General features: G+C 42.4%; 3 protein-coding genes across 4 annotated transcripts; 2 read left to right on the top strand and 1 right to left on the bottom strand.

Moving 5' to 3' along the window:
* The first annotated feature begins 21,848 nt into the window (after window positions 1-21,848).
* CCDC166 (coiled-coil domain containing 166) lies at window positions 21,849-22,787 on the top strand. The gene has a single exon (XM_076363674.1). The coding sequence runs from the start codon at window positions 21,849-21,851 to the stop codon at window positions 22,785-22,787; it is 939 nt and encodes a 312-aa protein (XP_076219789.1).
* Window positions 22,788-25,786: 2,999 nt separating this feature from the next.
* MAPK15 (mitogen-activated protein kinase 15) lies at window positions 25,787-62,595 on the top strand. 2 transcript variants are annotated; one of them, XM_076363685.1, is made up of 14 exons: window positions 25,787-25,923; window positions 29,348-29,446; window positions 29,896-29,925; window positions 32,557-32,647; window positions 33,203-33,333; window positions 33,491-33,654; window positions 35,136-35,275; window positions 36,649-36,706; window positions 43,770-43,907; window positions 44,157-44,262; window positions 47,518-47,818; window positions 48,274-48,425; window positions 51,428-51,655; window positions 62,024-62,595. In XM_076363685.1, exons 1-13 carry the CDS (start codon window positions 25,855-25,857, stop codon window positions 51,632-51,634), a joined length of 1,686 nt encoding a protein of 561 aa, XP_076219800.1. In that variant the 5' UTR covers window positions 25,787-25,854; the 3' UTR covers window positions 51,635-51,655; window positions 62,024-62,595. The 2 variants fall into 2 exon arrangements, with proteins under 2 accessions (XP_076219800.1, XP_076219799.1); XM_076363684.1 differs by lacking the exon at window positions 62,024-62,595 and adding an exon at window positions 53,226-56,040.
* On the bottom strand, window positions 56,100-64,694 carry FAM83H (family with sequence similarity 83 member H). The gene is made up of 4 exons (XM_076363683.1): window positions 64,248-64,694; window positions 63,055-63,219; window positions 62,577-62,701; window positions 56,100-58,933 (listed from the first exon to the last, which is right to left on the bottom strand). The coding sequence occupies exons 1-4, from the start codon at window positions 64,692-64,694 to the stop codon at window positions 56,287-56,289; spliced, it is 3,384 nt and encodes a 1,127-aa protein (XP_076219798.1). The 3' UTR covers window positions 56,100-56,286.
* Between the last annotated feature and the right edge of the window lie 6,932 nt (window positions 64,695-71,626).

Here is a 71,626-nt window from a genome sequence, read left to right as displayed (position 1 = left end):
TTAAAAATCGAGACATCAAAGGGAATAAAAGTAAGCATAGAAAGAACATTTAAAAAGTGATGAGGATTAGGGAAATAAAGGAAAAAATTAATAAATAGGGACAGCAAACTAAAACAGAGATGGAGAAAGAAAATTTAAAAGGCAATGACACACACAAAAAAGATCTAAGAAAAAGATAAAAACAGTGAATGGGATAAAAGTAGACAAAATTTTAAAAGCAACAGGGATTAAGGAAATAAGGGAAAAATGTAATAAAAGCAACAGCAAACTAAATAGAGACTTAGAAATAAATTATCAAAAAGGGAAGAGGAACAAGACAGAAAGGAAAAGGTTAAAAAATAGGGACAGCAAACCAGACAAAGTAGACATAAAAACAAAATTTTAAAAGCCATTGGATTACGAGAGGAAAGAACTAAAAAATAGCGACAGCGAACTAAAACAGATATAAAAAGAAAATTTTAAAAGCGACAGCACTAACAAAAGACAAGAAATAATTCAAAAATAAAGACAGTGAATGGGATGAAAGTACAAAATTTTAAAAGCAGTGGGGATTAAGGAAAAAATTTTAAAATAGCGATGACGAAAGAAAATGGAGGTGTAGAAAGAAAATTTAAAAAGCGACGACACTAAGACAAGAAATAATTTAAAAAAAAACAGCAAAAGGAATAAAAGTAGGCATAGAAAGAACATTGAAAAAGCGAGAGGGATTAGGGAAACAAAGGAAAAAAATTATGAAATAGGGACAGAAAACGAAATAAATGGCGACATAGATAGAAAATTTAAAAAGAGCAGGGGTACAGGACAGAAAAGAAAAGATTAAAAAATAGGGAGAGCAAACTAGATAAAACTAGACATAAAAGCACAATTTTAGAAGCCAAGGTATTAAGAGAGGAAAGAACTAAAAAATAGCAACAGCGAACTAAAAGGCAGACACAGACAGAAAATTTAAAAAATGATGGCACTAAGGAAAGAGAAGACTTAATTAAATTAAAGAGAGTGAACTGCATAAAAGTAGACAGAAAAGGAATTAAGGAAATAAGGAAAAAATTTTAAAAATAGTGACAGCAATCTAAAACAGAGATCGAGAAAGAACATTTAAAAAGCTATGGGGATTAGGGAAATAAAGGGGAAAATTAAAAAATAGGGACAGTGAACTAAAGCAGATGTAGAAAAAAATTTAAAAAGCAATGGCATTAAGGAAAGACAAGAAATAATTGAAAAAAATGACAGCAAAATAAAGACAGTGAACGGCATAAAAGTAGAAAATTTTAAAAGCAACAGGGATTAAGGAAATAACAAAAAATTTTAAAATAGCAACGGTGAACTAAGATGGAGACGTAGAAAGACAATTTAAAAAGGGCACTAAGGAAAGACAAGAAATAATTCAAAAAGACATCAAACGGGGTAAAAGTAGAAAATTTTAAAAGCAATGGGTTAAAAATAGACACATAGAAAATAAAATTTAAAAAGCAACATGTTACAGGACAGACAGGAAATAATTAAAAGGCAGTAACACGCAGCTTCATAAAAGTAGACATAGAAGGAAAATTTTAAAAGTGATGGGGTACAGGACAGACAGGAAAAAATTAAAAAACAAAGACAGTGAATTGGATAAAAGTAGACATAGAAAGAATATTTTGAAAATTGACAGGGTAAAAGACAGACAGGAAAACATTAAAAAATAGGGACGGCAACAGAATAAAAGTTGACATGGAAAGAAAATTTAATAAGTGATGGTATTAAGGAAACACAGAAAGAATTTAAAAATAAGAATAGAGTGAAAAATAGAGAAACACATAGAAAGTAAATTTTTAAAGTGACGGGCTACATGACAGACGAATTAAAAAATAGGGGCAGCAAACTAAACAAATGGAGACATAGAAAATTTAAAAAGTTACAAGGTGCAGGACAGACAGGAAAGAATTAAAAAATAGCAATAGGCAGCTTCATAAAAGAAGATGAGAAAGAAAATTTTCAAAGTGACATGGTACAGGACAGACAGGACATAATTAAAAATGCAGCCAATTGGATAAAACTAGACATAGAAAGAAAATTTAGAAAGCAACTGGTTACAGGACATACAGGAAAGAATTAAAAAATAGGGACAGCAACCAACCAACCAGAGACCTAGAAAGAAAATTTTAAAAGCGAGATGGTACTGGACAGGCAGGAAAAATTTAAAAAATAAAGACAGTGAATAGGTTCAAGTAGGCATATAAAGTAAATTTGAAAAGTGACGGGGTACATGACAGAGACAAAAATTAAAAAATAGGGACAGCTAACTAAATAAATGGAGACATAAAGAAAATTTAAAAGGCGATGGGCTACATGACAGACAGGAATAACTTAAAAAAATCAAGACAGTGAATAGGTTAAAGTAGACATAGAAAGAAAATGTAAAAAGTGACAGGGTGCGCGATAGCCAGGAAAGAATTAAAAAACAGTGATACGCAGCTTGATAAAAGTAGACATAAGAGGAAAATTTAAAAAGTGATTTGGTACAGGTCAGACAGTGAAAATTTTAAAAATAGTGACAGTGAACTAAAACGGAGAAATAGAAACGAAATTTAAAAGTGACAGGGCACAGGACAGAGAGGAAAAAAATAAAAAATAAAGGCAGTGACCTGGATAAAAGTAGACACAGAAAGAAAATCTTTAAAAGTGACAGGGTGGAGAACAGATAGGAAAAACATTTAAAAAAAAAAAAAAAGAGAGTGTATTGGTTAAACTAGAAAGAAAATGTAGCAATAGGCAGCTTCAGAAAAGTAGATGAAAATGTAAAAAATGAGGGGGTACAAGACCCATGGCAAAACGTTAAAAAATAAGGAAAGTAAACTGGATAAATGTTGACATAGAAAGAAAATTGAAAAAGCAATGGCATTAATAAATAAAAAGAAAAAAATAATAATAAAGGATAGGGTGAAAAACAGAGAGGCACAGAAAGACAATTTAAAAAGCGACAGAGAACACGACAGAGAGGAAAGAATTAAAAAGTAGGGACAGCCAGCTAAATAAATGGAGACGTAGAAAGAAAATTTGAAAAGTGATGGAGTACAAGACAGGAAAATAGTGATAGGGAGCTTGGTAAAATTAGACATAGGAAAAAAATTTTGAAAGCAACGAGGTACAGGATAGACAGAAAAACACTACGAAATAGGGACAGCAAAAATAATGAAAGGTGACATAGAAAGAAAATGTAAAAAGCAACGGCATTAAGGAAAGAAAAGAAAAAATTAAATATTAAGGTTAGGGTGAAAAACAGGGACACAGAAAGTTAATTTAAAAAGTGACAGGGTACACAACAGAGAGAAAAAAATTAAGAAACAGTGATAAGCAGCTTCATAAAAGTAGACACAAAGAACATATACAAAGAGATGGGGTACAGGACAGACAGGAAAACAGTAAAAAGTAGGGACAGTAAACTGGGTAAAAGTTGACATAGAAAGAAAGCTTAAATATTGACATCATTAAGGAAAGAGAAGAAAAAATGAGAAAATAAGGATAGGGTGAAAAATGGACACACAAAGTTAATTTAAAAAGTGACAGGGTACATGACATAGGAAAGAATTAAAAGATAGGGACAGCAAGCTAAATGAATGGAGACAGCAAGCTAAATGAATGGAGACATAGAAAGAAAATTTAAAAAGCAACGAGGTACAGGATAGACAGCAAAACATTACAAAATAGAGACGGCAAAAATAATGAAAGGTGACATAGAAAATGGCATCAAAGACAGGACTGGAAAATAAGAATAGGGTGAAACATAGAGAGAGACATAGGAAAAAAATTTCAAAAGCGAGAATGTACAGGACAAAGGAAAAAATTTAAAAATAGGGACAGCAAACTGGACAAAAGTAAACATAGAAAGAAAATTTCAAAAGCGAGAGTGTACCAGACAGACAAGATAATATTAAAAAATAAAGACAGTGACTAGGTTAAAGTAGGCATAGTAAGTAAATTGAAAAAGCAACAGGATACATGACAGGTGAAAGAATTAAAAAATAGTGAACTAAATAACCAGAGACATAGAAAGAAAATTTAAAAAGCATGAGGTTACAGGACAGACAGGAAAACATTAAAAAATAGGGACAGCAAAGAAATAGAGATGTAGAAAGAAAATTTAAAAAGAGATAGGGTACACTACAGCCAGAAAAGAATTTAAAAATTCCAGGGACAACCACCTGTATAAAAAAAGACATAGAAAAAAATTTAAAACATGACAGGCTACAGGAAACAGAAAAAATTAAAAACTTGGTACAGGAAACTGCATAAATGTAGATATAAAAAGAAAATTTAAATAGTGATGGGGTACCAAACAGACAGGAAAGAATTAAAAAATATGGACAGCAAACTGGATAAAAGTAACTGGGTACAGGACAGACTAGATAAAATGAAAAAATAAGGACACCTAACTGTATAAAAACTGTATAAAAAGTAACATAGAAAGATAATTTAAAATGCAACTGCATTAAGGAACAACAAGAAAAAATAAGGATAGGGTGAAAAATAGAGACACAAATAGTAAGAAAATTTTAAAAGGGACACAGTACAGGACAGAGTAAAGAATTAAAAAATAGGGACAGCTAACTAAATAAAAGAGACATACATAGAAAGAAAATGTAAAAAGCAATGGCATAAATGACAGACAGGAAAACATCAAAAAATAGAGACAGCAAACTGGAGAAAAGTAGACATAGAAATAAAATTTTAAAAGTGATGACATTAGGGAAAGACAAGGAAAAAATAAAAAAAGGATAGGGTAAAAAATAGACACAGAAGTGTAAGTAAAGTAAATTTAAAATGCAACAGGATACATGAGAGACAGGAAAAAATATAGAAAGATGGATAGAGATTTTGGTAAAAGTAGACAGAACAAAAATTTTAAAAGTTACAGTGTACATAGGGAAAAAAATAATAGGGATATGGAACTTCATAACAGTACACATAAAAGAAAATTTTAAAAGGTACAGGACAGACAGGAAAAAAATTAAAAAAACAGGGACAGCAAACTGGATAAAAGCTGACATAGAAAAAATTTTTAAAATGTGATGGCATTAAGGAAAGACAAAAATAAATTAAAAAATAAAGATAGGGTAAAAAGTAGACATAGTAAAAAACTAAAAACAAGGACGGGGAACTAGGTAAACATAAACTTAGAAAGAAAATTTAAAAGGTGATGGGGTTCAGGACAGACAAGAAAGAATTAAAAAATAAAGACAGTGAACCAGATAAAAGTAGACATAGAAAATTTTAAAAGCAACAGGTTATAGGACAGACATGAATAACTTAAAAAACAGAGACAGCTAAATAAATAAACTAAGACATAGAAAGAAAATTTAAAAGCAACATGGTAAAGAACAGAGAGGAAAGAATTAAAAAATAGGGCAGCAAACTAAAGAAACGGAGACATAGAAAGAAATTTTAAAAAATGATGGTGTACATGACAGACAAGAAAGAATTAAAAAATAGGGACGGAGAACTGGATAAAAGTAGACATAGAAAGAATATGTAAAAATCAACAGGGTACAGCAAAGACAGAAAGTATTAAAAATAGGGAGAGGGAACTAAATAAATGGAGACATAAAAAGAAATTTAAAAAGTGATGGGCTACACAACAGACAGGAAAAACTTAAATGATGACTGAATTGGTTGAAGTAGAAATAAAAAGAAAATTTAAAAAGCAACAGGGTACAGGACTGGAAAAAATTAAAAACTACAGACAGTGAACTGGATAAAAGTAGACACAGAAAGAAAATTTCAAAAGCAACGGGGTAAAGGACAGAGAGGAAAAAATAAAAAATAAGGACAGTGAACTGGTAAAAGTAGACATAGAAAGAAAATCTATGAAGTGACAGTGTACAGCAAAGACAGGAAAGCATTAAAAAATAGGGAGTGGGAAGTAAATAAATGGAGACCTAGAAAGAAAATTTTAAAATTGACAGGATACACGACAGACAAGTAAGAATTAAAAAAATAGGGACTGATATAAATGGAGATATAGAAACAAAATTTTAAAAGTGATGGGGTACAGGACAAACAGGAAAGAAAAATTAGTGAGAGGCATACTGTCCTGGTTTCGGCTGGGTTAGAGTTAATTTTCTTCCTAGTAGCTGGTATAGTGCTGTGGTTTGGATTTAGTATGAGAATAATGTTGATAACACACCAATGTTTTAGTTGTTGCTAGGTAATGCTTACACTAGTCAAGGACTTTTCATCTTCCCATGCTCTACCGACTGAGAAGGCTGGAGGTGCACAAGAAGCTGGTAGGGGGCACAGCCAGGACAGCTGACCCCAACTGGCCAAAGGGACATTCCATACCATGTGATGTCATGCTCAGTACATAAACTGGGGGAAAGCTGGCTGGGGGGGCCACTGCTTGGGGACTGGCTGGGCACAGGTTGGCGGGTGGTGAGTGCATCACTTGCTTTGTATATTCTTCTATTATTACTAGCAGTAGTAGTAGTAGCAGTATTTTATTTTATTTCAATTATTAAACTGTTTTTATCTCAACCCATGAGTTTTCTCACTTTTACTCTTCCGATTCTCTCCCCCATTCCACCGGGGAGCCGGGGGGAGGAGTGAGCGAGCAGCTGTGCGGTGCTCAATTGCCGACTTGAGGTTAAACCACGACACATCTTCATAAAAGTAAACATAAAAGGAAAATTTAAAAAGTGCTGGAGTACAGGAAATAAGGAAAAAATTAAAAAATAAAGACAGTGTATAAAAGTAGACATAGAAGGATAATTTAAAAGGCAACAGCATACACGACAGGAAAGAATTAAAAAATAGGGACAGCAAACTCAAATACAGATATTGAAACAATTTTAAAAGCATAGGGATTAAGAAAAGAGAGGAAAAAAAATTAAAAGGACAGCAAACTAAAACTGAGACAGAAAACATTTAAAAAGCAGTGGGGTACAAAACAGAGAGGAAAGAATTAAAAAAATAGGGCAGCAAATGGAATAAATATACACATAGAAAAATTAAAGTAACAGGATTACGGAAATAAAGGAAAAAATTAAAAAATAAGGACAGCAAACTAAATAAATGAAGACATAGAAACAAAACTTAAAGCGACAGGGTTCAGGACAGACAAGAAAAAATTCAAAAATAAAGACAGTGAACTCATTAAAAGTAGACATAGTAAGAAAAATTGCAAAATGACAGCTTTAAGGAAACACAAGAAAAAAAAACTAAGGGTAGGGAGAAAAATACAAATAAAGAAAGAAAATTTTAAAAGCGACAGGATACAGGAAAAAAAAGAAAAAAAAATAATGGCAGCAACCTTGATAGAAGTAGCCATAGAAACAAAAATTAAAAATCAGTAAGTCGAGAGAGGAAAAAATTAAAAAATAGGCCAATTGCATCCTGGGCCGCATCAAAAGAAGCGTGGCCAGCAGGTCGAGGGAGGTGATTCTGCCCCTCTACTCTGAGGGACAAGCAACTCAATCTTCTTTCAGAAAAAGACTGGGACATACAAACACCATACGCAAAAATCTTCACAGGGAGAAAAGACTTAAGAGTAAAAGGTTGTGGTGGGTTGACCTTGGCTGGCTGCCAGGTGCCCACCAAGCTGCTCTATCATTCCCTTCCTCAAGAGGACAGAGGGAGAAAATACAATGAAAGGCTTGTGGGTCAAGATAAGGACAGGGAGATCACTCAGCAATTACCGTCACAGGCACAACAGACTTGACTTGGGGAAATTAATTTAGTTTACTGCCAATCAAAATCAGAGTAGGATAATGAGAAATAAGAACAAATCTAAAAACACCTTCTCCCCACCCCTCCCTTCCCAGGCTCAACTTCACTCCCAACTTCTCTACCTCCTCCCCCCGAGCAGCGCAGGGCACGGGGGTTGCGGTCAGTTCATAACACTTTGTCTCTGCCGCTCCCTCCTCCTCACACTCTTCCTCTGCTCCAGCGTGGTGGGGTCCCACCCACAGGAGACAGTCCTTCATGAACTTCTCCAATATGGGTCCTTTTCATGGGCTGCAGTTCTTCAGAAACTGTTCCAGCATGGGTCCTTTCCACAGGGTGCAGTCCTTCAGGAATAGACTGCTCCAGTGTGGGTCTCCCGTGAGGCCACAGGTCCTGTCAGAAGACCTGCTCCTGCGTGAGCTCCTCTCCACAGAGCCACAGCTCCTGCCAGGAGCCTGCTCCAGTGCGGGCTCTCCACAGGGTCACAGCTTCCTTCAGGCACATCTACCTGCTCCAGCATGGGGTCCTCCATGGGCTGCAGGGTAGATATCTGCTCCACTGTGGACCTCCATGGGCTGCAGGGGGACAACCTGCCTCACCATGGTCTTCACCACGGACTGCAGGGGACTCTCTGCTCCGGCGCCCAGAGCACCTCCTCCACCTCCTTCTTCACTGACCTTGGTGTCTGCAGAGTTGTTTTTCTCACATATTCTCACTCCCCCCTCTCAGCTGCTGTTGTGCAGTGGTTTTTTACCTCTTCTTAAATATGTTATCACAGAGGCACTACCACCATTGCCAATTGGCTCAGCTTTGGCCAGCGGCGGGTCCTTGGAGCCATCTGGAACTGGCTCCGTCCACTGGGCCAGCGTCTGTTGTCTTCCCACAGAAGCCAACCCTGCAGCCCCCCCACTACCAAAACCTTGCCACATAAACCCAATACAAGGGTGCTCTAATTTGTCAGGAAACCACCTACAAATCAGTAAAATCTGAAGCTGTAAAACTGAAATTACAAAAGAAAAAATCTCACTTTCACACATTTTTATGTGAAACCATCAACCACTGCAAAAAACAACCAAAGGAAGTAGTGTATTTTCCATTATTACTGTATTCAAGTTTAGATGCCTTTCTAGAAACTTGTACTTTAGTCACAAATAGCCAGGTTAGATGAATAAGTAAACCAGTGAAATTCCATGCCCTATGCCACAGAGATGCCAAGTTTATACCTAGAGAAACAAAATTTCTCATGTACGAGGATTAGCTCGTTTTCCTTACAAAATGCAGGAAGTGCCTCCCAAACTATTAATTTCCTCTCCAAAACAAGAACCCCCTCCATAAATAAGAACTGCATTTGCAAAAATCCTTTCTAGCATCTGCCCTTCAAATGTCACAAACATTCCCATATACACACATCCCTTCCTAACTTTGTGGGACCTGGGACTGCTTGCCAACCTGTTGGAAAGAAAACCCAAATATATGGACCAGATATGCTTGAGTAGATAGTGGCACCTAACTCCCAAGGAAGACCATGTCTTAAGTCATACCTTTTCCTTCAGCACATCCTAATAGCTAGCTGAGTCTGTTTCCCTATTAATATAGCAGCACTATAAATCATATTCTTATAAGCCAAACTGCCTTTGTGTTTCTGCTTAACTGACACCAATAGGTAACAAAGCATGTCACAGTCAGGCCTCACAACCAAGCTGGGAACTGAAACAGCACTGAGAATCTCTCTGCAGAGCTTCTCTTGTGACTTCGCATGTTTTGTCACCATGGACACGCACAGCTTACAAACACCAGCATTCTTCAGAGATCAGAGTTTGGCTATCAGCAAATGCTGTCCAGTAAACCAGGAACAGCAAGCCAGAAGAAGCTATTTGGAAAATCTGTGAATACCACAGGAGCAGGAAAGGTCAGTGCTTTTTAAAAAAACACATTTTGTATAATACCAACTTTAGCAAGGCCTGTTTTTTCCATGCAGGTTTAGTCATTTCTCTAACATTCATACAGCTTTACAATTGCCTTTCCCCCAAAACTACACAACTGTTACTAACTCAGTTCTACTACTTGTCGGTTGTGATACCTTTCTAGGTCTTCAAGTCTGTTTCCTAAAACACAACTGCACTGATTTCTATACAGATTCTTATGTCTCCCTATACCCACTCTACTTCTGATGCAGCTACCACATTCCCAGCTTGGAACCTGTTCTGCTATTACTATGACAGGCGAATTTAGTATATTTATTCTATTTTGTTCACCTATCTACTTGCATTTTGCATATTTAAAAAGGGCCACCAGTTGTATTAGGATACAGTAACTTTTCATTTCAAATGATCATTAAACCCATTAGACTTATCAGACTTCTCTCCAGTTCCAAATCCTTGATTGCATTGTTCCTCTTTCGAGTAAGTAGTTTAGAAATTCAGCACACAAAGTACTATTCATTCCTTTATTTTCTGATTATGTCTGCAAGAATCATTAATACTGATGCATTTTCCTTCCTTTAGTATTTGTGGTGGACTTAACTGTGCCTCTTACGTTGCAGGTATCTCAGCAGTTTTAAAACGTAACGTTGCATGTTAAAAAGACCTGAATCCCCTCCTGAAATGAATGCTTAAAAAAAAAATTAGCAAATTATTAATGTAGGATTGTAGGCATAGTGCTCACACTGTCTGAATATATATTCAAATAATTATATTACCACTTACTGTTATTTCAACAATTCCCTGCCTCATTCAAATCACAAAAATTATGTCTAATTACTAGACATCCCTTTCCTATGATGTATTATCTTTTAATAACTTGATACATACAGAAGATGGATTTTTAAAAGCGCTATATAGGGCATCGACCATTATTCCATCACCTTCACTTGGTATCTCACAAATATTACAAAACATGTCTTCTAACTTATTTCTCAAATTTAGGAAGTGTTTAGCTATACTCACCAGTGTGAACCTGTGCTGCACAGACAACAAGACCAACAAAAAATATTCTGAACCCAAAGGAAAAAGCATGGATTTCAGACACGTACAGCTTCTATCTTGTTGCTGCGCTTCATCATTCATTATTCAGTAATGTTTGACCCTTCTGGAAAACAATCCTGTGCTCTAAAGGTGCATCTTACTGTGGCAAATTTTACTAGCAACTTGGTAAGTCTTACCATTATTTGCACTACACGTGTTTCTTCACCCTAGGCTCTTATCTGGGATGTTGTTCTCTTGCCATGGAAACCTGGGTGTACATCTAAGAATAAGCACAGAGGTCTTATCCTCATGTATATGGTACCCTTTCCAGAGCTGGCTCTCCCCACCACCTGCAGCCCCAACCTGTCTGATTGGTCAAAATTATCTCACTGAGTCTTTTGCACTCCATTATATGTTACCCTCATAATTTCCTGCAGAACAGATAGCACTCTGGCACACTACAAATCAACTTCTGTCTTTTGGCTGCTATGATGCACATATATGAGACAAGGATCCGGGGCATCATTATCATCCCTTCACAGAAAACCAGTATCACAGATGGTTGAGGTTGGAAGGGACCTCTGGAGGTCATCTGGTCCAAACACCCTGCTCAAGCAGGGCCACCTAGAGCAGGTGCAGCATGTCCAGGATCATGTCCAGACAGCTTTTGAATATCTCCAAGATATTTCAGTATCTTTATTCTTGCTCTCTGGGGCCACTGAAGTTTCCCAGGATCCAGTAGGGGTATCCCTTCCATAAATGTTCAGTTTTCAGATGTAAAGTAAGTGGAGGTTTGTATGCGATACTGTGGGGGGTGCCTTTGCTACTGAGTTCACTTCCCTCCTTCCTCTCCCAGTTTACAGCTGTTTATCAGGCAGCTCCTAAGGGGATGCATAATGCTGGGGAGGGGGGAAGACAGGATAACTGGAAAAGGGTAATTGCCTGTGTGCACTAACACTAGCACCCACTCAGCACTGGTGAGACCACACCTGTAGTGTGTCGAGTTCTGGGCTCGCCAGTACAAGAGAAACATGTAGCTACAGAAGAGAATCCAACAAAGGGCCACGAAGATGATTAAGGGACTGGAGCACCTCTCATCTAAGGAAAGGCTGAGAGAGCTGTGACTATTTAGCCTGGAGAAGAGAAGGCAAGGGAGGGATCTTATTAATGTGTATCGATATGGGGCCCTCTCCGGAACAAAACGGGAGACCTGGTTACCCGGGACACGGAGAAGGTGGAGGTACTCAATGACTTTTTTGCCTCAGTCTTCACCGGCAAGTGCTCGAGCCTCACCGCCCAAGCTGCAGAAGGCAAAGGCGGGGACTTGGAGAATGAAGAGCCACCCACTGTGGGAGAATCAGGTTCAAGACCATCTAAGGCACCTGAAGGTGCACAAGTCCGTGGGACCTGATGAGATCCATCCGCGGGTCCTGAAGGAACTGGCAGATGAGGTTGCTAAGCCACTATCCATCATATTTGAGAAGTCGTGGCAGTCCGGTGAAGTTCCCACTGACTGGAAAAGGGGCAACATAACCCCCATTTTTAAAAAGGGAAAAAAGGAAGACCCGGGGAACTACAGGCCAGTCAGTCTCACCTGAGTGCCTGGGAAGATCATGGAACAGATCCTCCTGGAAGCTATGCTAAGGCACGTGGAGGACAGGGAGGTGATTCGAGACAGCCAGCATGGCTTCAGCAAGGGCAAGTCCTGCCTGACTAACCTAGTGGCCGCCTATGATGGAGTGACTACATCAGTGGACACGGGAAGGGCTACAGATGTCATCTATCTGGACCTCTGTAAGGCCTTTGACGCGGCCCCCCACAACATCCTTCTCTCTAAACTGGAGAGGTATGGACTTGATGGGTGGACTGTCCGGTGGGTGAGGAATTGGTTAGATGGTCGCATCCAGAGGGTAGCGGTCAACGGCTCAATGTCCAGATGGAGGTTGGTGACGAGTGGCGTCCCGCAGGGGTCTGTATTGGGACCGGTACTGTTTAATATCTTCATCAATGCCATAGACAGTGGGATCGAGTGCACCCTCAGCAAGTTTGCAGATGACACCAAGCTGAGCGGTGTGGTTGACACGCCAGAGGGACGGGATGCCATCCAGAGGGACCTGGACAAGCTCCAGAAGTGGGCCCGTGTGAACCTCATGAGGTTTACCAAGGCCAAGTGCAAGGTCCTGCACCTGTGTCGGGGCAACCCCCGGTATCAATACAGGCTGGGGGATGAAGGGATTGAGAGCAGCCCTGCCGAGGAGGACTTGGGGGTACTGGTGGATGAAAAGCTGGACATGAGCCAGCAATGTGCACTCGCAGCCCAGAAGGCCAAGCGTATCCTGGGCTGCATCCAAAGAAGCGTGGCCAGCAGGTCGAGGGAGGTGATTCTGCCCCTCTACTCTCCTCTGGTGAGACCCCACCTGGAGTACTGTGTCCAGCTCTGGAGTCCTCAGCATAAGGAAGACACGGACCTGTTGGAGCGGGTCCAGAGGAGGGCCACAAAAATGATCAGGGGGATGGAACACCCCTCCTATGAAGAAAGGCTGAGAGAGTTGGGGTTGTTCGAGCCTAGAGAAGAGAAGGCTTCGGGGAGACCTTATTGCAGCCTATCAGTACTTAAAGGGGGCTTATAAAAAAGATGGGGACAGACTTTTTAGCAGGGCCTGTTGCGACAGGACAAGAGGGAATGGCTTTAAACTAAAGGGGGCTGGATTTAGACTAGATATAAGGAAGACAGTTTTTACGCTGAGGGTGGTGAAACACTGGACCAGGTTGCCCAGAGAGGTGGTGGATGCCCCATCCCTGGAAACATTCCAGGTCAGGTTGGACGGGGCTCTGAGCAACCTGATCTAGTTGAAGATGTCCCTGCCCACGGCAGGGGGGTTGGACTAGATGACCTTTAGAGGTCCCTTCCCACCCAAACTATTCTATGATACCTGAAGGGAGGGTGCGAAGAGGACAGAGCCAGGCTCTTTTCATAGAATCAGAATCATTTAGGTTGGAAAAGACCTTTAAGATCATTGAGTCCAACCGTTAACCTAGCACTGCCAAGTCCACCACTAAACCATGTCCCTGAGCGCCACGTCTACATGTCTTTTAAATACCTCCAGGGATGGTGACTCAACCACTTCCCTGGGCAGCCTGTTCCAATGCTTGACAACCCTTTCGGTGAAGAAATTTTTCCTAATATCCAATCTAATCCTCCCCTGGCACAACTTCAGGCCATTTCCTCTCGTTGTATCACTGGCCATCCAGCCATTCTTTCACCCAGCAAAGAGTACACCCGTCCAAGCCATGGGCAGCCAGCTTCTCCAGGAGAATGCTGTGGGAAATGGTGTCAAAGGCTTTCCTAAAGTCTAGGTAGACAACATCCACAGCCTTTCCCTCATCCACTAAGCAGGTCACCTTGTCACAGAAGGAGATCGGGTTAGTCAAGCAGGACCTGCCTTTCATAAACCCATGCTGACTGAGCCTGATCACCTGGTTGTCCTGTACGTGCCGCATGATGGCATTCAAGATGATCTGCTCCATAACCTTCCCCGGCATTGAGCTCAGACTGACAGCCCTGTAGTTCCCCAGATCCTCCTTCCAGCTCTTCTTATAGACAGGCATCACATTTGGTAACTTCCAGTCAACTGGGACCTCGACAGTTAGGCAGGACTGCTGATAAATGATGGAAAGTGGCTTGGTAAGCACTTCCACCAGCTCCCTCAGTACCCTTGGGTGGATCCCATCTGGCCCCATAGACTTGTGTGTGTCTCAGTGGTGTAGCAGGTCGCTAACCATTTCCCTTTGGATTATGGGGGCTTCACTCTGCTCCCCGTCCCTGTCTTCCAGCTCAGGGGGCTGGGTACCCACAGAACAACTGGTCTTGCTATTAAAGACTGAAGCAAAGAAGGCATTAAGTACCTCATTGTTTTCCTCATCCTCTGTCACTATGTTTCCCCCCGCATCCAATAAAGGGTAGAGATTCTCCTGAGCCCTCCTTTTGTTGCTAATGTATTTATAGAAACATTTATAGTAACTAGCGATAGGATGAGAGGAAACGGCCTCAAGTTGCGCCAGGGGAGGTTTAGATTGGATGTGAGGAAAAATTTCTTTACTGAAAGAGTGGTGAAACATTGGAACAGGCTGCCCAGGGAGGTGGTTAAGTCCCCATCCCTGGAGGTATTTAAAAGACGTGTAGATGCGGCACTTAGGGACACGGTTTAGTGGACATGGTGGTGTTGGGTCGATGGCTGGACTCGATGATCTTAGAGGTCTCTTCCAACCGTAATGATTCTATGATTTTTAATTGTCTTTTACAGCAGTAGCCAGATTAAGTTCTAGCTGGGCTTTGGCCCTTCTAATTTTCTCCCTGCATAACCTCACGACACCCTTGTAGCCCTCCTGAGTTGCCTGCCCCTTCTTCCAAAGGTCATAAACTCTCCTTTTTTTCCTGAGTTCCAGCCAAAGCTCTCTGTTCAGCCAGGTCAGCCTTCTTCCCTGACGGCTTGTCTTCCGGTACATGGGGATGGCCTGCTCCTGTGCCTTTAAGATTTCCTTCTTGAAGAATGTCCAGCCTTTCTGGATTCCTTTGCCCTTCAGGACTGCCTCCCAAAGGACTCTGTCAAGCAGTCTTCTAAACAGGCCAGTCTGCCCTCCAGAAGTCCAAGGTGGCAGTTCTGCTAACCCTGTTCCTTACTTCTCTGAGAACTGAAAACTATCAATTCGTGATCACTATGCCCAAGACAGCCTCCAACCATCACATCACCCACAAGTCCTTCTCTGTTTGCAAACAACAGGTCCAGTGGGGCACCTTCCCTAGTTAGCTCACTCACCAGCTGTGTCAGGAAGTTATCTTCCACACACTCCAGGTACCTCCTAGACTGTTTCCTCTCCGTTGTATTGTATTTCCAGCAGACATCTGGTAAGTTGAAGTCCCCCACGAGAACAAGGGCTAGCGATTGTGAGACTCCTCCCAGCTGCTTATAGAATATTTTGTCTGCCTCTTCATCCTGGTTGGGTGGTCTGTAACAGACTCCCACCATGATATCTGCCTTGTTGGCCTTCCCCCTGATTCTTACCCATAAACACTCAACGCTATCATCACCATCATTAAGCTCTAGACAGTCAAAACACTCCCTAACATACAGGGGTACCCCACTGCCTCTCCTTCCTTGCCTATCCCTTCTAAAGAGTTTATAGCCATCCACTGCAGCACTCCAGTTGTACAAGTCATCCCACCTGTTTCCGTGATGGCAACTATATCATAGTTTTCCTGCTGCACAATGGCTTCCAGCTCCTCCTGTTTGTTGCCCATGCTGCGTGCATTGGTGTAGATGCACTTCAGTTGGGCTACTGATCCCGCCACCTTTCTGGGGGGAGAAACCCTAATTCCTACATGACCATTCTCAGGTGCTTCTGTGGTTTCTAACACATCCATAACTCTTGCGTCTTTGCTGCCACATGGATCTCCATCCCCTACCTCCACTGAGACAGCAGACCGAAGGACCTCACTAGCATACCATCCCTCAAACATTGGCGTGCTGCCCCCAGGCTTATCTCTAGTGAGCCTGGTTTTATCCCTTTCCCTCTTCAAATCTAGTTTAAAGCTCTTTCAGTGAGCCTTGCTAACTCCTGTGCAAAGATCCTTTTCCCCCTTTGAGACAGGTGTACCCCATCTGTTGCCAGCAGGCCTGGTGGTGTGTAAACTGACCCATGATCAAAAAAACCAAAATTCTGCCGGTGACACCAGCCTTGGAGCCAGGTATTGATCTGCTGGCTCTTCCTATTTTTTCCCTCATCATTCCCTGCAACTGGAAGGATAGAGGAGAATTCAGTGGTGCCCAGTGACAGGACCAGAGGCAATGGGCACAAACTGAAAAACAGGAGGTTACACTTGAACATCAGGAAACAGTTTTTTACTGTGAGGGTGACCAAGCACTGCAACAAGTTTCCCAGGAAGGTTGTGGAGTTTCCCTCCTGGGAGACATTTAAAAGCTGTCTGGACATGGTCCTGGGCAGCCTGCTCTAGGTGGCCCTGCTTGAGCAGAGGGGTTGGACCAGATGACCTCCAGAAGTCCCTTCCAACCTCAACCATTCTGTGATTCTGTGAACTTAACACTAGACAGACATGGTCTCGCTAGCCCTCATACTATAAAATTACAGCTAGCTTTCCAAACAGTTCTTCCATACCAATATTAAAAAGCTCCACCAAGCACTGCTGAAGTTGTAAAGGAAGCAGCAGGCCACAAGAATGAGGTCAACACTGCAAACATTAGTAAGAAGCCAGTTCCTGAGGGTTCATAACTTTATGGCAAAAGGATAATATGATCTCTACCCTGCAAAACCGCAGGCTTGGCTGAAACTTCTGTGTATGTCTTGATTCCCTTGGTAGGGCTGCAAAACCCAGAGGAACTGGAGAGAAAGCTATCAGCCATAGTACCTATGCATACTCTAACAGTCACTGAGGACGTACCTCTTAAGGGCAAGAGTGTCAGCCTGTAGTTCATGTAGGGTGCCAGGATTCTGGAACATTCAGGTGTCATATGCTTGGGTAGTATTCAAGGGTGCTCTTTTTAGCCTCCATCAAACCACTGGTTAAGGAGGGACAGAATGGATTGGGCCAAAGTCTGGGCCCACACTGTTATATCAGGAGACAGAAAGAGCATGCCAGGTGAAGCAGCCTCATCAGCCCTCATTCACTACAGTAAAGGAAAGAGCTATGATCCCATCTTCTACCACTACTGTATTGGTTTGACCCATTTTGTAAAGTGTGGATAGATCCAAGGGAATCCTCTATGACCAGCTTTCTATCCAGGTCTCTACCCGTGGAACATCACAGGCCTCAACTCAGATCAAATGACTAAGGGAGGATGTAGTTCTCCATGTCTCAAGATGCTGGGAGCATCTGGTGCCTCTCACTCTTGCTGTGGCTGGGGCAGGGGGACATGGTCTCCTTGCCAGCAGGAGGTATGCACTTGTGGAGGATCTGTGCTGCCAAAAGAGCTGCAGGAGGAGGTCAGCAAGTTGCAGCATCAGAGAGAACAAGAAAGAGACTGACTGGATCTTCTGAGACCCTGTAGCTTCAAGAGCCCACATCCCCAGCTGTACTGAGTCTGAGCTTATCTGGTTGGGAAATGGAGACTCCCATGATGACAAGGCAGGAATCCTGTGTCTTCCAGCAGCAGGAGGCAGGTGCTTGCTCCACCTGCAGTTCTGCAATTACAGAACAGGTTGAGTGCTCTGGAAGCAGACAAGGGTTTGGGAACTCTCTCCCATGAGGCATCTGAGCTGGCTGAGCCTGAGCTGCACAGCAGCACCAGGAAGCACCAAGTGATTGTTGTGGGAAGAGGCTCTCTTCTGCAGGGGACGGAGGCCCTCATCTGCCTACCTGACCTGCTGTCTAGGGAGGTTTGCTGCTCTTTGGAAGCTCAGTTCCAGGATATTGTGGAGAGGCTGCCAAATCTTGTCTATCTCCCAGACTATTATGCCCTGCTGCTTTTCCATGTGGGCAACAATGATATTGTCAGGGGAGACCTGGAGCCTATCAAGCAAGACTACATGGCTCTAGGGGCAAGGGGCAAGAGGCAAGAGGATGGGGGGGGCAGGTGGTTTTCTCCTCTATCTTGTTGGTGAGGGGGAAGGGCTTGAGTAGAAGTGGACTTATCCTGTGGGTCAACATCTGGTTGCGCAGCTAGTGTCAAGAATAGAGGAATGTTTTTTATGACCATAGGATCCTCTTTGAAGATCAAGAACTGATAGGAAGAGACAGGATATACAACACAAAGCGGGCAAAAGCATCTTTGCCAACAGACTGGTGGCAACCTGTTCTCCTCTGCTGAGGAGAACTTTAAACAAGGAACAAAGCAGGAAAGATGATGAACAACAATCAAATGAGGAAGTGGTGGACTAAGTCTGCAAGCAAAAGGTGCAGGGCGAAGTGGACAGGAGAGACCTTTAGTCAACAATTCAGTGCTGAAGGGGGACCACCTCAATCACATGGACATAAATAAGGGAGTACTTATAGGACAGCACGATGAAGGAAGCTCTCTCACCTTTTCTAGGAAATCAGCACAGCTGGGTAGCTCTCTGAAGTGCCTGTACATTACCGCACAGAGCATGGGGAACAAATGAGAAATTAAAGAGCATGTGTGCATCTGCAGATGTAAATCTCATTGAGATTTGGTGAGAGAGACATGGTGGGTTAGCTTACAAGATCAGAGTGCTGCTATGGATGGATACAGGCTCCAGGAGGGGGAAATGCCCTTTATGTGAGAGAGCAGCAGGAATGCATGGAGCTCTGCCCTCGGACAGATGATGAGTCAGTTGAGAGTTTATGGGTTAGGATTAGAGGGCAGACCAATGTGGGTAATTTTGTGTTGGGTGTCTGGCACAGACTGCCTCATTAGGAGGAAGTAGAGAGGTTTCTGGGATGCACTGATGATAAATTCCTGGCACAGGTGATCAAGGAGCTGAGAAGGAGAGGCACTCTCCTGGACCTGATACTTACAAACAAGGAAGTACTGGTTTGGGATGTGAAAGCTGGGGATAGCCTTTGCTGCAGTAACCACAAGATGACGGAGTTCAGGATCCTGAGAAAAGGGAACAATGCAAACAGTAGGATCAGAATCCTGGACTTCAGAAGAGTAGAGTTTGAGCTATTCAGGGATCTGCTTGGAAGACTCCCATGGGAGATGGTCCTGGAGAGAAGAGGAGTCCAGGAGACCCGGTTGGTTTTCAAGGAGCACCTCCTCCAATCTCAAGAATGGTTCACGCCAATAAGGAGGAAGTCAAAGAAGGGTGGCAGAAGGCCTACACCAAAGACCAAGATGCTCCTTACAAAACTCAAATGTAAAAATGAAGCATACAAGAGGTGGCAGCAGGATCATGCAGCCCAGGAGGAATACAAAGACACTGTCCAAGCGTGCAGGAACTGTGTTAAGAAAGCCAAAGCTCATCTGGAATTGAATATGGCAAGGGATGTGAATGGCAACAAGAAGGGCTTCTACAGGTATATGAGCAGCAAAAAGACTACTAGGGAAACATGGCCTCTTAGCTGAAAGGGGCAGGGGACCTAGTGACAAAGGATGCCAAAAAGGCTGAGCTACTCAGTGCATTCTTCGCATTGGTCTTTACTGGTAAGACTGACCTTCCAGAATCCCAGGTCCCTGAGGCCAGGGAGAAAGTCTGGAGCAAGGAAAACTTGCCCTCAATGGAGGAGGATCAGGTTAGGGAACATTTAAACAAAGCGGACATACACAGTTCTCCATCCTTGGAGATATTAAAAACCTGACTGGACACAGTCTTAGGCAACCTGCTCTGGTTAACCCTGCTTTGAGCAAGGGGCTGGACTAGACAATCTCCTGAGGTCCCTTCCAGGCTCAAGTATTTGGTGTTTCTGTGAATCTGTCCTATCAGTGATGAATGAATAACACTGAGCGGGATGTATCAGACCAGAATTCTTACACACATAGTGTGAAGCGGTGTCTATTTGTACACAATGCAGACGAGCTGAAGCAGGATGTGTGCTAGAAAGGCATTTCCAGTCAAGGACAAAAGAATGTGGCATAGTGCTTCCACTGCAAACCACCCCGGCTACCCCCGAGTATGGACATGATCTGCCCACCCAAAAAGTCCCTGAAACCTTGAGAGTTTAAAAATAAACCCAGGTCATTGTATTTGACCTGCTATGCAGTGCTTTTTCACATACCTACCACAGGCAATAAATACATAGTGTACTGCAGAAACACAAATAGATTATCTATGATAATATCGTGCTTTGCAATCATTTGACCAGTATAAATAGGAAATGACACAGGCAGAAAGAGAAGCCTCTCATTCGGCCTTAATTAAACTGTCTTTATTAAAGGACTGTTATCTTCTCAGCAAGAGAGAACCCAGACAGAACAACTCCTAACAGCACAGAAAACCAAGGCATCAGCTTGGATACCGATGTTCTCTGATAGAGCTGTAACATCTTTCTCATAAGAGAGTAAAACATTTTGCCTTAATTTGGCCAAAACACCAAAGCAAATTTCAAGTTACTCACCTATAACAAAACCAAAATAGAACACAGATAAAGCAGCCCAGATGAATAATCTCCAAATGAATAATCCAGTGTGATCTCAACAGATGCTGAATTGATGTTCAGCCCATAAAGTTCTGTACGTATCTCCCACCCACCATCTCTGAGGGGAGAATGCAGTCCTAGGCAACTGGGAAGATCACATCTGCATGGCACATTCAACATTCCATCAAAATCCATGGCACACATTCCATGGCCAGATCTGGGAGGATGCTTCTTTAGCCATTATCCCCTCTATGGTCATCCTTTCACTCTCTCTGTATTCATAAATAGTTATCTGTGTCATATCTCAAATGACATTAAGATGATGTCCAAGAAGATATTAGTTTTTGTTACCTCAGGCAGTGGAAGGATAAGAACGCAGTCACTCTCCAAAGCGAGTAAATACCTTGATTGATCATTGAAACCCTAGGTTAAAACTGGTTGCAACAGTTCCTTTTCTGCTCTCATTTCATAAGACAATACTGACTTAACTTTCTAAATCCAGGAAAAGGATGCATCTGTCTCTTCAAATACAAATACAGGAATCTAACTTTAATGGAGGAATGGGGCTTAATCTGTACTACTGTCCACAACATTTTCTACAGGTAGCTTCCAGTCCAGCATGATAACTTAGCAGTTATATTTTAGAATTTGCTTTATGAATTTGTAAGTTTCAGGCATGCCTCTATTAGCACTTCAGTACTTACTTGCTGCTGAAGTTTTATGGACAAGATCTACTGCCTACAGAAAGACAGTGCACAATGTACAGCTGTAATAATTTGCCAGTGGAATTTGACTTTGTACTCCAAACTACAGAAATAACACAACATTATACGACAAAAAAGACATCTTTAAAATATGTGTATTTTTAGATTAGCAGAACTACTTCTTCTCAGTTAACTAGGAATGTAAAAATGCAAATGCACATATGTGCACGTGTGCTTCAACTCAAGACATAGGCCAGACATGAAAAATTTTAGGTCAAACATTTTAGCTGCCAGAATAATCAGTTGAAAACATAAGAGGGCATGACTGGGGAAAAAAGCAACAGTCATACATGTGGCATAAATGCTCGCTTAGAATTTGTGATTTTTCATTCTGTTACAGTTTGCCAGAGTTTGACACCCCCAGTGTGGAATATGGCATCTAATACAAAGCAGATGAAACAAGACACCACGCGTGCTGGGAAAAATAAGCAAGGAGTAAGAACCAAGAATGGAGATATATCCAAAGGAATAAGTGACATGGAAATACTTGTCAAAGAGAGGAAATCGTACTTGCAGAAGGAATACAAGATTCTCACTGAACATATGAACACATACATGGGAAGAGTGGAGCATTTCCTGCAGGAAAATAAATTCCTAGAAAAGGAGGCCCAACGGAATCAGGAAGAGAGCAATGCTTACCTCTCTTACATAACAAAACACAGCCAGAAGTGCCAGAATCTGATAATAACATTAAATGACCAGAATCACACTGACCTGTCTCAAGTCTGGATGCAGAAAGAGAAGCTAATCTCACAGTATACAGAAAAAGAAGAGGAGGTAAGGAGCTCTCTGATGAATATGGAGACAAAGTACTCTCTTTTGAACAAGGAGGTTGAAGACCTGCAGACTTTCGAAGATCCATCTGTTCAGCTGGAACAGATGAAAAAGATTAAAGAGCTGGAGAAGGAATTGTTGGTCACAAAGATACAGCATTCAGAGGAAATGCACAAAATCAAGAGCAGATTTCTGCAGGCCAAGGCTGACTGTGAGATGGACTTTCATCAGAAGATCCAGGTTCTCACCAAGAGAGCAGAAGCAGCAGCGATACAATCTCTAATTCAGCATATCAAACAAGTAAAAGCAGAGAATTGGCATCTGCGCCAGGAATTGCTCAGACTCATCCAATACTCAAAAATCCTTAAAGAAACCAAAGTTCAACTGAAAGAGCAGCAGCAGCAGCTTCTTCGGGAGAACCAATACACTCAGGACATGGCACACATGCGCCACTGGTTACACCAGCACGAGGCACACAATGCAAACAGCAAAACCTACAGCTCTCACAGCCTGTTCAGATGTGTCCCATTAACCTAAAAAAACCCACTTCTCCACTCCTCACTCATGCCAATGTATCAGTAGACATAGCTGGACTGTCAGCTGTTGCCACTATTAGGTAACAGAGTATGCAGAAGTAAATGTTCTGTGGGTGGATGAAAAGACTGATTTACATAGCTCACACTCAGCATGCAATCCAGACAACAGATCTTAAAAGTAACCTCAGCTTTAACTTTCATGACATCTGTATTAAGACAGTTGAAACTGCAATCCCTTCATGTCCCAAAATAAACAATGACATTTTCTCTTTGAGATCAGACTTTGATGTTTCATTAATTAGTAATTTTCCATGGGCAAATTATATTCTTAGACATAGTGAGCCAATCTCTATATAACTTTTCATTGCAAACTACATCTACTGATACCGTATGTCCTGGTTTCGGCAGGGATAGAGTTAATTTCCTTCCTAGTAGCTGGTACAGTGCTGTGTTTTGGATTTAGGAGGAGAACAAAGTTGATAATGCACCAATGTTTTAGATGTTGCTAGGTAATGCTTACACTAGCCAAGGACTTTTTAGTTTCCCGTGCTCTACCGAGAAGGCTGGAGGTGCACAAGAAGCTGGGAGGGGGGCACAGCCAAACTGGCCAAAGGGACATTCCATACCATGTGACGTCATGCTCAGTACATAAACTGGGGGAAAGCTGGCCGGGGGGGGCCGCTGCTCGGGAACTGGCTGGGCATCGGTCGGCAGGTGGTGAGCAACTGCACTGTGCATCACTTGCTTTGTGTATTATCATTATTATTATTACATTATTATTATTACATTATTATTATTATATTTCAATTATTAAACCGTTTTTATCTCAACCCATGAATTTTTCTCACTTGTGCTCTTCCAATTCTCTCCCCAATCCCACCGGGGGGGGGGGGGGGGGGAGTGAGCGAGCGGCTGCATGGTGCTCAGTTGCTGACTGAAGTTAAACCACGACACCATAGTATGAACCAATGTAGGCCAGCTCTTACTTTCAGCAACATTCATTTTCCCAAATATTCTACATGGCAAAGACTTTGTTTTACTTTCTACTAGTCTCCAAAGGAGAGAAAATAAATATGCAAGCAACCAAATCCTTTAAATAATATAAGCAGTTGAGGTATTTGACCCTTGGTCATAACTATGAATAAAATATTTTCACTGAATATATTCATATCAATTTTTACTTTCTTCTCATTCTTTTCTTGCTTTCGTGTTTCACTTTGAGAAGCAAGAGGTAAAGAATTCTGTTTCTCATAGACTGCAGCTACATTCACTTTCCAAGTTGAACACTTCTGGATTTCGATTACCTCATCAACAATGACACCAGAGGTCACCCTTACTCTAAGTTTTAACATTCACACAGGGATATTTCATACAGAAGCAGACCTTAGTTGAGATTGGAAGAGCCCGCAAAGGAGGGTCAACCAAAGCAGGGCCACCTTCAGTGGCTTTTGAGTATCTCCAAGGACGGAGGCTCCACAGCCTCTCTGTGCAGCCTGTTCCAGTGTTTGACCACACTCACAGTAAAAAAAGTTTTTTCTTACATTTAAATGGAATTTCAATTCCATCACAAATTTCAATTTCAGAACAGTCTGGCTCTGTCTTCCCCCCTGCTCCGCCTGATATTTAAACACATTAGTAAGATCCCCTGAGCCTTCTCCAGGCTAAACAATCTTAGCTCTCAGCCTCTTCCTGTACTAGAGATGCTCCAAGCCTTAATCATCTTTGTGGCCCTTTGCTGGACACAATCCTGTATGTCCATGTCTGCCTTATACTGAGGAGCCCAGAGCTGTACAAGATACTCCAGGTGTGGTCTCTCAGTGCTGAGTAAAAGGAAAGGATCGCCTCCCTCAAAGAGCTGGCAAGGTTCCTAGTGCAGCCCAGGATGATGTTCGCTGCCTTTGCTCCAAGAACACATTTGCTGGCTCATGGACAACCACCAGGACCTCCAGGTCCTTTTCTGCCAAGCTGTCTTCTAGCCCGATAGCTGCCAGCCTGTACTGCTGCATGGGATTATTCCACCCCAGGTGCAGGACTTGGCATTTTCCAGTGATGAAGTTCACAAGGTTCCTGTTGGCCCATTTCTCCAGCCTGACAGGGTCCCTCTGAGTAGCAGCACGACCACCTGCTCTGTCAACCACTCCTCCCTGTTATCATCTGCAAACTTGCGGAGGCTGCCCTCCAGCCCACCATCCAGCTGATTAATGAAGAAGCTAAACAGTACTGGCACCTGTATTTACCCCTTGGGTATACCACTAGCGACTGACCTCCAGCCAGACTTCATGTCACTGATAACAAACCTTTGGTTCCAGCAGTTCAGCAAGTTTTCAGCCTGTCTAACCACGCACTTAACTAGTCTGTACTTACTCAGTTTGTCAACAAGGATGTTATGGGAATCAGTGTCTGCCAGAACATGCTGCTAGCAAGGAAAGATTTGCATTGTAGGCACTAGCAATAATGGTTGCTAGATTAAAAAAAAGTAGGAAAAATTTTTACAGTGCATTCGAATGACACCAGGTGCTGAGAGCAACGTCTGACATGCCCCGCTGACACCAGCGCACTTCTTTAAAGTTTATCAGATGAAGGCACAGATGCGCTACGCTGGAGAGGTTTTACACTTTTCCTGCGCCACTCCCCCGCCGCACTCCTGGAAGCGCAGAGCGGCACCGCGGTCACAGCCCGCCGCCGCCCGAGGGCAGCCGTCCAGCGGCGCGGGGCTCCCCCAGCAGCCGCGCACTCAGCCAGCAAGCGCGGCCGAGCCCACAGCAGCACCTCCGGCCGCGCAGCAGAGCGCCCGGCGGGGAAAGAAGAAAGAAGGAAGGAAGGAAGGAGGAAGCGGCCACACTGCGCCTCAGGCCTCGCAAACGCCGCCGGCGACCGCCGCGTACAGTACGCCGTCACGCTGTGCGCCTGCGCGGCCTTGGGCCGCTTGGCGCATGCGTTTTGCGCTGGGGCTGTTTCCATAGCAGCAGAAATCAACAGGGAGAGCGCCGCGCGCGGCCTAGCGTGCCGTGCGGTGGAGCGCTTGTCCGCTCGCCGGGCGCGCCGCCCGCCGCCTCGGCTTGCCCGCCATGAGCGTGCCGGAGGTGGAGGCGATCGTCTCCCAGAAGTACGAGATCAAGAGGCGCCTGGGCAAGGGGGTGAGTGCCCTGGGTGCCCTTGGGAGCTCGGGGAGCCGGGCGGCGGGGTCTAGTGCTGCTCTGCGGGCCGTCCCGGCGGCGCCTTTGTCTGCGGTCTCCCGGTCCCTGCCGCAGGCCGCTGACCTGAGCCGCGTCTAGTGCTGGAGGTCTGAGGGTTTATATAGTCGAAGAAAAACTGGACTTTGAAATATTTGTTATGCCTAATAGAGGAAAAAAAATCATAAATGGGAGCCTGATAACTTTCTGTGACTTCTTATAATCATTTCACGACTAAATTTCAGAGGAAGGTAAGTGTTACGTTGTAGCATATGTGAAACTGAAAATACCTTTAAATCCCCCATCAGATTTTTTTTTCTGTAATTTACTGGAGAACCACCACACAAAGCACCGACCTTGCATGTACACCTGGTTTATAGTAAAATGAATCTGAGTCTCAAAGTATATCCTGTTTGTGCCAGCCAAATTCTTTTGCATTTGCTGTAACCCCATTACTTCAATTATTATGCTGCATCAAGTAATTTTTTCCCCATAAAATTACGTATTTTTATATGTGAGCCAATGTTAATTTCTAAGCTCTTTCTTCTCAGGCAGTCTCTAAACCCTTCCTGATTATCTGCTTTTCTATTCTGGGAGCTCTTTGCCATTGTTTAGTTGTGTTGATACTAGTAGTTAAGTATTTCATGTACAATTAAGGGGGCACATGGGGGAGGCTCATCTTCTTCATTATCCTCTAAGACAATGTTTTGTTTTTCTCCTTTTGAATTCACACTGATCTTTCTTATGGCTGTATTTCATTCCGAGTTTGCCTCTGACTTGAGGTTTGCTGCCATCTTGTTACTAGTTATCAGCTTTCTCCCTTTGACTGAATGTAATATATTACATCCTTTAACATGCTAGGTTCTTCGAACAGAATGACATTATTCTTTCATCTGAAATATCAAATTGTTTGAGAGTTCTATTTGGAGACTTTCACAAACAACTACATACGTTCAGGTCTTTAAAGGACTTTAGTAGCTTCAGGTCCATCATCTAGGCATCACTGACATTATCAAAACTACTAGTCAAGCTCTTAACTCAAGTGGTTCCAGTCTCCTAAATACCTGTGTTTCTGCCTCTTGTATGCAGAAAGTTCTGTATGTATTGTGTATGTACACAGCTGATGTACTTACCTGAGCACTTAAAAGGCCATTGTAGTCCCTGAAACAGGTGAGGACTGCCCAAAAAATAGAGCAGAGAAGTGCAGCAGCAAGGGAGATAAGCTGTTCCTGTACAGTGATGGAATTCAAACAACTTTTTTTTTTTTTTCTTTTTTTTAATTAAAAGCTGTGTTGTCTACTAAGGGAACAGGAATTTCTACCTGAGTTTTCCCTATTCTGGATGACTGCGTGATACTTGCAAGTGGTGATTTTCTTAATTTTAGGTCATAGATTTGAATCTTAACATTCCACATTCTAGGAGATGCCTTACATCTGCACAATGGGGTCATTTCTCACTCAGAAATGCCCAGTTAATGTTTAAATACTCGTACAAAGTAAAACAGCTGCAATATGTGATATTGAGTGATTTTCATGCTTAAATGCTCAGATAGTGACATTGAGGCACACTTCTGAAGAATATGTATGGTCCTGGAGTATGGGTTCAGGTCCTTTGCTGTGCATCAGGAAGTACAAACAGTTGGAATATAAGTATCTCAGATAAGTGCTATAATACTACACTATTGGCAATTGGGATGCGTCTTTTCTTTTTTCCCAAGTAGTAAGTGATAGGACGAGAGGAAATGGTGTCAAGTTGCACCAGGGGTGGTTTAGATTGGGTGTTAGGAAAAATTTCTTCACCAAAAAGGTTGTCAAACATTGGAACAGGCTGCCCGGGAAGTGGTTGAGTCCCTGGAGGTATTTAAAAGACATGCAGATGTGGCGGTTAGGGACATGGTTTAGTGGTAGACTTGGCAGTGCTAGGTTAACGGTTGGACTCGATGATCTTAAGGGTCTTTTCCAACCTAAATGATTCTATGATACTGTCACTACAGGCCTTGGTAAAAAGTCTCTTTCCATCTTTCTTACAAGCCCCCTTTAAGTATTGAAAGGCCACAATAAGGTCTTCCTGGAGCCTTCTCTTCTCCAGGCTGAACAACCCCAACCCTCTCAGCCTTTCTTCGTAGGAGAAGTGTTCCAGCCCTCAGACCATTTTCATGGCCCTCCTCTGGACCTGCTCTAACTGATCCATGTCTCTCTTGTACTGGGGACCCCAGAGCTGGACACAGTACTCCAGGTGGGGTCTCACCAGAGGAGAGTAGAGGGGCAGAATCACCTCCCTTGACCTGCTGGCCAACACTTCTTTTGTTGCAGCCCAGGGTACGATTGGCCTTCTGGGCTGCAAGCGCACACTGCCGGCTCATGTCTAGTTTTTCATCCACCAGTACCCCCAAGTCCTTCTCGGCAGGACCGCTCTCAATCCATTCCTCCCTCGGTCTGTATTGATACTGGGGATTGCCCCAACCCAGGTGCAGGACCGCTCTCAATCCATTCCTCCCTTGGTCTGTATTGATACTGGGGATTGCCCTGACCCGGGTGCAGGACCTTGCACTTGACCTTGCTGAACTTCATGAGCATGTACATCTGCTATTGGCTGCTTTGGGGGCCAGGATGCTTGACCTTGTGGACCTTTGGTTGGACTCAGTATAGATGTTCTTAGTCCTTGACTCAACTAAGTATTGCTCATTGGCCTAACCTCTCTTTCTTCTAGGTAGCTGGTTGTCATGGTTTAACCTCAGTTGGCAACTGAGCACCATGCAGCCGCTCGCTCACTCCCCCCCCACCCCCCGGTGGGATGGGGGAGAGAATTGGAAGAGCATAAGTGAGAAAAACTCATGGGTTGAGATAAAAACAGTTTAATAATTGAAATAAAATGATAATAATAATAATATGATAATAATAATAATACACAAAGCAAGTGATGCACAGTGCAATTGCTCACCACCCGCTGACCAATGCCCAGCCAGTCCCCGAGCAGCGGCCCCCCCCGGCCAGCTTTCCCCCAGTTTATGTACTGAGCATGACGTCACATGGTATGGAATGTCCCTTTGGCCAGTTTGGCTGTGCCCCCCTCTGAGCTTCTTGTGCACCTCCAGCCTTCTCAGTCGGTAGAGCATGGAAAACTAAAAAGTCCTTGGCTAGTGTAAGCATTAGCTAGCAACAACTAAAACATCGGTGCGTTATCAACTTTGTTCTCCTCCTAAATCCAAAACACAGCACTGTACCAGCTACTAGGAGGGAAATTAACTCTATCCCTGCCGAAACCAGAACACTGGTGATTACCTCTTCTTTCAGTCCCTCTGTGGAGTACGTTCTACTTCCACACTGAAGGTCTGAACTGTGCTTAAGATGTCATAGTACACTGCTCATCTGTCCTTTTTTCTCCCTAGGCTTATGGCATTGTATGGAAAGCAATCGATCGCAGGACAGGAGAAATAGTTGCTGTTAAAAAGATTTTTGATGCTTTCAGGAACAGAACAGATGCTCAGGTGAGAAATCATTGTTCTAACATGTCCTGAAAGATGTGGTGGGAGTTCATAGATATTTTCAGGATTTATGTCTCTGAAAGATGTTAGTTATTGACAATTATGTACATAATAATACAGTCTACAGCTATATTAGGATAAAAAGGAGTGATAAATATCAAGCTTTGTATATCATGGCATCTACAAAATACTGTTTGATGTCCCTGAGGAAAAGCTATCTTCATAGGCATGCACAATTTGATTCTCCCTTATGTTGTTATGCTATAGTGTCTAAGCACAGAGAGCACACTTGTGACTCTCTAGTGAGCGACTGCGTTTTTCCTAGCCTGTCTACCGTATAAGTGTTTCCTCTGCTTTAGAGATTAGAGTGGATTTAACCCTCTCATTGGAAGTCCATACTCTGTTCTGTCATTCTGTTGAGGTGATAATAAACTTTTTTTGTTTATTTCTAGAGAACATTTCGAGAGATTATGTTCCTGCAGGTAACGTCCATTTTTCCCCCTCCTCTCTGATTTTTAATTATCCCTGATGTTGTTCACATATTTTCTTCCCATTTTCAAAATGCAATGATCAGTGTTGACAACTCTAATTTCTTTTCTGCACCATCTTGGCAAACAGTCTTTCCATGACTGGGTAAACACACCTGAATGAAATGGAGAGTTGGTCTTATTTTTTCTTTGAGACATGCCCTGTTCTTTCACCATTTTTAGCAGTATGTCTACTCTAGAATCACCATATTGACTTGCACTTTCTGTCACTTCTTTCTTCTTTGTGGACAGAAAGTGTTTTTCTTGAATTCTAAATGCCATGATTCAGAGGTGGGGCTGGGGTGTGGAAGAGATTTACATGCCAGAATTTTTTTCCTCCATCATGTGGGAAGCAACTTGGCCACTTGAAATAATCAAAGCAAAACTAAAAAGGAAGTTCTGTATGGAATTACTTAAGGCTGCTCTTGTTTTGATATAATTGACCACACACTATGCCTAATTACTTTATCAGTGGCAGTGGCATTAAAATTATCTGTCCATTCCTCCACAGACTTAGCATGTAGAAACATCAATGTTTTTGAATAGTGATAATGTTGTTGTAACTATGATTTTCTGAGGACACAAGCAAGGCAGGGCTCATATGAAGAGGTATTTCCTAAGACTGTCAAGTTTAAGTAGGAGAGAGATGAGGTTTTTTTCCTTTTTAATCATTCTTTAAGCCTGAAATAGAAGCCACAAACTAAAAGAGCTAAAAACATATGAGAAAAATTCCTTAGAAGTTAATTACCTGTAAGTTAGATCATCTCTGAAAGTATAGCACTTCTGGAGTAGATGGGTGGAGGAGTTGGGAGAAGAAAAAGAAGGATATTTCTTCTGAAGGAAAGAACGGGTCATTCTGGGGGAGGGAGGTTAATGTGCCATTAAGCCCTTACTTTCATGACTTTTGGTGCTCAATAGACTCCCCCTCCTATTTTTGAAGGTATTTTATAGCTCTTTCTTGAGGTTCAGGACTGAGAGATCAGAAAGGGAAAGACATAAGAAATATTCTTTCATTGGTAACTGGATGTTTGTCTTAATTTGCTTGTCTGTGCAAATTCCTTCCTGTGCATGATTGCTTAGTTTAATCTGTGTGTTTATCATAAGGGCATTTGATGGACTGGATGAAGTTTATTGTAATTGAGAAGTGTTGATGTAGAATCTGGGCATTTTGATGATTCTCTTCTGGGTGATACGTAGTATGCTGGTCATTATGCTGCTTGCAGGTTTTCTGTTTATTGTTCAGTATCGTTGTAGATCTATTTGGTGCATTTTGGGCCACATTTTAGAATGTCATTTTTGGTAATTATTTCAGTGAGAGCATTGTTCTTTAAGCAAAGATAAGTAGGACTGGCTCTGACAAGATTTTTTTTCAAGGTAGGATTTTTTTTAGTATAGATTGAAACTTTTTCATAACTTTCCATTATCAGTTCCAGGGCAATACAGTGTGAGACAATGGGGTTTTCCTTCAGTGTGAAGTAAGTTCTTAAACGGTACTCAAGTAACACTGTCAAGACTGATCTGCATCTCTAGAAAATATTCCTTTTGGGTAAAAACTTTTTTTAGATTATTTGGATGGGTATTCTGAATATTGTCCTCAGAATAAATGCAAAGGTAATTGATGGCCTGGCTGTATATTGCTGCTTTGTAAGTGTATTTTCATGGGTTGCTGCAGGTGAGTGTGTTGGTTTGTGGATTTTTCTAGATGTTGTACATTATAACCAATTTTTGTCTTTGCCTCAGAGTCTAGGAAGATGATGCTGTTGTAAGACTGTGCTGGAGATAGCTTAATACTATGATTTTTGATACTGTTTATAACTGAATTTGTTATGGAAATAGATAAAGAGTCTATATTACTGGTTCAAATAACAAAAAATTCAGTTATGTATTTTAGATACAAGCGTAGGTTTTATGATGCAGCTATTTACAATTTTATACTCGGTAGTTCATGAAAATGTTGGCATATTGTGAAGTGTTCTCTAGCTGCGCAGAAGTGTTAGCTATAGGAAATAAAAGTTGTTAAGACTGAGGATTGAGTAAATGATCTTGACAGTATTGTCAGTCTGCAAATGTGAGGATAGAATTCACTTCCAGTTTAAGATACCTGTATTTAGGTATCTCTTTGTATGCTGACTGTCTGATCTCCCATTACAGTCAGTTCAATCAATGCAGCCTGCAGAGTGTTTCAGCATACCCTCAAATAGACACTTTCTGGTTGGTTGGGTTTTTTAATTATGAATATTGATGGCAACTTTGTTCTATTTTCACTGCCACAATAATTCTTTGCCTTCAGTAGGAAATACGCGGTGCATAAAGTTGACTGGATTTTATTCACAAATGGTATAGAGGGATTTTTAGAACTAATGTCTCAGACAATAGAGATTTTCCTTTTTTTTTAGATTAACTGGCTGGTTTCATACTGTGGAGCAAGCTTAAATCCTTTTATTTATTTCAGTAGAAGCATAATGAAGGAAATAGCATGTTAATGTTTGTTTAGACAATAATACAAAATTAAATAGGCTATTGTCTGTTTTTATGACTTACAAGCAAGACACTTGATTTTGACTGTTGGGTCTTTTCCCTCTGGAGGAATTTGGAGAACATCCAAATATCATCAAGCTGCTTGATGTTATCCGAGCTCAGAACGACAAGGACATCTACCTCATCTTTGAGTCCATGGGTGAGACTTAGCATTGCATCAGCCATTTAAATACAGCCTCTCTTATGACTTATCTTTGTTCCCTACTTTGATAGTAGTGTGTTGATGATTTACGTGAATATTCATGTAAGCAGACATATAAGTAGGAGCAGTACAGGGGTTTTTATATATATATATATCTCAGTTGTGATTAGATGGGAATAGCAGTGAAATTTTAAAGGGAGTAATAATTATATGAGAACTGGCTGGTGGAGATGAAGGAAAGACAGCAGTGAGCAACCAATTGGAAGGCTTGTAGAGACAGAAGAGTTGCATATGGAAGAGACTATGTGCAATTTTATTATAACAAAGTATGCAATAATAGAACAGTTACCGTAGCATGAGCTGCAAGTCAAACTGATAATACAGAGAGATGGCAGTACTATTAGTAATTACAGTATTAACTTCTGTTGAGGATGCACTTGAAAGATTACAGTTTGAACAATGGTCTATTCTGGCCTTGCTTTGAGGAACTTATATTCACAACTTGATAATCCTTTACTGATGTAAATATATTACTGATGTGATATATTACAGAGACAGATTTACATGCTGTGATTAAGAAGGGGAATTTGCTGAAAGATATCCACAAGTGTTACATTCTCTACCAACTCCTGAAGGCAACTAAATTCATCCACTCAGGAAATGTTATTCACAGAGATCAGAAGGTATATTTCAGTCATAGTCTTTATCCTTCGCTCAAGTTTTCTGTTAAACACTAAACGGAAAAGTATGAAAAGAATGAGACTAGGAGAAGAACCTTGATAATAATCTTCTGCCATTCAAAGAGTAAAAAGCTTATTAATTTTCCTTTGTTTAATTTAGCCTTCAAATATCTTGCTGGATGCAGACTGCTTTGTTAAACTTTGTGATTTTGGGCTGGCCCGTTCTTTATGTCAGATGACTGAGGACCAAGGCAACCCTGCTCTAACGGAATACGTGGCAACACGCTGGTACCGAGCCCCCGAGATCTTACTTTCCTCTCGGAGGTAACTGCTTAATATGAGCAAAGGGATGGGATTCTATAATTTCTTCACCACTGGGAAAATTTATTGTCTAAAAGTCTTAAATCTTTTCATTTTAGATGTCACCAGATGTAATGTCATGTCAGCAGTCCATTTTCTCAATATGCATTTAAACTTCAGTTCTGCAACATAAAAATCTCTCATTACATGTACATTTCCTTCCTGGCTTCTTAGATTGTCCATTTACATACATTATCAGCTCATCTGTTTGTCATCCTTTCTCCCGCTAGACTTATGCTTTCTCCCCTTAAATCTGCATCTTTACAAAATTTGGTTGAGTACCTTAGTCCTCTTTTCCAAATTTAACAAGAATTTTTTGATAGACCTTCAGAAAATATTCTGCAATCAAAAGTTAAATGAGCTGCCTGTTAGTCAGGCCTAGTCCTTTTTTTGACTTAAATATACAAAATCTTATTGATCAGTGTCCTGGTTTCAGCTGGGATAGAGTTAATTTTCTTCCTAGTGGCTGGTATAGTGCTGTGTTTTGGATTCAGTATGAGAATAATGTCGATAACACACTGATGTTTTAGTTGTTGCTAAGCAGTGCTTACACTAGTCAAGGACTTTTCAGCTTCTCATGCCCTGCCAGCGAGAAGCTGGTAGGGGGCACAGCCAGGACAGCTGACCCAAACTGGCTAAAGGGATATTCCATACCATATGATGTCATGCTCAATATATAAACTGGGGACAGTCAGTGGGGGGAGGGGTGACCGCTGCTCGGGAACTGGCTGGGCATTGGTTGGCAGGTGGTGAGCAATTGCATTGTGCATCACTTATTTTGTATATTCTTTTATCATTATAATTATTATTTTCCCTTCCTTTTCTGTCTTATTAAACTGTCTTTATCTCAACCCACGAATTTTACTTCCCCCCCCCCCCCCCCCCCCCCGACTCTCTCCCCCATCTCACTGGGGTGGGGGAAGGAGCAAACAGCTGTGTGGTGTTTAGCTGCCTGCCAGGTTAAACCACAACAATCAGAAAAGAAAATAAATATAGGCTGGGTTAGTATCACAAATTTGAAATGTGTATGTTTTGCAAACTGTCATTTACCCATTGTTTGGCATTTACTTTGCTTAAGTAATTGGAACTACTTTCTAGATGCCCTGAAAAGTCAGTTGTTTCCAAACAGCAATTTGTATCTTCACTGTTGGTCATATGAAAAGTATGTATTACCTTGTCCTGGCATTTACCTTTAATATATTTCCTTTTATGGTTTCCTAGAATAGACTTTTAGTAGGATAAATCTCCTTTCTGCTTTATGCTTGCCAGTTTCATGATTCCTGAATCTCGTTCACTTTATAGTTAAAACCTGTGAGCGTTCGTATTCAAGGAGTCATCAAGCTTTTTTTTCCTAGAAAAATAAGCTAATGTAGATGATGTGAATACCAGGTACAGAAAAACATTTGCTTGATTTAGTCCTAACTCTGTTCTATTCTTATTTGTAGTTACACTAAAGGTGTAGACATGTGGAGCATTGGCTGTATTCTGGGAGAGCTGCTACTTGGGAAACCTCTTTTTCCTGGAACATCAACAGTGAATCAAATAGAGCAGATCTTGAGGGTCATTCCTGCCCCATCCCCGGAAGGTAGGACTCTTCTATGGGGAAAGGTATTTAGAGAAGAGATTAAAAGAGTGAAAGAAAGCAGCCCAGCTGGATCAGGGAAGAAGGTCTCTCTTGTGAGTCATTCTAACATCTTTCCAAGGAAATTAAAGACTTAATTGTGAAATGTTAGCGTTAGAGGAAAATAAGCCGTACTTGATTAGATGAGAAACAAGAACCAGGCCTTCAAAACATTTTTGAGATTTATAAGAGGATAACAGTTTAAAACAGAGTATCATACTTCAGTGGGACTTGCATAGTAAAGGTAAATTGGACTTTGTAGTCCGGAAATCTAAACACAGAAGTGAAAGCTGGAGTAAATATATGTTAAATCCAAAAGGGGGGATGATGATGATGATTATTATTATCTTCTATGAGTTCCAGTCTAACAGCCCATACACTTTATAAACTTTTACATGTTGATATGTTCTAACTGAGCTAGCAAATAGTTTTTAGAAAAATAACTACCTTCAGTTTAAGGACATCACAGTTTTGGAGAATTCCATTCCAGCTTAGTTATTTATAGTTTTTATTAGAGATTTGGTTGCTGTGAATGAAATATGAATGGAAATGTGTGTGTGAAAACACCAAAACAGGAGTTAGAAGAATAGCCAGCACTAATCACAAAAATGCTATTCCATTCTCAGCAATACAATTGAGAAATGTGTTGATAATGTCATAACCAGAAGGTCTGCACTCTAAGACAAGACCACAGGACAAATGACTCATTAGCAGAAGGTCCTGTATCCTTACCACAGGACAATGGCTGCACGGTTGCAGCATGTCACAGGCACAATTTCTTTTTCTTTTAGCCAAACAAGTGAAAACAGACACTTGTTCAAAACATTATTGCTAACAAGGAAAACCAACCTATGAGCAGCAACTTTGCCTAGGATTTATGGGGACCAAAGCAGCAAGATTCTGAAGCAAAAAAACATTCCATAGCAACTGTTGACTCTTTGAGAGTATGACAGATATGTTCAGAAAACAGTTCATCGTCACCAATCAGAAAGAACCCCAGTGGATGTGATGAGGAAATCAATAGCTGGTATCCCTTGTTCTCTGTGTCCCATGCAAGTGATCCTGGCCAGATCATTTGGCCTCAGATATCTTGGTGCTTCTGCATATGTGGGTATAAGAGTGCAAGTTTATGAAATCTATGATAGAATTTACAGGAATTGAGAAAATCAGCTTAGAAAATTTGTAAGTAAATATTCCATCCCACTTCCATAAGATCTCCCATTGAGTTTTATTAGGATAATTTCCTATGTTAATATCAAATATTTGCTTTCCTTCATAAACTGCATAGCTCTGGTAATCCTAATCTTGGCATTAACAATATCTTTTCATTATTGCAGATATTTTGGGTATGCAATCAGATTACAGGTCCTCAGTTATTAACCGCATGAGTTCCCGGTAAGCCTTGTATTTTCAATGTTGACTTCTGAGACACAATCTACTGTATGATGTTGACAAAAAGTTCCCCTGAAGTTCACCTCCCAATGTTCACCAGTGGAAATGATTTCTGCTCTCTGCAGATTCACCTACCTCCAGGGAAGGGACGTAAAGTTTAAAAAAAAAAAAAAAAAAAAAAAAAAGATGAGAAGACCAATGACATAATCTAGGAATAACAAAACAAAATGAGGTTGGCCCTATATTCCAAGCTATTGTCATGTGTACTTTCTCAAAATTAGAATATTTTCCTATCCTGAGTCATTTGGGTATCTGATGTCATTGGTTTACACATGGAAAGCCTGAATCTATTCAGGCTGACAGCTTCATTCCAGCTGCTTAACGACTCTCACTGTGATTATTTTTTTTTTTTAAATTTTTTTTTTTTTTCCTTATATCTGTCATGGTTCATTTGGATCCTCCAGTTATGTACACAGACTACCACATAATTCTGCATTTATTACGTGTCTAATTAGTAAACATTAGTAAACTTTATGCTATCTTACGGCCATAGCAAATTACTCGCCAGTCTCTACGTATTCTCTACTCATATCTGTCATGATACTAGTGGGCATCCCTTCTCATCGGGGAGTCTGCAATACGCATAGCCCAGCTATGTGTGGTATGAGTTCTCTGAATGCTTACTGATATGTTTTTATAGGTTTAGGTTAGGGTGGCTCAAACCATAAGCCATGTTCATGTTCACATGAACAGCATATGCGTTTTCATGCTGACTTTTGCTGACCTCTTCAGTTGGCATCCTGGAGCATTATTTCCTTTCATTCAGAAATGCCAGGATTCCTGTATCAATCTATGCCAGGTAGTTGAGGAACTGAGACCCTTTTGTCCCTGCTGATTCTGCTGTCAGCACAGCATGTGTGTTTGACCTTGTCAGGGGGAAGTGGATGGCCACAGTATCCCATAGGAATTTCCCTTGATGCAACTTGTGAATGTTGCTTCTCATCCTTCTGCTGTGCACCTGTACTGTGTTTGGTTGGAATTGAGTTAATTTCCTTCATAGCAGCTGGTATGCTGCTGTGTTTTATATTTGTGACCAAAACAGTGTTGATAACACAGCAGTGTTTCAGCTGTTGCTTAACAATGCTTGCACAGCAGCCATCAAAGCCGTCTCTGTTTCTCACTCTGCCCCGACAGCGAGTAGGCTAAGGGTTGGCAAGAGGCTGGGAGGGGACACAGCTGGGACAGCTGACCCTCACTACAAGAAGGACATCGAGGTGCTGGAGCGTGTCCAGAGAAGGGCAACGAGGCTGGTGAGGGGTCTAGAGCACAAGTCTTATGAGGAGCGGCTGAGGGAACTGGGGTTGTTTAGCCTGCAGAAAAGGAGGCTGAGGGGAGACCTCATCGCTCTCTACAACTACCTGAAAGGAGGTTGTAGCGAGGTGGGTGTCGGTCTCTTCTCCCAAGTAACTAGCGATAGGACGAGAGGAAATGGCCTCAAGTTGCGCCAGGGGAGGTTTAGATTGGATATGAGGAAAAATTTCTTTACTGAAAGAGTGGTGAAACATTGGAACAGGCTGCCCAGGGAGGTGGTGGAGTCCCCATCCCTGGAGGTATTTAAAAGACGAGTAGATGAGGCACTTAGGGGCATGGTTTAGTGGACATGGTGGTGTTGGGTCGACGGTTGGACTCGATGATCTTAGAGGTCTTTTCCAACCTCAATGATTCTATGATTCTATGATTCTAACCAAAGAGATATTCCATAAAATATAGCAGCGTGCTCAGCAATAAAATGGGTGGGGAGGAATTTCTCCAAAGTAGCTGTTGCTCGGACACTGGCTGAGTATCAGTCTGCTGGTGGTAAGTGATTGCTTTTGCACAACTTGTTTTTTTGGGGTTTTTTTTCCATTTTTCCCTTTTTTCCCCCTTCCAATTATTGAACTGCCTTTATCTTCACCCATGAGGTTTTCTTGCTTTTGCCCTTCTGATTCTCTCCCTCATCCCATTGAGGGGGAGAGAGCGAGTGACTGGATGGGGTCTTAGCTGTCAGCTGGGGTCAACCCATCAGAGTGGGGGTTTTTTGGCGCCCAACATGGGGCCAGAGGGGTTTGACATCACAATAGATTTGACTGGAGTGTACTAGGCAGGAATTTATAGTAGTTACTATAATAAACACATCAGTGTTTAGCTGTGGCTAGTCATAACATTGATGTATTTGTTCTCGACACTGGTTTATTTCTTCCTTTACCTGCTCCATGGCATGCTCCCTCTCTTACTGTACATCAAATTTGAGGGTTTGTTAATGGCTGCTTTCAGCTTTTGCAGTTTCCTGTGCTGCTTAGCACTTCTTTGTGTTTTGCCTGGGAGACATGATAAAAGCACTGGCCTTGAACCTAATCTGGTATTTATCCATCCGCGGGTCCTGAAGGAACTGGCGGATGAGGTTGCTAAGTCACTATCCATCATATTTGAGAAGTCGTGGCAGTCCGGTGAAGTTCCCACTGACTGGAAAAGGGGCAACATAACCCCCATTTTTAAAAAGGGAAAAAAGGAAGACCCGGGGAACTACAGGCCAGTCAGTCTCACCTGAGTGCCTGGGAAGATCATGGAACAGATCCTCCTGGAAGCTATGCTAAGGCACGTGGAGGACAGGGAGGTGATTCGAGACAGCCAGCATGGCTTCAGCAAGGGCAAGTCCTGCCTGACTAACCTAGTGGCCGCCTATGATGGAGTGACTACATCAGTGGACACGGGAAGGGCTACAGATGTCATCTATCTGGACCTCTGTAAGGCCTTTGACGCGGCCCCCCACAACATCCTTCTCTCTAAACTGGAGAGGTATGGACTTGATGGGTGGACTGTCCGGTGGGTGAGGAATTGGTTAGATGGTCGCATCCAGAGGGTAGCGGTCAACGGCTCAATGTCCAGATGGAGGTTGGTGACGAGTGGCGTCCCGCAGGGGTCTGTATTGGGACCGGTACTGTTTAATATCTTCATCAATGCCATAGACAGTGGGATCGAGTGCACCCTCAGCAAGTTTGCAGATGACACCAAGCTGAGCGGTGTGGTTGACACGCCAGAGGGACGGGATGCCATCCAGAGGGACCTGGACAAGCTCCAGAAGTGGGCCCGTGTGAACCTCATGAGGTTTACCAAGGCCAAGTGCAAGGTCCTGCACCTGTGTCGGGGCAACCCCCGGTATCAATACAGGCTGGGGGATGAAGGGATTGAGAGCAGCCCTGCCGAGGAGGACTTGGGGGTACTGGTGGATGAAAAGCTGGACATGAGCCAGCAATGTGCACTCGCAGCCCAGAAGGCCAAGCGTATCCTGGGCTGCATCCAAAGAAGCGTGGCCAGCAGGTCGAGGGAGGTGATTCTGCCCCTCTACTCTCCTCTGGTGAGACCCCACCTGGAGTACTGTGTCCAGCTCTGGAGTCCTCAGCATAAGGAAGACACGGACCTGTTGGAGCGGGTCCAGAGGAGGGCCACAAAAATGATCAGGGGGATGGAACACCCCTCCTATGAAGAAAGGCTGAGAGAGTTGGGGTTGTTCGAGCCTAGAGAAGAGAAGGCTTCGGGGAGACCTTATTGCAGCCTATCAGTACTTAAAGGGGGCTTATAAAAAAGATGGGGACAGACTTTTTAGCAGGGCCTGTTGCGACAGGACAAGAGGGAATGGCTTTAAACTAAAGGGGGCTGGATTTAGACTAGATATAAGGAAGACAGTTTTTACGCTGAGGGTGGTGAAACACTGGACCAGGTTGCCCAGAGAGGTGGTGGATGCCCCATCCCTGGAAACATTCCAGGTCAGGTTGGACGGGGCTCTGAGCAACCTGATCTAGTTGAAGATGTCCCTGCCCACGGCAGGGGGGTTGGACTAGATGACCTTTAGAGGTCCCTTCCGACCCAAACTATTCTATGATTCTATGATTTAGGCCCTACATTGGTTCTGTCCTAGTACCTTGGGAACCGTCTTGTGGAGACAATTAGCAACTTCTCCTCTTCTCAACCAAGAGCCGATTTGTAGAGGAAATGAAGAATGGCACCTCCCCCTTCCTCTCTCCTGGGGTAGATTTCTTTTCTGCCTTGTTACAACAGCTCATCAGTTTCTTGAACATCCTTGGGTAACTAGAATGTTCATATTGGTATATGTCAAGAATCTGATTCTGGCTTTTCCTAAGGGTAACTGACTATTTGTGAATGCCACACAGGGATGTGCCCTGGGGTAGTCGGGTCATGGGTCACAAGTTGCATAGGAGAATTTGGGCAGGTACCTAGAGCAATTTTCATGTCCAGTGGTGTGGGACTGCACACCCGAACAAGCATGGTATCCTGTTGAAGTGACAAAACACCTGAAGAAAGGATGCCTTGTCTATGCCAAAGAGACACAACTTCTCACGCTGTGCTGAGGCCTGGCCTACACCTATCTCAGTGAGGTGAAAGGGTCTCTGGATCTGAGGACATACAAATGGACACTCTGGCTGAGAAAGAGACCCAACCCTCGGCAATAACAGTTGCTTCTAAACAATGGAAGAGGAAGTCAACTTGGTTAGTAAGGAAGAAGCTTCTAAGAGGAAGCAGGAGGAAGAATCAGAAGAGGCAGCCTGTTCTGCAGCAGAGCAGCCACAAGAACAAGAGAGGGAAGAGACAGAAATCATGAATGAGTGCAGAAACCACCCGGTCCTTATTCCTGAATGAGCTGTAAGATATGTGGAAAGATTACAGCTGTCATCTAGGTCAGCAAATTACCACCTGGGTGCTCTGATACTAGGATACTGGGGCCAGTGCTGAGTCAGGAATTAGAGTGTAAGAAAGCACAGCAACTGGGATCTCTTGCTAAGGACTGGGGAACTGATAAAGGGATCGGAAGAGGGGCAACAATCTGCAGCTTCTGGAGGTGACTTCTGTCAAGCGTGAAGGCAAGGTATCACCTCAGGGAAGATCTTGTAAACTACTGAGGCAAGTGGACGACCATTGAGGGAGATATCTAGCATTAGGGAATTGGTGGTGGAGGTGATCTACAGCAACGTGGGCAATAACCAGGGTTCCATAGATCTGGGTGAAGTCCAGTGCACCTAGTCAAAAGTTTGTACGGAGCACACCAACACTGTATGTCAGCACCCTGACAATAATTGTACAGACATTGAGGCACCAACTGTGGACAGACTGGCTGGCCAGCTCTAGCAATACAAAGAGACTCACTCTACCTCCCCAACCCTATGGTCCTGTGTCTCAGCTGTAGAAAAACTGTCACAAAAGTTCCAGCAAATTCAAAGAGAGTATGTTTTCCTCCCCCATACAGGTTGGCATCTTACCTATGAAGAGTGTCTCAGGGAGTCAGCTTTTCTCTTCTCAAAGGAAAGGGAACCATGCATGCCACCCTGTGGTTCTATCTGCATGACCATGGGGAGGACATGAGGAAGTGGGACGGTCATCTGTCTCAAGCCTAGAAACTTGTGTATGCGAATTGCAAGGAAAAACAGCAGCCAAAAAGGGTCCATTCAGGAAGATGACTGCTCCAGTTGCTGTTAAGCAATTCCCCAGACAGAGTGGAAGGACTGATCCTATGATCCTGGTTTGCAATTACAGGAATCAGGTAATGAATGCTCTGACCAGGAATAGAGGGGCCATGCCTCCAGCCAGGCAGAGGGAAGGCATTACCGGGTTTATTGGACTGTATGGATTCAATAGTCTGGCACATTGGACCCACAGGAGTATAAAGCTCTGCTGGACACCAGTGCACAGTGACCTTAATGCTGTAAGGATACAAGGAGACGGAACCCACCTGGATTTCTGGAGCGAAAGGATAATCCCAACAGTTATCTGTGTTGGAGGCTGAAGTGACTCTAACAAGCAGTAAGTGGCAAAAGCATTTGTGACTGACTTGGAGGCTCTGTGCATCCTTGGAGTGGACTACATCAGGAGAGACTACTTCAGGAACCCAAAAGGGTACCAGTGGGCTTTTGGTGTAGCTGCCATGGATGCAGAGTATTAAACAGCTGTCTAGCTTGCCCAGCCTTTTAGTGAATTCTTCTGTTGTAGGATTGCTGCATGTGAAAGAGCAGCAGCGGGGGGGGTGGTGGTGGTGGTGGAGTGAGCAAGCGAGTGGGTGGGGGCTTAGCTGCCAGCTGGGGTCAATCCACCACAGCACCTCTGAGAAGAGCTCTCTCACTTCTATAACCCTTCTCTGAGTAGTGAAAGACAGCAAGTGGAACTCTTGATTCATTCCTGGCTGAAATGCCCTTTTATTTGACAGCCCTACTCTTTGGATGTTACCTTCTTCCCCCCCCCCCTCCCCCCCCAAAAAATGTGAAAGTTGAGTGGCTAAGTTCTGCTAGATAGCTCCAGCTAGGTAAAAGAGCAAGTGAAATCTTAGTCTTCAAAACTGAAAAGATTTTTTCTGAGCCATTCAGTCCAAATGCTATGTTCAGTGATGGATCATTTTTCTAAACTAAAAGAATGTCATGGAGTAACAAAATTATTTAAAATATAAGTAAGAATCGTGTTTTAAAACTGATTTTTCAAGTGTATTAGATATTCTCATGTTCATTATGTTAATAATTATCTTTAGGATTTCAAAATGCAAAACCAGATTTTTAAACTTCATCTTCTCATTGCAAATTATACAGAAATATATTTCTGTGATCTAAGGGCTGGATTCATGGGATCTTAACAGTTCAACTGAAACATCTAAGTTAGGAGTTTGGGCTTCCTGCATTGTCAAAAGAACAAAAGAAGGACTCCAGAGGACTTGTTATTCCCTTATGTCTGATACTGTCTGATATCTCTCACTCTTTCCACTGAAACAAGAGAAAGACTAGACTTGCAAGTTCATCACTTCATGTAGGTTCCTAGCGCTAGGAGGGAGGCATTCAAACCTAATCAAAGGGGTAAAAGACTACTGTACTCACAGACCTATACTTTATAGAGTGTTCCAGGATTATGACACACTGTTTGTGAGTGAACTCTGGAGTCAGGTGTCACCTTGATGTGATTCCCAGAACTGTAATTCATGCCTTCACTGTGAATTAGACACTGGGAGCTTATATTGTTGTTTTCTGACTTCTAGGCAACGAGTAACATTTGAGGAGATTTTACCATCCTCTACTCCATTGCCTGCATTGGATCTTCTGAAGAAACTTTTAGTATTTAACCCTGATAAACGACTCACAGCAGAGGAGGCTCTGCAGCATCCTTACGTGAAAAGGTGAGAGTAATACCAATGTACAGTTTCCCCTGATGTCTTTTGAGACGTTATAGACCTGCTCTTGGCACAAGTTTTCTTTATATGCATGACAGAAAAAAAAAAAAAGACAAAGCTAATTCTTAATTTTCTCTAACCTTATTTACAGTAGAGGTCATACTAGATGATTTAACAATCCTTTTTAACATTATATTAATCTGTGGTGCTGTTTTTAGTCTTAGTGGATTACATTATGTGTTATCATCTTCTTAGGTTTCACTGTCCTGCCAGGGAGCCCTCTCTGGATTATGATGTGATTCTTCCTTTAGGTGATGATATCCAGCTGTCTGTGGCAGAATATCGAAATAAATTATATGAGGTACTTTCTCTTATCCTATTTTCCAAAATCCTAATCCTCCAGGTAACCTGCCATTCTTGCACACACTTAATGAATTCTGTCATTTTCTTCAATTTGCGTTCCCCTAGGCTTTCCATACATGCTTACAGTTACATCTTGGTGTTTCCTATCAGTCAGTTCCATACTGTCATAATTTTTGAGAAGTCTTTAAATCTAGATTCCCACTGGGAAAAGAAAAGTCTGTAAAGCATGATGTCTGAGAAAGACTATTGGGTCCAGCATAATATATTTTCCTCTAACACAGTCTAAGAGATGCGAGGCTGCTGCCACTCCATGTCCCCAGGTCCAGCCAGTAGCAAGGCTGAAGATGTATTCTCAGTAGGCGCACGCACACAGAAAACACATACACGCTACATATATACATATACACATGCTGGCCACATGGATCACAAACAGGCACTCGGAGCACTCGCACAAACATAGAGAGCACCAACAGCCTCATCCTCCTCCCTTCTCTGGCTGAGCAAGATAGAAGTCCACTCATGAGAATATATATACATACGTACAGGGTGGATCCCTGCAGCAGCTGGTCTCAGACACTCAGTCTGCTCAGTAGCCGGCCCCTGGATCCCAGTCTCCTCGGTTGCTGGCATGTGGATATACAAGCCCCCAAGGCTGCAGCCCTACTCCAGTTGCTGGTACAGACCATGCAGACAAACAGGTGGCCAGGACTTTCCAGGTCCCTTAGCCGACCTCTGCCCCACCCCACCCCCAGTGTTCTCACCCCTAGAGATACACAGGTGGGCTCACACCCAGAGCTGGCCCTTAGAGACTCACTCACCCCCTTGCTCCCAGGCCACTTGATCTATTCACTGACTAGTCTGACTTGATCTTTGCTAGCGATCACATGCTCACTCACACACCTGCACTCTCTTAAGTTGCTGGCACCATGGTACACACGGGCCCTCTGACCTGTTGACTCCAGTTGCTGGCACTCACATCTGCATACCCACACACACAGACAGAATAGACAGCCTCTCTTCCAGGAAAGAGAAAGGAATTTGATAAGAAGACAGAGCAAACTGCATTGATCAGGTGCGGGGCATGGCCAGACAAGCTTATTGGCCAGCCAGCTATTTACACAGGACTGGCCGTTTTTATACCTCTTAACCCCTATTTCCCACACTCGATCCTCCCCAAATCACCTAAACCCCTCCTTTTCCCTGCTTTTTGTTCCTAACCTAAACATCCCATAATAAGTCCTGTGTGATCCCAAATGGCTTTCCCCTGCATCCCATAATGTGTCCAACCCCTAGGCAGCAACCTCCACCCTCTCACCCCCCCATCCCCTGGCACCCTTCGTCCAAAAGGTGATCCAGAGAAATCCTGATGACTCATTGTGATGAGTTTCATGCCTGGACAATGGGGCTGATGGCTTTGCTGGGACAGCCCTGGCAGGGACCCAGGCAAGGTGTTGAGAAGCCCTTGATTTGGGTTCCCACCTGCCATAATGCATCCTTGTGCTCCTCTCAGCCTGTGCAGATGGGCCTTTGATGGGCTGATGGCTTCTGTGAATGGGCCAGGGAGTAGCTCAGCAGAGTATTATTTGGTCTCCCCATCCTGCTATTGTCTTTCTGAGCTCCACTGTGGGTGTGCAAACAAGCTGTTACCACATAACCTAACAGACTGAGGTTTTTTGCTGGAGAGTAGTCAAGTGCCATTGCATGCTGCACCACATACACAGAACTATTAGATTTCAGAATAATTAATTGACAGAGGAGGAAGAGCAAGTGAAGGATCAGTGTAGCTGATGTGCTAATAATAAAGAACAGTGATGTTTTAGGAGCCATATTTTGAATGCATTAATGTGGGCAAATAGTAGTACTTGAAAAATGAGGAAATGGTGCAATAATCAAGCAAATAAATTAAAAAAAGCTGATGCAAAATCTTTAGTTGTACAGGGACAAGGAAAGATAGTACTTTTGATGTCATCTGGTATATGCAATAAGATCAAAAGGAAAATAAACATTTGAGTAATGTCTAAAGCAGTGAAAGAAGAACAAAGATAAACACAAATCAGAACTAATTGTAAGAGACACTGAACTGATCTGGATGGTGGTGTTGAGGCAGTAGAGGGAGGATAGCCAGAGTGAATGCTCTAACAATGAAATATGAGGAGCAGCAAAAGTGGAAGTAAATCAAGCCTTCAGGAGGAGAAATTGATTTTGGCTTAGTTTTGTGTTTGGTTTTTTCCCCCCTTTTTACAGTGAAAGAAATTATGTAGATGCCATGTTATGAGGCAAAGGATCTGGAAGAGGGTGAGAAGAGCAGGAGTTGGAATGTAAATGTAGTAAAACAGGCATTGGAAAGAACGATAGTGGGAAGAGAAGATTGAAAAGGAAGCTTAGTGATCAGAAAATCCAAGACTGAGAAAGACTGATAAGGGTGTCCACCTTTCCAGAGAGAGAGGAAAAGTGATATTGCTTCTATTAACAGCAATTAAAATTGAAGAAAGAAACAATAAAATTGCATTTAAAAAGTTGAACCTACTTAAAATTTCTTTTAAGGTCTTTAACAGAAGGAAACTAATAAACTCTACTGTGATAGTGTTAGGAGTCATGAGCAGATGAATTAGTAAAGTGAATACTGAGCACAGGTAGAAAAGATATCCTAAATGTCAATAGATTGGTCACAGATAATCTAGGTACAAGGCTAAGAAACGAGTGAATAGTTTTGAATAATCTTACTGATAGGGTGTCAAATTTGGGATGACTGTGATTACAGGAAGTTGAGAGCAGATTGTCCGCACCAAGACCCAAAACCTTGGCAAGGTTTCTGTTGCTAGATAATAGTGTGTAGAGGTAGGTGAGAAATAATTATGAACTAACAGGAATGAATGTTTGCTTTGACCAGAAATCAGCTTTGCAAAGTTCTAGAAAGGGATGGTAAGAAACAAGTGTTAACCTTTTGGGCATATAGATTCTGTCTTTTCCAAGGCTAATGCCCATTTTATTTAGTGGTATTCTCCCTCAGGATATATTGAAATTGCCTGTTCACCCAATCCTTTTTCTTAATGGTTCAGCCTATTCTTTCTTTCTACTGAGAATATTATTTCTGTTTTCTTTCCAACCCTAAATTAATTTTAAAATTATACTTGTTACCTATCCTGTGAAATAAATTGCAGTTATTTGTAAGTCTTTCCCTTTGTTATTATGTTTTGTTCCTCTGCTCTGCTGTGTAGCTGTGTTAAGTCTAACCAACTTCTCCTTTCTGTAGATGATCCTTGAAAAGAAATTAAATAGCCATCCAAAGGAGCAAGTGTGGAGGGAAAACATTCCGCTAAGCCAGTCTGAATCCAGGCCACTTCTTCCAAATTCCAGTTCTGTTACTTTACCTACCAGGAAAGGCCAGAGGGAACCAACACCGCCTCTTCTGAAAACTTCGCATGTGCATGCTGGAACTACAACTAGTGTCCAGCCAGAAGTATCCAGCTGGAGTGAAGATTTAGCAAGAACTTTATGTCAGAGATCAAAGATCAATGTGATATACAATCCCATAACACACACTGCTGTTCAAAGTAGGTACTACCCTCCTACAGTGGGATGTAATCCACCATGAGGCATTATTATGGGAAAGAAAGAAGAAAAGAGATTGAGTGGAGAAAAAGAAATAAGGGGAATTTACATGGCAAAATGAGAGGGTGAAAGTGTGGGAGGAAAATGACATAGGAACAAACACTGTTGAATGAGTTTTGAGTGTATGACATTCTCTTTGGCTCTTTCCTGCCTCAGTCTTGACAATATGTTCCTTTCTGTTTTCTCTTTGCTTCTCTACTGCTGTTATCTTTTCCCATGCCCTTTTGAACTGTTTTTTTTGCTACTACATTCTAATTTTATTCTGAATGTTTTTGTTCTGTTTGTGAGATGAAGTGAGGTGGCAGGGGCTGACTCAGTTTTTATGTTCTGTCCCTGCCTCAGTCAGTGTGTTCTGTCCCCTCATGATTTTCCTACTTTAATGTTTTTCCTTCTGCAGGTAATGCAAATTCTGGTGCTGTGATCAGGAATTGTTCTGCACCACCTTCTCAACAGGCCAGAATCTCCAACAATAGGGAACTGAGGAGACAAACCACATGGGCAAATGCAAATGCTCAGCTACCTCCTACAAGTGTACAGAACCTTTATAATGTGAGTAGCAGTCCTACTATAGACAGAAAATATCTTAATCTGCAACTTTGTAAAGATACTTAAATGAGAGGCAAGACATATTGCTTTGTGCGTGACTAAATTAATAGATTTTTATCAGCTAAAGTTACTTATGACAAAGATATACACTGCAGTTTCGTTGCTTGTATGTAGTGTCAGTCAAATGGTACCAGTAACCTAGTTTGATAAGGTAGTTGGGCTTGTATAGAGTGTGTTCCCTTTACTAGAGAGCTGAAGAGTGTGCTAACTGAAGAGTTTCTGCTAGTAGGGGAAATAACTAGACATAACTTGCTTCTAATATGGGGTGGATTCATATAGGAACTTGCATATTGCAGTCTTCAGTGTTGCAATACCTACATTTCAGGTGTTTTGTCTACTAATGAAGTTTATGACCCTGAGTTAAGTTCTGTGCATGAGGCAGAGTGTTGAGAGGAAGACCATTTATAGTAATCACCAGGAAATGCCAAGGCTGCAGATGTGGCTTAAACCTTACATCTCTGGCATATGTAATGCTGATCTTCAGCTAGTCTGGGTTTATAAACACTAACTTTCTCCTAGAGTCTTAGGTCTAACCCCAGTATTTCAAAAAACCCTATCATCTCTGACTTGAGCAGCAAGAGTATTTTCGTGCCTATAGGTTTATGCAGGAGTTCTGTGAATGACTGTTGAATTTAAGTACGAGAATTAGGTACTTCAGAGAACATGAAGTAAAACAGCCCTTTTGTAAATCTAGGTCTCTGCCTCATTAGCAGTATTTTTTTCACAAAGATTAATTGTAATGGATCATGTATATCAGCTAACTGTAATCAAAAAGAAAAGCAAAAATATCTGCAGATTCTCTGCCTCTACTTCTTTTTCCCATCTTGAGTTTTTAATGCAACCTCTTTTGAGATGTGCTGAGGTATAAGACTTTTTTCCACTGCCCTTTTTCTAGAGGACAGGCTAATTTTGGACTCCATTCTACCTTCAATTTTATCACTTCAGACAAGTGCGGATTTGAACACCATTTCAGATTATCACATTGTTCAGATTGTCAGCAGCACCAAAAACTCCCTTTGACTTTGAGAATCACAGATCAGTTGCTTTTACATTATCTTCAATGATGGCTTGTCCTGTCCAAAGTGTGTAGGTAGCACATTCTTTTTTAACCAAATTGAGACTGTTGCATATTCCAAACGTAACTGGAGAATTCGCACTACCTCTGGAATCAACCTAATGGATTGCTGTTGCTGAACAGTGAAGGTTTCAGTCCTGTCCTCTGTTCCTCTCTTCCCTGTTCTTGGCCACGCTTCCTTGTAAAAGTTCTTATCCTCATTGGGTTCTTAAATGACCTTCTTGCCCCTGCTTTTTCTTTTTCCTGAGCTAGTTGTCTGCTGACTAGCCCAAGGAGAGTCTAGCCAACACAAGGTGATCAGAGGAAGCTTATGGCAGAGGAAGAATATGGAAGGAGGCACCACAGATTACCTTTTTTGTGACACTAAAGATTGACTTGTTTGTCGTGCGACTTTCTCACATCCCCACAAAAGAATACTTGAGAGTCTATGTGCTGGAGCTCCAAACCATTCAAAATGTATGCTGAGCACAGTTGTGTGAAGGGACTTCTGACAGACACCACTATCAAAGATGAGTTGGGTGGGATCACCTGCTTTGTGTCAGCATACAATATCACATTTACCTTGAAGCAAATTATTTCTTTGAACACAGCTCTGAATTATCTGAACCGTTTCAAGCTAGAAACAAGCTGCAGACACTGAAGAGTCAAGCTTGTTCCTACTGGATCTCTTCTTACTGTTGTGATTGATATGAAAATACATATGAATAACTGCTAAAAGAAGACATGATTGCCAGTAACTTACAAGTATGTCCACATGCACACTTGCAACCCATCTTTCAGCCCGTCTGCTTTGGAATCCCATTCAAAATGTTTTGAGAGTGAGAGGAACCATTTATTCCACAAGTGTGGAACCATTTATTCCACAATATGAGATTGTAGAGATTGCTGCATGTGCAGATGTACACATGAACAATGCATTTTGAAGAATCTTTAGGTAATTGTGACCAACTTTGTTACTGGAAGAGCATAATAGGGAGAAGATCACCCTACACACGCCCTGTGCTTTATATTTTTTCCCCAAGAGGCTAATAATGACTAGTGTCAGAGACAGGATATTGTGGTAGAAGGTCATCAGCATTGTGGCTGATCTTATGTTAAGTGAATGTTGACTTCTCCATCTCTCTCATTCAGCCTCGGCAGGAGCTGAAAAGTTCTGACATTCCAGTTTGCTCTGCATTCAGTCTGCATTCATTTTCAATATCCTGTTAGGCTCATGAAACACTTGTTCTCAGCCATTTGACCAGGAAAGACTCCTGTAATGGCTGGGGTGACAGCAGCCAGTGCCACAATAGTGAGTGGAAACTCTTGCCTTTCAGTTAACTGTAGAGGTTCACAAAGCATAAGCTGCAGTGAAACAGCTCTCCTCTTGAACTGCAGATTCAAATGTATTGTAATGTATTAATGTATTATTAACTTTTCCTCACAGGGGCTGATCAACACAGTATCCATATGCAGCTTCCAACTCAGAAAGTCACCAAGCCATTTGGTTGGTAGAAGCCAGGAGGATATACTGGGGAATGATGATGATGATCTGTCTTTTGTGCATATATTTAAAGCATTCACTACTGTTGAAAACAAGATACTAGCCAAACAGGCCTTTGGGCTTTTGCTCCAGTGCAGGATTAGTTTGTCGTGTCTTGCTCCAGTGCCACTAGCTCATTCTTGATACACCCGTTCTTAAGCCCTTCTCCCTCACATCGTTCTCACCATCCTATTCTTGATCTTACAAAACAGTCTGTTTTGTTTATTATTCATATAACATTCATGATCTGTCCTACTCCTCAGCTGAAGCAAAATCTGTGTTCCTTATTTGTATTTTAGAAAGTTGATTACAGGTTACTAACTATCTTGGCTTTTCTTTCTCACACAGAATCCAAGAAATACTCAATTGCACAGCAAAGATGTTCATCCTCTTCTGAAGTCCAGTAAAAAGATGTTCCAGATTACTGCAAATATGGGAGCTGCTGGTGATCCGAAAGCATCAATGGGTAGTTACTCCCAGGCCTATGGAACCATATGTAAATCCGCACTGCAGAGTCTTCCAATATCAAATTCCTCCCAACAGCATGAGCAGTGAATATGGAAGTGTTCTAACCAGGTGAAGTACAGTTCATCTCATCAGTCCCCTAACTTAGCCAGTAACAGCAAGTGAGAGCAAAATACAACAGGCGTTTGACAGTTACCCCAGCTGAAGGGATATGCTTTATTCATTGCATGGAACAATGTACTACTTTCCTCTGGACGAACCAAGAGGAAAGTGAATGTAATCCCTTTGCCTTCCAGTCTTACCAGACAAGGGCACGGCACTATTTCCTCCCATACCGTGAGAACAATTAATACTGTCAGTTCATATTCCTCATTTGAATTTATTGCAAAAATTACAGAAAACTGCAATATTCTGATACTTGAATGTATTTAGATATATTCAGACTATTCAGGGCCTGTAGACATATTCAGACATATTCGGGGCCCATGTGAACCTCATGGGGTTCAACAAGGCCAAGTGCAAGGTCCTGCACTTGCATCAGGGCAACCCCCAGTATCAATACAGGCTGGGGGATGAAGAGATTGAGACCAGCCCTGCAGAGAAGGACTTGGGGGTACTGGCGGATGAAAAATTGGATATGAGCCAGCAGTGTGCGCTCACAGCCCAGAAAGCCAAGCGTATCCTGGGCTGCATTGAAAGAAGCATGGCCAGCATTTCAAGAGAGATGATTCTCCCCCTCTACTCGGCTGTCATGAGACCCCACCTGGAGTACTGCATCCAGCTCTGGGGTCCCCAGTATAAGACAGACATGGACCTGTTAGGGCAGGTCCAGAGGAGTGCCAAGAAAATGGTCCAAGGGCCACACCTCTCCTATGAAGAAAGGCTGAGAGAGTTGGGGTTGCTTAGCTTGGAGAAGAGAAGGCTCTGGGGACACCTTATTGTGGCCTTTCAATACTTAAAGGGGGCTTATAAGAAGGACAGAGAGAGACTTTTTACCAAGGCCTGTAGTGACAGGACAAGGGGCAATGGGTTTTAAACTGAAAGAGGGTAGGTTTAGATTGGACATAAGGAAGAAATTTTTTACGCTGAGGGTGGTGAAACACTGGAACAGGTTGCCCAAAGAAGTTTTGGATGCCCCATCATTGGAAGTGTTCAAGGTCAGGTTGGACGGGGCTCTGAGCAACCTGATCTGGTGAAAGATGTCCCTGCCCAAGGCAGGGGTGTTGGACTAGATGATCTTTGAAGGTCCCTTCCAACCCATTCTGTGATTCTTTAGCAGTTTCAGGTGCACTGCCTAAATGCGGATTTTTTTTTGAGCAGAACAGGTAAATAACTATTCTCTGAAGACCAAGAAGACTAAACTCTTCACAGATAATCTTAAAGCCCTTCATTTTGTTTTCCACTTATTTCTGTGACTCTTCTGGGGTAAATGAACATAATCAATGGTGGCTTCTTTTCATTAATATCAAGTAGAAAAGCATTTTAAATATAGGTGGGTTCTGCTACAATATTTAATAGCTTACCTACCATGTAATATTGTAAATATTGTAATAACAAATACTTTATATTGCACTACAGAAAACCTTTATCTTTCAATCAATGTTTGCTGTGTGTGAAAGGGAAAAATACAGAGGTATCTTGTTCAATGAATAATATGGTAATTTTTTTTTTTTGCTTTCAGAAAGCAATGTTCCAAGAGATACTATTGCTGAAACATCATGAAGTTGTAATCAGGCAACAGTGGGACTATAGTAAACTTTAAAACTATATTCCTGTTTTAATGCTGATTTTTGATACATTCTCCTCTTTAACTTGAAGTTCTTCTAAGAAGTCTCTGTCCCTGAAATTTTACTTCACCTATGATAAATGATTGTTATTCCAGAATGTTGGGACTATAGTTACAGAGGGGATTCAGGCACTAAATTCCAACATGTGAGTACCACTGCCATTGATAGGATATCCATTTTATCTTTTAGTACCTAAATACCAAAGGCTAGTTAAGTAAAAAAATAGTACATTCACTTCTGGTACCAGGTGTGGTCACTTAAGTTGTGTAATACTAGGGAGCTGGGAATGCAGCTCACAGGGAAGTCCTGGTTTATTCTGGTATATTCATAAAATAGGCATTTCCTGTCTATCTCAGCTACAGGTAGATATAGGAAATGGCAATGACAGGGTGAACATGTTGTGTAGGCAGTGCTCTGTGCAGCATGTTGGCTCTTGTGAGTCTAAGATGCCAGTTCTCATGCACAGAAAAGGCAGCCTACTGCTTAATTCAGGGTTGTGACTTCCACTGAAAGCCTAGCACCTAGCAATTTGATGATACCACACAATGTCTAAGATCCTCTGTGAACCTAGTCTCAGACTGAGAGGTGATGGGCTGTAACACTAACTTTTTATTCTTGAAATGGCTTCTGTTATTACCAAGTGAATTAGTTATTCTGCAATATTTGTATACACCTAGAACATCTGGTAATCAACGTATCACTAAAAGAGATGAGTCATTCTAGTTCTGGTCAGGAACATACTTCTACACTGCATCATGCTGAGCAAGATAAAATTCTAAAAATCTAAACAAGTACAGCAAAATTCTAAAATGTTAATGTAATCTGTGACTATAGAAATATTTCTAACTTGTCTGTTACAGAACGATGCTGGAGCAGATATGGAATGATGTGAGTAAGAATTACACAAAATAGGCTATATAGGTATATATCCTATTATATATATGCTAGCCCTATCTTCCTCTCTAGAGTAAAATAATCTCTATCTGTATCATCTGGCAGAGAACAACTGTATTGATCATTACAGTTCATTTTGGAACCCACCAATAACTGGATCTGATTCATTACTAAGAGCAGACAAAATAAGTATACATACAGCATTCATTTAAGAATTTGTACATAGGTAACAGATTACGGGTTGTATCTGAAATGGTATACACTTATACAATATGGAATAAGCATAAGAAATCAATTTCAGCTTTTTTTCCAATTTTGGCCGCTTCATTCCTCCTTTTTTTTTTTTTCTTTTTTCTTCTCAACTTTATTTCTAGGTTTACCTCCTCATGTTAAAATGATAATTCCTCTTGATTTTTGCAGATTTTTACCACCATATGTATTAATATGGAAATCAGCTTAATTTTTTTTCAGATCAGACAATCTATCTTCCCGCACATTCATTTCCCAAGGTTTTCAACAAACAGTAAAATAATAATTAATTGTTACATATATATAAATTATACAAAGCCTGCTAAATTATATAAAACCTGTTACCATGGGAGCTGGCATCCTAAAAACAAGCTAAAGTTTTAGAGATCCTACTAAAGTTACCTTCAGGAACCAATGCAGCCTCTTGCCTCCATCTGTCAGCCATGTACCTGAACTGATTTGCTGAGCTTGCAGCTAGTGTCACAAGTTGGTAATCATGAAACTCAAGCTAATGGGAATGGGAAATTCAGAAGACTAGTTCCATGTGAGAGCATTCTTCCCTGTCATCTCTTTAGACTACAGCACAAAGATCAGGAAAAAAAAAATCCCAATTTGGCAATCCTGATGGATGCCAAGCAGAGACAGTCCAAGCTGGGGAAAAAACCCAAACAGCTAAGTAACTAAACATGATGTACAGCATTTTCTTGATAGCCTCTGTCTCTACCTTCTGTCCTGCAAGACACTATAACACAACAGCATGAACCTACAGGCTAATCTGAACTGTTTTAAAGCTGCATGGTTAAGCTTGGTACCAAACTACTACAAGAAAGTTACATGAGATAAAACACTTCTGAGCTTGAAAATTCCAGCAGCCTTATTCCTTCCATTGTTATGAGTCCCTTCTTTCCTTGTCTTCACGTGGAAAGATGTGCTAACAAATGAACGTGCCCTCCTCCGCACAATCACTTCATGAATTGGAGTTACATTGTCAAGGAAGTTACTACTTAGCCAAGACAGCATTTTAGATGCTTAATTAAACTCCTGACTCAGCTGAAAAGGAGTCCTAAAAACAGGTCTTTCTCCATTAATAGCATGGCAATTTCCTTTTTTATGGCCTTTCAGCTGCTGCTTTCAGCTCACCCCCTAAAGCAATACTTCCATTACACATAAGGAAACAAACCAATAACAAACCAGAATCAATAGGCTTGGAAAATGGTAAATATGAAAGCTGACCATGTACTGCTAGACAAGACCATAACCATAGATAAGGGCAAAAAGTTGTTTATAATATTTTTTTCTCCTGTAAACCTTCAAAAAGGTGCCTCCAGTATTTGATTCGTTATAAGATATAAAGAAAAGATAACTGTACCTGAGAAACAAATGGTTTTTAAACACTTTTTCCAGTTAATGCACATGCGCACGTGTGTGTTTGTGTCTGTGTGTATTTTTCTTTCCTGGACTGAACTCAGAAATTGAATTCTTTATTTTTTATTCTTTCCTTCTGAAATTGAAATTGTTTTGTCTGCTGAAAATATTCCCTGAGCATAACATAAAGAGACTCTTACTTTATTTCTTTGTTTTAAGCATCTTGGCAATTTAATAATTTTATTTGAAACATACTGTGATAAGGTTGCCTGATACCACATGACTTTATTGGGCAATTTGTGCGATAAGAGTCTAATGCTGAACACATTTCCACTCACTAACCATGAAGAGTATTGCCTATGATGCTTATAGCCATCATAAACAAGTTAATTCCTCATTCCCCTTTGACAGTCAGTGATTATATGGAATTAAATAGTATTTCTATGATCATTTTTTGGTCTTGAAGGTCCCCAGGATTTTGGGCATGAATTTTCCCATCTTCTTGTCTTTGGCATCTGTGTCATATTCCTCTTCACTTTGACTTGTATGTTCATCCTTTTTGCAGAAGACCTCAAATCTACTGTAGACTCGCTTCTCCTTCCGCATATTCTCCATTTTTTTCAGAAGGGTATCTCTATCCTCTGATGGTTGCCGCTGAAGATTTCGTTTCTGGCTCCCAAAGCTCTCTGACCTGTGGATGTTACAGCTTTTCTCCTTCTCACCTTTCCTTTCCAAGCTTGTAGTTGACTTAGAAAGATCAGGATTACTAGTGGATGGTAGTTGCTTGGCCAGTTCAGCTCTGTTCTTCTGACTGTTTGCAGAGATTTGTTCCAAAATCACCTTGGTATCATCACGGAGGTTGCTGCTGTACAGGATGTTAGCTGTGGATGAAGGAAATCTCCCCTGTGTTGGCTGGCTGCTTTTGGGAGGAAGTGGTGTTGCAAATTTATGGTTTTTTTCTTCCTCCATCATTTCCTGACAATCTCCTATGGAAGATCGTTTGAGAACCACAGCCTGCTTGTCAGATTTTCCACTCTCAGAAGTGGATTCCTCCTCCAATTGCTTTTCACCTTTTGGGTTCAAAAGCTGCTTCAGCCGTAGTGACCCTTTTCTTAAAAATTCCATTGGATTTTGTTCTTGTTTTGAACAGTCTTCCTCAGATTTATTGAGAGAGCTGTCAGAACCTTGACTTCTAGATAAGTTTTCAAGAACTGATGTGGTACTTGTCCTAACCTGTGGTTTCTTCAGTTCTGTATTGACTAATTTTTGCGTGTCTTCTTTGAATGTCACTCTTTCCTTCTTCTCTGGAAGAGTCAGTTTCTGAGTGTCTCCTACAAATATAAGACTCTCCTTCTCTGGAAGAGCAGATTTATTCTCTATGGAGTAAAACCGAGATGATAATTTGTCCACCTTAGTGCTAATATGTGCTAGGGGATCTTTACTCAATGTGTCAGCAAGCTGTGGGGTTGATGAGGCCATTCCGAATGGTCTGTCAGCCTCTCCATGCACTTTGTAAGTACTGCAGGAGTCTTTGGAGTCTAGTACCCTACTCTCCAGAATCTTATATTGCACAGATTTGGTACATTTCTTCTCTGTGTTCTGTGATTCTTCCTGTAGATAACTGGAAACAGCTTTGGTATGAGTGACTGTAGCTCGCTCTGTGTCTTTGCCCACAGCTTTGTACTTCTCTAAAAGTTCTGCCACTTTAGATGAGGCGGCTGTCTTTATAGTTTCATTGTCTTTTGTCAACTCACTGGACATTTGTTCTTTTTGGATCATCTGAACCTTTTCTATTGTGGTGTTAGGCTGATCTAACTTGGCAGCACTGAAAATCAGAGAGGACCTGAGTCTTGAGCTCCTCTGAATCAAAGGATTTATTCTGGACCTAAAGGCATCTTGTTTCATTATAGGGGTTTCTTCACCTACTCTATCGGGATCTGCAAATTCTTTGGCATTTTCAATTCCCAGTGACTTGCTATTAAAAGACATAGGGGATTTGAATGCTGGGATGAGGTCAGTGGGGTGCTTTGTGACGGTATCCCCAAGAACATCATTATATGCCTCTGATTCCATAGGCATTGGAAGACCTTCTTCTGGTTCGGACTGGTATGCACTAAGGTATGAAGAAATCCTCCAGTTACGTAAACCTGTTCTATTTTCCTGTGTGTTCTTGTCTTCATCTTGGTCTTCATCTTTGTCTTGTAAGAACAGGCGTTGTTCCAGGCTTTGTTTCTGTGTAGGAGAAGTCTGACAAATAAATTTCTGTCCTATATTCTGCCTTCTTAACATCATTCCCATTGGGCTATTGCCTGCAGGATTCAGCTGATCAGAGCCATGTCTCACTTCCCTGGAAGAATTTGAAGGTACGTAATCCAGCCTTAAGGGGAAACCCTCCTGTGGAAAATTGGGTTCAAGTTCAGGGTATCTGGGTCCCTCTCCATAGTCTTCCAGTTCATTGAATCCTGGCCTACCACCTCGGATTCTCTCAAAGAGTCCCTGAGGTCTGCCAGAAAGATGGGGATGTTCAAACTGGTACTGGTAGAACTGATCCTTCTGAAAATGACTAGACTGGATTTTAAATTCATCCATATTGTTCATGAACATCTGCCTGGCATACTGTTTAGAAGAAGCAAAATTTTCAAATGTTCCTTCTGCAAAACTGTGTCTCTTAAAAGCATCCAACTCCAACTGCTTGGAACGGAGAAAACCCCTGACAGGATCCACCTGAGAATTCTCCATTTCTACCTTCTTATACATTCGCATGGCCGACCCCTCCACAGTATGGCGCAACATGTCATCCCGCCTGAAATTTGACAGGAAGTACCTGTCTGGATCAACTCTGTCCATAAAGGAGGGAAAAAGATTGTCATCCCTCTGGAACATCAGGGGTGGTTTTTTTTGAAAGAAAGGCATGTTATTGCCAAAGGGAGTCATGGCAAATGTGTTCTCTGCCTTTGCCAAGACATTGGCTGGAGGAACAAGAGGTTCTGACTGTGCAAACAAAATTCTGAATTCTTCATCGAAGCTGGCCACCAGCTCCCCCTGGAAGATGTGTGCAATGCTTCTGTGAATCTTCTCAAAAGACCACATAAAACTACAAAGAGAAATAGAAGTAATGATAGCGTATTAGCATCAAGTAACTCGATTGTACCACTTTACATTAGAACCATTTGCTTGCCTGAAGAAAATACTCCTGATACTATTTACTGCTCAGGCAGCCATTCATTACACAGTATTGTTCCCAAGCCTCATAGTTATGAAATTATTTGGCATCACATCTTTGCAGAGGATTTTACAAGGCAATAAATGACTTCTGTTCTAAAAAAGCCAGTCAGTAGTAACAACAGTAAGAGAGCGAGCTGATGATAATCCTTATATGAAGTAGATGTTCCTGCAATTTCTTTGGGTTGCAGTTGGTTTTTATAACTAAAATGTTGTGCCCATCTTTAAAAAGAGCAAAAGGATCAACTAGGGAACTACAGCAAGTCAGCCTTACTTCAGTCTGAGGGAAAATTGTGGAGCAAATCTTCCTGGAAGCCATTTCCAGGCACAGGAATAACAGAAAGACAACTGGGATCAGACAGCAGGGATTTACCATGGGCAAACCATGCCTGACCCAAACTGATTGCCTTCTACAAAGAGAAGGCTGGCTGTGTGGACAAAGGGACAGCAGATGATGAGGTTTTTCTTGACTTTAGCAAGGGTTTCCACATGGCCTTTACCTAAGTATCGTTGTAGCCAAATTGGAACACTGCGGACTGAATGAGTGTGCCACACAGTAAACGGGAAATTGGTTGGACTGTCAGGTTTAATGAGTGGTGGTCAGTGATTTGAAGTCTGACTGGTGGACAGTTATTAAGTGGTGTTCCTTGGGGGTCAGGTCTTGGGGAAATAGTCTTTAACACTGTCATTAATGACCTGGACAACAGGACAGTGTGCACCCTCAGCAGGCTTGCAGATAACACCAGAATGGAGGGATGGCACAGTTGATGTGCCTGTCAGGGGGACCTCAACAGGCTGGGGAGAAGTGCTGACTGGAACCTAATGAAATTGAGCAAAGGCAAATGCAGAATCTTGCACCTGGGACGGAACAACCCCATCCACCAATACAGTCTCAGGATGACTATCTAGAAAGCAGCTTGGCTGAAAATGACTTGGGGGGTCTGGCAGGCAACAAGATGAAAAAAGATGGCAGTGCCTTTGCAGCGATGGTGGCTCAACACATACAAGGATGCAGTAGTAAAAGTGCAGCCAACAGGTCAATGGAAGCGATTATTTCCCCCTAATCAGCACTTGTGACACTGTATCTGGAGTACTGAGTCCAGTTTTCACAGAATCACAGAATGGTTGAGGTTGGAAGGGACCTTTGGCGGTCATCTGGTCCAACCCCCCCGCCCCTGCTCAAGCAAGGCCACCTAGAGCCAGTTGCCCAGGACCATGTCCAGATGGTTTTTTAATCTCTCTAAGGAGAGAGATTCCACAAGGTCCCTGGGCAACCTATTCCAGTGTTGAGTTAACCTCACAGTAAAAAAGTGTTTCCTTATGTTCAAATGGAACCTCCTTTGGTGTTTCGGTTTGTGCCCATTGCCTCTGGTCCTGCCACTGGGCACCACTGAAAAGATCCTGGCTCCATCCATCCTCTTTGCGCCTTCCCTTCAGGTATCGATATACATTAATAAGATCCCCCCCAAGCCGTCTCTTCTCTAGGCTAAACAGTCCCAGCTCTCTCAGCCTTTTCTCACATATGAGGTGCTCTGGTCCCTTCATCATCCTCGTGGCTATTCACTGGACTCTCTCCAGTATGTCCATATCTTTCTTGTACTGGACACAGTACTCCAGGTGTGGCCTTACCGGTGCTGAATAAAGGGGAAGGATCACCTCTCTCAACCTGCTGGCAATGCTTTGCCTAATGCAGCCCAGGACACCATTTGCCTTCTTTGTGGCAAGGGCACATTGCTGGCTCGTGTTCAACTTGGTGTCCACCAGGAACCCCAGATCCTTTTCTGCCAAGCTGCTTTCCAGCTGGGTGGCCTCTAGCATATACTGGTTCATGGTTTCCCAGTTTTAGGCTTCCCAGTACAAGAAAGCTGTTGACAAAGTGGAGGAAGTTTAGCAGAGGGCTACCAAGATGGATAGCAGGATAGAGTATATTAGGTACGAGGCAAGGCTGGAAGAGCTGGGCTTGTTCAGCCTGAAGAAAAGTATGCTAAGGATGGCAGGAGTGGGGGGTGGGGGCAATAAGCTGATTGCTGTCCTCAACTACATAAAGGGTGGTTAGAAGGAAAATGGAGCCAGCCTCTTCCCAGAGGTACACCGCAGGATACAAGGCAACAGATACAATTGTAGCAAGAGAAATATCAATGAGCTATAAAGAAAAAAATTATTCACAACAAGGGTAGTCAAACATTGGAGCAGCTGCCCTGGAGATACTCAAAACCCAACTGGACATGGCCCTAAGCAACCTTACGTAACTTTGAAGATAGCTTCACTTCGAGCAGGGATGTTGGACAGCTGCCAGTAAACTATAGATGAGTACTTTCAGACTGAACTACAAAAGGTTTCTAATATCAGCATAAAAAAGGTTTATGTTTGCCTTCCTATATGATGTTATTTGAGGGAGTTTTTGAGGCTGCAGTGGGGGAGGAGATAGTGACAGACTGGAGTAGATTTTGGTTATGAACAAGGATGCAAGATATGCTTTGGTCTAACAATAGAAAATGGGATACAACATATACCCCTTGATTGAGATACTCGGGCATAACATGGGTATAGTACAGTTATTAACAATAAAGGCATCGGTAATTCCATACAAGTAACTTGCTCTTGAAACGTAAAGGCCTACTCCTTGGTCTCTTTAACTATTCTGCTTTGAAGGGAGTTGTTGGATTAGGGTTGGTCAGTGGTGCCCAGTGACAGGATGAGAGGCAATGGGCACAAACTGAAACACAGGAGGTTCCGTTTGAACATAAGGAAACACTTTTTTACTGTGCAGATGACTGAGCACTGGAATAGGTTGCCCAGGGACCATGTGGAGTCTTCCTCCTTAGAGATATTTAAAAACCGTCTGGACACGGTCCTAGGCAACTGGCTCTAGGTGGCCTTGCTTGAGCAGGAGCGGGGGCGGTTGGACCAGATGACCACCAGAGGTCCCTTTCAACCTCAACCATTCTGTGATTCTGTGCAGGAAGAAGGAAGACGTTCAGCGTTATGGCATTTGCCTTCCCAAGTCAAGCTCTGCTTTCCTGGACATGGCTAGATATCTGCCTGCCAATGGGAAGTAGTGAATTGATTCCTTATTTTGCCTTGCTTGCGTGTGCAGGTTTGCTTTAACTATTAAACTGTCATCTTCTCAACCCACAAGTTTTCTCACGTTTGCCCTTTCGATTCTCTCCCACATCCTGCTGGGAGTAGTGAGCGAACATCTGTGTGGGACTTAGCTGCCTACTGGGGTTAGCCCACAACACCTTATAATTACTGTATCTTTTTTACAGATCGTTTACACTCTTGATGTGAAGGAAGCTTGGCTTCAGGTGTCTGGGCTTGAGGGCTTGTTTAATTGGTGTATCTACCTCAGTTGCAAAATGGTGTATTTTTCCTGAAAATTGCTGCTCAGTATCCTTCAGTGAGAAAAAGTTTTGTCACTGATGTTCATTTGGAAGTGCCAAAGCACTGCTTTACCAATTAACCAGCCTCTTTCTCACTGAAACTGGGACATGTAACATTGCAGGGCTTCTCACCTGTAGTTGCCACTCAGCACCACCATGCAGTCCACCAAGAGGAATTTCTCTTTCAGATGGCCTTTGAAGGACATCCCTGTGCGGCAGTAGTAGGTTGGGCCAGAAACTGTCCTCACCCTTAGGAACTGCAAACCAGACAAGCACTGACTCAGTTGGAAGCTGTTACTTCCCTCCCCCTGCCCCTCCTTCCTCCCCTTGCTCTTTTAACTTCCATCCTGCCACCATTTTTATACTTCAGCTCTAGTGAGTCTGTCTGCATACACAATGGATAGATAAACCCGTTTATTAGTGTGACCTCAGCCTTCAGTCCTGTATTGTTGTGCCAGCTCTTCTAGCTTTCTTCATACTCATCTTTCACTAGGCTCTGGCCCATTTTCCCCTTTCTCAGGTTTTTACTGTCATAACAGCCCTCTGTGTCCCAGGACGTATCCCCTTCAGGATGCAAATTAGGGGCAGGGCAGGTCTTTGGTTTGCTCACCTCCACATAGTTAAGATTGACTCTGCATTTAGCAGCTGTATCAAGGAAAAGTTGAGAGTTCATTTCATCCAGCAAGATGTACACAGGCACTCTGCGAGCAGCAGCATCCAACACCTCAAACAGCAGATCCACATCAGTGAAAATGTCCATCACTATGGCTACCACCTAGGAAAAGAATGCAAGACAGACATCAGCGATCTGTGCCTGCTTATGCCCTGACTGATCACGTTCCCCAGCACCTCACATTCCAAAGCTGCACTGCTGCACTGTCTCCATTTCAACTTTCTTTTTAAAGAGGAACCTTCCCATTTAAAGGTTCCTTTAAACATTGTGGGCCCCAGAACTGGAAACAGAATTGCTAAGGTGCATATTCTGTATATGAGGGTGAGAGGTGAGGGAAAAACCTCACTGCCACTGAGCGTTCCCTTACTCATTAATCCAATGATAGCAGGTACTTTTTTGGTCACGTAACCACACGAAGGTTGTATTGAGCTGCTTGGCCACTACCTGCTCACCCCCTCCAACACACCCGTGCCATTTTTAGAAAACTTCTTGGCCAACGTTCAGTCAGCCACTATATAGCTGCATCTATATGCTGATAATATGGGAAGTAGCTTCAAAGCTCTATCTCCCTGTCCTTCCCAACTCGAAATTATTTTATCAGCGAGTATAAACACCTGATGGAAGGGTGTAATGAAGATGGAGCCAAACTCTTCTCAGTGGTACCCAGTGAAAGGACAAGACACAAATTGAAATATAGGAAATTCCAGCTATACATAAGAAAAACCTCTTTTACTGTAAGGGTGATTGAACACTGGAACAGGTTGCCCAGAAAGGTTGTGGAGTCTCCATCCTTGGAGATACTCAAGGACGTGTCCTAAGTAACCCTCTCTAATTGATCCTGCTTTGAGCAGGGGGGCTGGACTAGACCGTCTCCAGAGGTCCCTTTCAACCTCAACTATTCTCTGATTCTGTGAACTCTTGGTATATTTTAGCATGGCCTTACATGCTTTTCCATGAGAGCAGAGACTAGCTTTGATGCAGTAAACGGTAGTTTTAGAATAATCCTTCCCCTCTGTCAGGTTCTGGGAGCCAAGTTAAGGGAATTAGCAGAGAACCTGATGCATTTTGATTCATCTTTCGCACACATACAATTTTATATAGAGCTCTAGTTGCGCTGTTCACTGTCTCACCTGTTGAGCTGCTCGAATCATTCTGCGAGCCTCCTCCTTAATGCTGGGATTGTCCGGGGGTGGTGGTTGCACGAGGGTTGTCACCTCTGTTCCCCTGAACCCAAAGACCATTGGCCAGCCCAGGTCAAGCTCAGGAACAGCGAGGTCTGAGTTCATGGGCCAGTAAGTCCCAGAGGATCCATCCATGTCATTGTCACCTGCGGTGTCTGTGCTACCTTCCTGATTGGCATACTGGGGTTTCTGGAGATTCTGTATGATGTGATCCACCTCTGAGTTGCAAAGAAAATCAGGGGCTGCTTCCTCTGCAAGGAAGCGTTGGTAACTTTCTTTGCCCTCTTCAGTAAGCACATCCAGAGCTAAGCGGTAATACTCCTTGTAATGGGGGGGAAGATAGTTAGGGTCAAGGGGATTGTCCCCCTGTGAGGAGCTTTGAGATCGACGAGCCATGAGGGGAGGGAGAGCTGTAAGAAAAGAATAACGAGCAATGAGAGCAGTTTCACTCCAGTGACACATCCATGCCCATAAATGGTGAGAGCTGGGGGTTCATGATGGCAAAATCAAAAGGGAAGAGATTCAAAGCACACAGAGTAATGTTGGAGAAAGTTCATTCAGAACAGATGGGGAGCCTTAAATTAGGCAAAGGCGGTAATCACTTAAGCATTACTTTTACAGAAATGTTTTTGGGCAAAATAAAGAACAAATCAAATCGGGCAGCACTGTGATGAACAAGGATGATGCATCTAACAGAATGCCCAACTTTCTTTTTTAGGCTGCCAATTGCTAAGCTTAAATTTGTCTTTTGTTTCAAAGCTACCTTTTTTTTTCTTTTTTTCCCCTCTAAAGAACAATGCTGTTGGTTATTATTTGGGCTCCATTAAAACTCATTTCCAAATGCTGGAATTATTTACTGTGTGTAATATGGCACTAAACCAAAAAGCATATGCATGTATACAACTGCACCCTCTGAATCCTTATAAATTGAGTGTTATAATCACCTCAGCATATGAATAGAAGCACGGTATGAACGGAATGCAGGCAAGTATAAGGGTAACCTGCTGTTGTAACATGGTCAGAAGTCAGACAAGTCTTCATGAGATCCATGAAGAAATAAAAACCAAGGGACATGATTGCTTCTTCAATCGCTTGATGTTGGGAAAAATCTGAGCTGAAGGGGCTCATATTCAATATTTGACAATTGTCTGTAGGGAACCTATTATTTGAGACTAAAGACAAATTTGATTTTAACCAATTTTTGGAAGAAAAGCTTGTTGTGCCACAAATACAACTCAATAAATAATATCCTATTGATCTGCAAAGAACTCCAAAGCACTTTGGCTTCTGACCCTCAATTAATGTCAATGCTCGGACATACTTTTCCTGGGGCCCCAGCACTGACATGCCAACATAGGCTTCCTCATAATCAAAAAAGAGCGTGGCTGTCCTTGACCACTCATGCAAAGTTACATTAATAGGAACTGTGAGTATAGAGGGTGAAAGTGGCTGCTATTGTCATTGCCATCCAACACTTCTGCTCCCAAAATGGAAGGGATTGCCATGGATGTGGAAGAAAAAAAGACTTCAGCCCCATACTATCACTCTCATTAATAGCTGTAAGTATAAAGCTAGATTAGTTTCAAGATGAAGCCTGAGTGGACTTTATCTGACTACCTGCATAGCACAGATCAGTGCTTTGTTACTCGTGCCTCAAGCTCCCACAAGTTACTTCTGCTTCAAACTATAACTCCTAGTAGAGCTGCACGATACAACAGGAAAAAATATGGTCTTAATATGAGGATAGCAGCTGAATCTAACAGATCCCTGTGCAAAGTATTCCAATAGAAAATCATCTTTATAGTCTACATATGTAGCCTTATTTGTAGTCTGAATTGTCTAGATTTATCTTCCCACTCTAATTCTCATTCTATCTTTTTTTCTCTTAAAATAAAAAGCAGTCCACTATATACCTCCATTTTGGTGTGCTCAATTCACCTATGTACCTGCTCTTAACTATTTCAGTAGTGTCTTTAGCCTTTCATTTTAAGGAAATGCTCCCAGAGTTCCATTCATTCTTGGATACGAGACCAACGTATTCAACATATTCAGATACAACCCATAAAGGGGATGAGTGGTCATGCAGACAGCAAACTGCTCATAATGCTAGCTTGCTCAGAACAGTAATGATGAGAGCCAACTACAAAAACAAAAAACAAAGAAGAAGCAGAAGAACCTTACGATACTGACTGGACAATCAAAATGACAGAGTGAATATAATGTTGATAAATATAAAGTGGTGAAACAACCTTAATTTTATATTTTTTTGATTAATATAATTATTTCAACACTGTTATAAATCAAGAAGGAGAAGATGGACTTTTAATGGAAAAGTGTCAGCTAATGCTAAGCATTATTAGGTAAGGAATAGAGAAAATAACACCACTACACAGATTCAGAGGGAACTCACAACCTGAATGTGTTGTGAATATGAAAGTCTCATTCCTCACATCTTGAAAAAGGCTATTATAAATCTGAACTATGACTCTTTAGTCTAGAGAAGACATCTACACAGTATGACCAGGGACAGCTGTCCATTTTCTCCTCCAGTACAAGAACTAAAAGGGCATAAAATTAAACTAGCAGGTAGTGGGTTCAAATTGAACACCAGGAAATACTTTTTCTCATTTGTACTTACTCTGCAGAACTCCTTCCCACAGGATGTTTTAGGATGGTTAGAGAAAGTATGTACAAACAGGACAGGCACGCAAGACTTTGTCAGAACACTTTTCCACTGTCCCACAATTTGTGGCTGGAAAGGTAGGTTAGGAAACATAGGGAGAAGGCTAAGTGGGGTAGTTTTTACAATACAAGGAGTCACTTTAGTTCCCTAAGGATTTGTGGCAGTCAATATATTCATGAATAAGCAGGAAAAACAGTACCAATGAAGAAATAAATTTGATGCAAAAGCAAAATGATCCTTGTGATTTTCTCTAAGCCACTGGCCACAGGGAGAAAACAAATATGGAGCTGGAGGGACTCCTGGTATGGCTGAATATAGTGATCAGAGGTGAAGTGGGACAGATGGTCCCAGGAGGGTCACTGGTCTGTGAGGGATGTTTGGAAAGGTACCTGTGCTTCGCCTGTAACATGGAGAGACATCTGTACTTAACTGTGCTGCCAGAAAACAAACAGTCTCTCAGGCGGGCGTTGCCTCCTCCCGTCTGTGTTGGAGGGTGTCATTTCGCTGTGTGTGCACTAAGGAGTGTCAGCCTTAGCTGTGAAACGCACCGGGTGACTGCTCCCCTGGGCTTTGTGCGGGCTGGGCAGAGGGCGCGGCATGGCTGGAGGGCAGGCAGGAAGCAGGTTTGTCAGCACCCAGCCTGAGACATTTTTTGGGCCATCAGCCTTCATGCAGCTCAGCCCAGACTATCTCCCACCTAAGGCCGTCCTGAGAAGTCTCCAGCCTCCTAAGAATCAGCAAAGAGATCAGTGCTGACCACAGGGAACCAGGGCCAGGTGCACTCAGCCACCCTGAGAGCACCAGGAGCAGGCAGGCCGGGGCAGCCTGGTCTTCAGACGTCACCTTTACCTGTGAAAACAGATCCTGAAGGCTGCAGCAAACACCTGAACTGGATTACACCAAACACTGGAGCATGAACAGACCTCTGGCTGACTAATAAGGCTGGAAAATCTGCACCGTCACCCTCTTTGGCTCACAAGGAAAGAACTAAGGAGGGAGATGCTGTGTCTTATTTCAGCCAGCTCCTTCTTAGAAGTTAATGCTGAGAAAGCACCATCAAATCCCACTTGGAAAGAACCTGCAGCCTGCTGAGTGTGCCATTCCTGTGTTTGCCCAGGCATGGTTCTAGTCATTAAGCCTCCTCACTTCCTTCAGGTGGTTTTAATTTCTTCCAAAATAGACGCACAAATCTGAGAACTGTGAAATGAAAACCAGAAATTATGTTTCTGCCACCATAAGCCTAAGGAACTCATGACCTGCAAGGATGTAAGACCAAGTCCCTAACAAGTGGGCACAATAAATTTAAGAGTAACTACAATAAGTGTGTTTGAGCATTACACTGTTCCCAAGGAAAGGCAGGAAAACTGTAAAAAAAGTATCCTTTTCCCCTAAGAAGACCCTAGATTACCCTGAGCCTAAGCATGAGGAAATTCTAGAGTTTGCTCACTTTTAAAGTATAGCTGTCATGTACTTCGATTCCCCTGAATAGATCCTCATTTTTATTTTAGAAATTAAGTTCAGGAAGAACCCGAAGATTTCATACTTTTGTCTGGATTGTGTGACAACTTGTTTGCAGCAGCAGTTGTAATTCTGAGTGGGCAGCCTGCTATGCATGCATAGATGAACTCTACAGTGTGTTCACAGAAGTTCAGTGGCCCCAGGTAGTGCCAGAGTAATAGCATTAGTGCTACACAGAAAGTCTGTGTGTATGCAATGAGGCAAATACACTCAGGACACTTGTCATAGCTGCATGGATAGTATAGTATAGTTAAGCAAGAGCAGCAATTTCAACCACCTACACTGCACTCGCTGTGTATGCACTCGAGTATATCTCTTCATAGAATCCTTGATAGAAGTAGATGAATTCTGGTTTGAAACAGCTTACATGATAACTAAGAAGGACTTTAATTTAAAAAATATTTTAAATATTCTGCAACTCTTAAGAGAAAACTAACTTACTGAATAAGATTCCAGAGAGTGAAAGCACTTGACAGTTCTTGGGAAGTATCTGGAATGCATTCAAAAAGATATGGTCCTATTTGCACTTGTGATGCATCTGCTGGTATGTTGGAAGTGGAACAAGTGTCTGCATCTTATGTTTGTGCAAGATGGGAAGCTGATGGTCTACTGATACAGATTTAGAGTCTGGGGAATAAAAACAGTTTCAAGAGTGACTGGTTGTGTCTACATCTGTAAGGAAAGATTACCATAGCCTCTGGATCCAAATGAGAGTTGAAGAGGTTGAAGTTTCTGCATATAAAGGAGAAAAAGCTTGAGCAAATCAAGATCTCTGTATCTTACTTCAAACACACAGGCAGCTGATACACTAGTCCAAAAGGACACTATGTTGGCCGGGGTTTGTTTATGGAAGCAGAGAGGTGTGCTACAATGTTCAGTTTTATTCCATATGGCAGTTTTCCTTAAAGCTACTCATCTAGAGTGCCTTCTAGTGAGTAGCTATTAGCATTTATAAAGCTAGAAAAAATTTAAATGGGTAAGGTGATGTAATGTGTTTTGTGTGTTTTCTTCATGCTGCAGAATTTAATATCTTCATCAATGACATGGAGAGTGGGATTGAGTGCACCAGCAGCAAGTTTGCAGATCACACCAAGCTGAGCGATGCAGTTGATTTGCTTGAGGGAAGGGATTGCCATCCAGAGGAACCTTGAAGGGCTTGAGGAGTGGGCCAATGTGAACCACATGAAGTTCAACAAGGCCAAGTGCAAGCTCCTGCACCTGGGTCAGAGCAAACTCCAGTATCAGTACATACTAGGGGAGGAATGGATTGAGAGCAGCCCTGCCGAGAAGGACTTGGGGGTACTGGCAGATGAAAAGCTGGACATGAGCCGGCAATGTGCACTTGCAGCCCAGAAAGCCAGTCATATCCTGGGCTGCATCAAAAGAAGTGTGGCCAGCAGGTTGAGGGAAGTGATTCTCCCTCTCCACTCCACTCTCATGAGACCCCACCTGGAGCACTGCATCCAGCTCTGGGGTCCCCAGTACAAAAAAGATATGGACCAGTTAGAGCGGATCCAGAGGAGGGCCAGGGAAGTGGTCCGAGGGCTAGAACACCTCTGCTATGAATAAAGGCTGAGAGACTTGGGGTTGTTCAGCCTGGAGAAGAGAAAGCTCAGGGAGGCCTTTCAATACTTAACTAATAATTTAACTAATTTGATATCATTCTACGATAAAGTCACCCACGTAGTGGATGAAGGGAAGGCAGTGGATGTAGTTTTTCTGGATTTTAGTAAGGCTTTTGATACTGTCCCTCACAGCATCTTTCTGGACAAGTTGTCCAACTATGAGATAAGCAGGTACATGGTGCACTGGGTGAAAAACTAGCTGGACAGCAGGGTGCAAAGGGTTGTAGTGAATGGGGCTACATCTGGCTGGCGACCAGTCACCAGCGGTGTTCCTCAGGGCTCAATTCTATTGAATTCACTATTTTTATCAATGATCTGGATGCAGCAGTTGAATGTGGCATTAGCAAGTTTGCTGATGATACCAAACTGGGAGGTGCTGTTGACTTTCTCGAGGGACATGAGGCCTTGCAGAGGGATCTAGATAGATCGGAGAATCAGGCAATCATCAGTGGCATGAAATTTAACAAGACCAAATGCCAGGTTCTCCACCTGGGACAAACTCTGGACCCAAGTATAAATTGGGAGAGGAGTGGCTGGAGAGCAGCCCTGCAGAAAGGGATCTGGAGGTGCTGGTTGGCAGCAGGCTCAACAGGAGTCAGCAGTGTGCCCAGCCAAGAGGGCAAACTGCATCCTGGGGTGAATCAAATACAGTATAACCAGCTGGTCAAAAGAGGTGATTATCCTGCTGTATTTAGCGTTGGTGCGGCCTCACCTTGAGTACTGTGTGCAGATCTAGGCCCCACCATTTAAGAAGGATGTGAAGGTACTCAAATGTGTCCAGAGGAGGGCAACAAAGCTGGTGACAGGGCTGGAAGGCATGTCCTATGAGGAGCAACTAAGAACTCTGGGTTTGTCTAGTTTGGAGAAAAGGAGGCTGAGGGGCAACCTCATTGCTCTCTACAGCTTCCTGAGGAGGGGACGTAGAAAGGGAGGTGCTGATCTCTTCTCCCTGGGATCCAGGGACAGTATGCCTGGAAATGGTTCAAAGCTGCATCAGGGAGGTTCGGACTTGACATTAGGAAACATTTCTTTACTGATAGGGTGGTCAAACACTGGAACAGGCTTCCTAGAGAGGTGGTCGATGTCCCATGCCTGTGAGTGTTTAAGAGGCATTTGGACAATGCCCTTAATAATATGCTTTAACCTTTGGTCAGCCCTGAAGCGGTCAGGCAGTTGGACTAAATGATTGTTGTAGGTCCCTTCCAACTGAACTATTCTATTCTGTTCTACTTAAAGGGGGCTTATAAGATGGAGAGAGACTTTTCACTAAGGCCTGTAGTGACAGGACAAGGGGCAACAGTTTTAAACTGAAAGAAGGTGGGTTTAGATTGGACATAAGGAAGAAATTCTTTATGATAAGTGTATTGATACACTGGAACAGGTTGCCCAGAGATGTTGTGGATGCCCCATCATTGGAAGTGTTCAAGATCAGGTTGGATGGTGCTTTGAGCAACTTGATCTAGTGAAAGATGTCCCTGCCCATGGCAGGAGAGTTGGACTAA

This window comes from Aptenodytes patagonicus, unplaced genomic scaffold (assembly GCF_965638725.1).
Source record: "Aptenodytes patagonicus unplaced genomic scaffold, bAptPat1.pri.cur scaffold_77, whole genome shotgun sequence".
NCBI classification, from domain to species: domain Eukaryota; kingdom Metazoa; phylum Chordata; class Aves; order Sphenisciformes; family Spheniscidae; genus Aptenodytes; species Aptenodytes patagonicus.
This window is presented reverse-complemented; position numbering and strand designations above follow the sequence as displayed.

Excerpts from the sequence above, each read along its gene's own strand:
- CCDC166 (XM_076363674.1), top strand. The coding sequence starts at position 21,849 with ATGGCATCTAATACAAAGCAGATGAAACAAGACACCACGCGTGCTGGG.
- MAPK15 (XM_076363685.1), top strand. The coding sequence starts at position 25,855 with ATGAGCGTGCCGGAGGTGGAGGCGATCGTCTCCCAGAAGTACGAGATC. Across the intron at positions 25,924-29,347 it reads AGAGGCGCCTGGGCAAGGGG|GCTTATGGCATTGTATGGAA; the intron begins GTGAGTGCCCTG and ends TTTTCTCCCTAG. Across the intron at positions 47,819-48,273 it reads AACACACACTGCTGTTCAAA|GTAATGCAAATTCTGGTGCT; the intron begins GTAGGTACTACC and ends TTCCTTCTGCAG.
- FAM83H (XM_076363683.1), bottom strand. The coding sequence starts at position 64,694 with ATGGCTCGTCGATCTCAAAGCTCCTCACAGGGGGACAATCCCCTTGAC. Across the intron at positions 63,220-64,247 it reads TGATTCGAGCAGCTCAACAG|GTGGTAGCCATAGTGATGGA; the intron begins GTGAGACAGTGA and ends TTCTTTTCCTAG. Across the intron at positions 58,934-62,576 it reads GTGCTGAGTGGCAACTACAG|TTTTATGTGGTCTTTTGAGA; the intron begins GTGAGAAGCCCT and ends TTCTCTTTGTAG.